At 40.2% G+C, this 72,089-nt stretch overlaps 5 protein-coding genes across 5 annotated transcripts; 3 read left to right on the top strand and 2 right to left on the bottom strand.

Moving 5' to 3' along the window:
• The first annotated feature begins 9,289 nt into the window (after nucleotides 1–9,289).
• LOC142167866 (E3 ubiquitin-protein ligase CIP8-like) lies at nucleotides 9,290–10,679 on the top strand. Its single transcript, XM_075228148.1, has one exon. The coding sequence runs from the start codon at nucleotides 9,333–9,335 to the stop codon at nucleotides 10,482–10,484; it is 1,152 nt and encodes a 383-aa protein (XP_075084249.1). The 5' UTR covers nucleotides 9,290–9,332; the 3' UTR covers nucleotides 10,485–10,679.
• A 1,820-nt stretch (nucleotides 10,680–12,499) lies between these two features.
• On the bottom strand, nucleotides 12,500–12,832 carry LOC107830302 (large ribosomal subunit protein eL14y-like). Its single transcript, XM_016657827.1, has one exon. It carries the CDS (start codon nucleotides 12,830–12,832, stop codon nucleotides 12,500–12,502), a length of 333 nt encoding a protein of 110 aa, XP_016513313.1.
• Nucleotides 12,833–24,556: 11,724 nt separating this feature from the next.
• LOC142168227 (uncharacterized) lies at nucleotides 24,557–25,567 on the bottom strand. Its single transcript, XM_075228883.1, has 2 exons — nucleotides 25,363–25,567; nucleotides 24,557–24,846 (listed from the first exon to the last, which is right to left on the bottom strand). Exons 1-2 carry the CDS (start codon nucleotides 25,565–25,567, stop codon nucleotides 24,557–24,559), a joined length of 495 nt encoding a protein of 164 aa, XP_075084984.1.
• A 22,228-nt stretch (nucleotides 25,568–47,795) lies between these two features.
• LOC142168226 (uncharacterized) lies at nucleotides 47,796–48,194 on the top strand. Its single transcript, XM_075228882.1, has 2 exons — nucleotides 47,796–47,933; nucleotides 47,976–48,194. The coding sequence occupies exons 1-2, from the start codon at nucleotides 47,796–47,798 to the stop codon at nucleotides 48,192–48,194; spliced, it is 357 nt and encodes a 118-aa protein (XP_075084983.1).
• Nucleotides 48,195–52,690: 4,496 nt separating this feature from the next.
• On the top strand, nucleotides 52,691–54,780 carry LOC142168225 (uncharacterized). The gene is made up of 4 exons (XM_075228881.1): nucleotides 52,691–53,180; nucleotides 53,232–53,380; nucleotides 53,554–53,676; nucleotides 53,908–54,780. The coding sequence occupies exons 1-4, from the start codon at nucleotides 52,691–52,693 to the stop codon at nucleotides 54,778–54,780; spliced, it is 1,635 nt and encodes a 544-aa protein (XP_075084982.1).
• The last annotated feature ends 17,309 nt before the right edge of the window (nucleotides 54,781–72,089 follow it).

The raw sequence follows: 72,089 nt of genomic DNA, 5'->3' as shown, positions 1-72,089 counted from the left end.
TTTCGCCTGCTTCCAGTTCCTCTTCGCGAATGCGAGACCCCTCTCACGAACGCGATGAAGGAAACCAGATATTGCACTAGAAAAATTCCAGCAAAGTTTCAAGTCCAAAATTTAACCCGTTAACCATCCGAAACTCACTCGAGGCCCCCGAGATCTCAACCAAATACACCAAACAAGTCCTAAAACATCATACGAACTTAGTCGAAACCTCAAATCATATCAAACGACGCTAAAACCACGAATCATACCACAATTCAAGCTTAAGGAACTTAAGAATTTTTAACTTCTATATTCGATGCCGAAACCTATCAAATCAAGTTCGATTGACCTCAAATTTTGCACACAAGTCATAAATGACATAACAGACCTATTCAAATTTCCAGAATCGGATTCCGACCCTGATATCAAAAGTCAACTCCCTGGTTAAATTTCCAAACTTAAATTTCTATTTTAGCCATTTCAAGCCTAATTTAACTATGGACTTCCAAAAAATAATTCCGGACACGCTCCTAAGTCCAAAATTACCATACGGAGCTATTGAAATCATTAGAACACTGATCCGGGTCCATTTGATCAAAATGTTGACTGAAGTCAACTCAGTTGAGTTTTAATGCTCTATTTCACATTTTAATCAATTTTTCATAGAAAAACTTTCTGAAAAAATTTACGGATTGTGCACGCAAGTCGATAAATGATGAATGATGCTATTTGAGATTTTAGAACACCAAAATAATTATTAAATTTAAAGATGACACATTTGATCATCACATGTACAAACTATAAAGTTCATGATGCAAAAGTCATTTGGCTCATCCTATTGGTGTGTTAAGAATTTTAAAATGACTAAGTTCTTTTCTGTTTATTAGGAGTTTAACTTCTATGTAGCAATAGAGTAGTGCAACAAATAAGTTGATCTGCAACAACAAAACAACAAGCTGGTTATACCAAGTTGGTATAGTAACAAGTGCATATACGATATGACCTAAAAAAAGTGCATATACAATAAATAAGTAAAGGATTTTTTTGCTCATAAGTCTAATCTACTTTTGTCGAAATCAGTGGCATTATTGTAATTAAAAAGTCACTTTACTTTATTTTTTAACGAAAAAGTCACTCTATTTTTTCCGTTATAACTAAAAAGTTACTATATTTTGCCAATTGTAATTGAAAAGTCATTCTATACTTTCAGGGGGACATTTTTTGTTGCCTTTTGCTAATATGAAATTTTTAGTCTCAACCTAACCATTTAAAAAATTAAAAATATCCATTAAAATCATCTATTGCCACTCCATCATCCGACTCGCTAGACCCTCTCTCTAAGAAAAAAATATAATAGAAGCCGCACTAGATTAAATAAAATGGTGCAAGAATATGTATATGAAACACCTCTACGATGTGGTGCTTCATCAAATTGTTTGGTTTGTTACTTTATAAAATTATTTAGCTACTTGCTCGTCACCTGTAAAACCTCTAACTAGAATGGAATGAGTACAACTAATTCCCGGATAGAGGCATAATTGATTGGTATGTATGTCATGTATATATTCGAAAATAGCGTGAGGCTTCACACGCCAAAATAGAAAAGATAGTAGAATCACGTTTGAACACTTCTTTTACCCCTATTCTTGTTCGGATTGAATTTGACACCTCCTTCCACGTATATAACCAGTTGCATGGCAAGAAGTGTTTTGCACTCTCCCTATAATTTTTCCACGTCAGATATTATTTAATTTTACTTGTTTTTACTCTTTTTTCTTTTCTTTTTAATTCCTTTTCTCTTCTTTATTTCACTATTTTTTCTTTTCATATCCCTTCTTCAAGTCCCATCAGCCGTCGCCGACGTAGCTCCCGCCCTTCAAACGAAAATGGAAAATTACAGTAACCTCCGCTATAACAAAAAAGCAAAGAAAGAAAAATTAGGCAAAAGTACCGTTTTCTATAAGTACACAATCTCAAATAAATAATAGCAAACCCATAATACCAAATTCAAAGTGTACAGGAAATTTCACCTTAAAAAGTAGAAATTCACGAAGAAGCATGCACTGCAATCATCTCAATTAAAGAATGAGAAAAGAATCAAATTGAATTCGCGACAAAAGTAAATGATTAAAAAAATAAAATCTGGAAGAAGAAGAGGAAATAGAACAAAAACGGCAAAAAATTCCTTTTTACGGTGACGTTTGATTTTTCCGGCAAACACCTTGTTATGGCTTATCATAGTTCCATTCCACGAAGTTTGATTTTTCCGACAAACAAGCATTACTTTAACTTAGACTAAATTGATTTGAGTAAAAAAGATTAAATTTGGTATGGAGATTAAAAAAAGGGTGCTTGTGATGAAAGGAGAGAGGAGGCCGTGAAGAAGAAGATGAGGGGGAGGGGAAATTCCGTGTTATTTCCAGTTCAACGCGCCTACCTTTGTTATATAATTAACTTTTTTGCCACATCAGCATATGGGGGTGATATTTAATTCACTCCGAACAAGAATAGGGGATAAAAAAATACCCGTTTAATTTAAGTGTTCAAACTTATTTTTTGGACAAATTTAAAGGAAACTTATGTATTTTGGCTAGAATCAAACAGCAGCCTAGTCTAATTTATTATTTATATCAGCCCACAAAGAGATACTCCATATCTTATTCTAATAGGAGTATTACTAAATTCTTTTTGAATTTGTTATTCTTTTTATAGATATATAGATATATAGCCGAGAAATAAATGCTAATAATCTGCACCATTTTGTTTTAACCGAGCGGGGCTTCTTTTATGTTTTTTCTTAAAAATTAAAAAGAGAAAGGTCTAGCAAATCGGGTCATAGAGTGGGTCGGTAAATGACTTTTAATTATATAAATGATTGGGTTAAAAGAAAAATACCACATCAACAAAAAGCAACCGAAGATGTCCCAGAAAGCATAGAGTGACTTTTCGATTATAATAATTAAAATAAAGTGACTTTTTTAGTTACAAAACAAAGTAAAAAAAAATTTCAGGACAAAATAGAGTGACTTTTCAATTATAAAATAAAGTAAAATGACTTTCTTAAATAAATTTTATTAGTTTAGCTCCCTTCAGAAAAAATCAACTCTTATTACTTCTATTGCTTCCTGATAAATAGAGAGCCAAAATAAGTAGGTCCTTTCTCCTATAAATAGATAGCCAAAACAATCCATTTTGTATAATAATCTCAAGAGAAATAAAATCTTGTTATGAATATAATTATATTGTGGATGTTGTTATGAAAATAATTATATGATGGATGTCCATTTATTACTCCGCTATAGATAATCTTCCTGAAGAAGATTATCCATTTAGTACTCTGTTGAAATTTATCTATAAGCAGCTGATGCAGGCAGGTTGCAAGCAGCTCAATAAATGATTTGTAGCAGCTTCTTATTAAACAGGCAGGTTGCAAGCAACTCATGCAGACAGCTTACAAGCAGCTAAAGAAAAGCCTTGCAGCTGCTTCCTGAAAAGCCTCGCTGCTGCTTCCTTTCTTCTATAAATAGAGGATTTTTCAGTTCATTATGTACATGCGTTTGAAGTTTGAATAATATATCAGTTTCTCTCTATACTTGTCTTTACTTTACTGTCTTTATTTTATAACACGTTATCAGCACGAGACTCTGCCATCTCGAGAAAATACTTTGAAAGTATCAGAGGTACGAACTTTCTTTTTCTAAATAATGTCAAATCTTTCTAAACTTGAGTTTGTAGCCCTGGATATATCGGGCAAAAGCTACATGTCTTGGGTGCTTGATACCGAAATTCAACTTGATGCGATGGGTCTGGCAAACACCATCAAAGATAAAAATCAGGCATCAAACCAAGACTGTGCCAAAGCAATGATATTCATACGCCATCACCTTGATGAGGGCCTGAAAATGAAATATTTTACTGTTAAAGATCCAGTCATACTGTGGAATAACTTGAAAGATAGATATGACCAGCAAAGCTAAAAAATGCATGCTATAGATGTGGAGGAAAATGGCACTGGTCACGTACATGTCGTATGCCAAAGTACCTGGTTGAGCTGTATCAAGCCTCCCTGAAGAAGACAAAGAAAAATGCTGAAGCAAATTTTATTTCTGAAGATAATTTAGACTTCATGCATTTGGATGTAGCTGATTATTTTGCACTCCCAGAAGGAGAAACAAGTCATGTGATCGGTAGTGAATTTGTAGAAATATAAATATTTTAATTTTTGTTGTTTGTAGTAGATATTATGGTTATGTAATTGTTGTACATAAATAAAAGTTATGCTTTGAAAATGATGTTTACTATCATATTTATTTTGTTTATATTATTTTGAAAAATATGGATAATCCTCAAATTATGTTTGGATCAAAGACCAATCATGAAGATATTTGTGTAATTGATAGTGGAACAACTCATGCCATATTCAAAGATCAGAAATACTTTTTTTATTTGCATAAGGAAAAAATAAATGTTTCAACAATTTCTGGTAATATAAATTTGATTGAAGGCTCCGGAAGAGCTACTGTATTTCTGTCTAAGGGAACAAAACTTATTATCGATAATACATTGTTCTCCTCCAAGTCCCGAAGAAACTTGTTGAGTTTTATAGATATCCGCCGAAATGGGTATCATATTGAGACAATAGATGAAATGAACATGGAATATCTTTGTATTACAAAGAATATTTCTGGCCATAAATGCATTGTAGAAAAGTTACCAACTTTATCTTCTGACTTATACTATTAAAAGATCAGTACAGTTGAAGCACACTCTATCGTAAACCAGAAGTTTACTGATTCAAATATTTTTATGCTTTGGCATGGCCGTTTGGGCCATCTTGGATCAATAATCATGAGACGAATTATTGAAAATTCGAGTGGGCATCCATTAAAGAACCTGAAGATTCTTACAAATGATGAATTTTCTTGTGATGCTTGTTATCAAGGCAAAATGATCACTAGACCATCACCAATGAAGGTTGGCATTGAGTCCCCAGCCTTTTTAAAACGTATACCTGGGGATATATATGGACCTTTTCACCCACCAAGTGGACTATTTAGATATTTTATGGTCCTAATAGATGCATCTTCAAGATGGTCTCATGTGTGCTTACTATCATCTCGCAACCTAGCGTTTGTAAAGTTATTAGCCCAAACAATTCGATTAAGGGCACAATTCCCAGATTATCCTATAAAGGCTATTCGCCTTGATAATGCTGGAGAATTCTCATCTCAAGCTTTTGATAATTACTGTCTATCAGTTGGAATAAAAGTTAAACATCATGTAGCTTATGTTCATACTCAAAATGGCCTTGCTGAGTCATTTATTAAACGGCTGCAATTGATAGCAAGACCACTACTTATGAAAATAAAATTACCCACTACTGTTTGGGGCCATGCTATCTTGCATGTAGAATCACTTATCCGTCTCAGACCGACACATTATAATAAATATTCTCCGTCACAATTAGTCTTTGGTCATGAACTAAATATTGCCCATCTACGAATTTTTGGATGTGCTGTATATATGCCAGTAGCACTACCACAGTGCAGTAAGATGGGCCCGCAGAGAAGGTTAGGAATTTATGTTGGGTTTGAATCACCCTATATTATTCGCTATCTTGAACCATTAACGGGAGATTTATTTATTGCTCGATTTGCAGATTGTTGGTTTGATGAAATAAATTTCCCACAATTAGGGGAAGAGAAAAAGGAAATTAAAAGAGAAATTATGTGAAAATTTTTATCATTATCTTATTTTGATCCACGTACCCCTATATGTAATCAGGAGGTCCAGAAGATCATCCATTTACAAAATATAGCAAATCAAATGCCAGACGCGTTTACTGATTTGAAAAGGATAACTAAGTCACATATCCCTGCAGAGAATGTGCCTATACGAATTGATGTCACAGCAGGACCATCTACTAGCATAAGAACTAGTGAACCTAAAGCACGCCTGAAGCGTGGTAGGCCTTTGGGTTCTAAGGATCAAAATCCTCGAAAAAGAAAATCAACAAATGATCAAAATGATACTATAAAGGGATCTCCTGAAGAGACCCAAGATCTGATTAGTTCTGAGATTCCTGAAGAAATCATTGAACCATAGACTTAAGTGAGCGAGGAACTTTTAATAAGTTCTACTGGTGATGGAATTAATTTAAATCGATCTAAAATAGTGGTGGATAATATTTTTGCTTATAATGTTGCACTTAACATTATGCAAGATAGTGAGGATTGTGAACCCCGATCTGTCGAAGAATGTCAACAAAGATCTGATTGGCCAAAATGGCAAGGGGCAATTCAATCAGAATTGAACGCACTTGCTAAAAAAGAGGTCTTTGGACCAGTAGTCCAAATACCTGCCGGTATAAAACCAGTTGGTCATAAATGGGTTTTTGTGCGAAAAAGGAATGACCAAAATGAAGTTGAAAGATACAAGGCTCGCCTTGTCGCACAAGGATTCTCACAACGACCTAGAGTCGATTATGAAGAAACATATTCACCTGTTATGGATGCCATAACATTTCGATATCTCATCAGTTTAGCCTTACGTGAAAGGCTTGAAATACATATAATGGATGTGGTTACATCTTATTTGTACGGGTCACTTGATAATAAAATTTATATGAAAATCCCTGAAGGATTTAAAATGCTTGAAGCATATTCAAAATCTCGGGAAATGTACTCAATCAGATTACAAAAATCTTTGTACGATTTAAAGCAATCTGGGCGCATGTGGTATAATCGCCTCAGTAAATATTTGCTGAAAGAGGGTTACATAAATGATGTTATTTGTCCATGTATTTTTATAAAGAAAATGGTTTCAGAATTTGTTATACTTGTTGTTTATGTTGATGACATAAATCTTGTTGGAACTTCAGAAGAGCTCCAAATGGCAATTGAATATCTTAAGAAAGAATTTGAGATGAAAGATCTTGGAAAGACAAAATTTTGTCTTGGTCTGCAAATTGAACATTTAGCAGACGGGATCTTTATCCATCAATCTGCCTATACAGAAAGGGTCTTAAAATGCTTTTACATGGACAAAGCGCACCCATTGAGTACACAAATGGTTGTTCGATCACTTGAAGTGAATAAAGATTTGTTCCGACCTCTAGAAGAGGATGAGGAACTCCTTGGTCTCGAAGTACCCTATCTCAGTGCAATTGGTGCACTAAAGGCCTGACATAACATTTTCTGTTAATTTACTAGCAAGATATAGTTCTTCTCCTACACGGAGACATTGGAACGGGATTAAGCATATATTGCGATATTTAAAGAGAACTCTTGATATGTGTTTGTTTTATGCTAACAAAGGTAGTGCAGATCTTGTTGGTTATGCAGGTGCAGGTTATTTATCTAATCCTCATAAAGCTCGATCTCAAACCGGGTACGTATTTACATGTGGAGGTACTGTTATATCATGGCATCCCATAAAGTAGTCAATTGTTGCTACTTCTAATCATACTGAGATAATAGCTATTCATGAAGCAAGTAGGGAATGCGTATGGTTGAGATTAGTGATTCATTTTATTCAAGAAAAATGTAGTTTGGAGTGTGATAAAAGATCCACAATTTTATACAAAGACAATGCTGCATACATAGCCCAATTGAAAGGAGAATTTATAAAAAGATAGAACGAAGCACATTTCACCAAAAGTATTCTACACACACGATCTTCAGAAAAATGGTAACATTGGTGTGCAACAAATCCGTTCAAGTGACAATCCGGCAGATTTATTCACTAAATTTTTGCCAACTTCAACTTTTGAGAAGATGATATACAAGATTGGAATGCGGAGACTCAAATATTTGAAACAAGGTTTTCATCAGGGGGAGTAAAATACGCGATGTACTCTTTTGTTTTCCTTACTAAGGTTTTTTCCCACAGGGTTTTCCTTATAAGGTTTTTAATGAGGCAGTTAGAAATGCGTATTACTAACTATGTGTACTCTTTTTCCTTCACTAGGATTTTTTTCATTGGATTTTTCCTAGTAAGGTTTTAACGAGGCACAATACATTTTAATGAACATCCAAGGGGGAGTGTTATGAAAATAATTATATTATAGATGTCCATTTATTACTCCGCTATAGATAATCTTCCTGAAGAAGATTATCCGTTTAGTACTCTATTGAAGTTTATCTACAAGCAGCTGATGCAGGAAGGTTGCAAGCAGCTCAATGAAATGATTTGCAGCAGCTTCTTATTAAACAGGCAGGTTACAAGCAGCTCATGCAGACATCTTACAAGCAACTAAAGAAAAGCCTTGCAGCTGCTTCCCGAAAAGCCTCGCAGCTGCTTCCTTTCTTCTATAAATAGAGGAGTTTTCAGTTCATTATGTACATAAGTTTGAAATTTGAATAATATATCAGTTTCTCTCTATACTTGTCTTTACTTTACTGTCTTTATTTTATGACAAATCTTTCATTCTCCCAAATTCTTTGGCTACATCTCTTATCTCGCGTTGACGTTAATTACAACATATAGAAAAAATTACACATCAAAACTAATACTCCCTCCGTTTCATTTTATGTGAACCTATTTCATTTTTAATCCGTGTAAAAAAGAATGACTCTTTTTCATATTTGAAAACAATTTACCTTTATGCAATGATTTATAACCACACAAAATAAATGTGCCTCATTTTACACCACAAGTTCAAAAGTCTTCTCTCTTTTATAAACTCCGTACCCAGTCAAATGGGTTCACATAAATTGAAACGGAGGAAGTAGCTGTTTATATTCTTTTTGTTTATAAAATTGTCTCAAATGCATTGCTTTATATTTATTTATAGACTGGCTATGGGCAAATACCCTCTAATTAAAGCTACCAGAATACATGAAAGACACTAAGTGATGTACTAAAACTACTGCTACAAACAAGAACAACACTCGATCACCTAATCCTTTGCCTTTATTCTCAACCTTCACACATTTCTATCCATGGCCATATCCTCAGTAAGTTAGAGCAACACTATATCTTGCCTAATCACCTCTTCCCAATATTTCTTCGGCTTGACTCTGCATCTCCATTGGTCTCCCACTACCAATCTCTCGCACCTCCTCACCTGTGCGCATGTGTTTCTTTTTTACCTAAAAGAAGTGATTTGCAATGGGTTAAAAATCATCATTTACTATTAATTTTGTACTTCCTAAAATAGAATATTACTATATCTATCATTATCTATTCCCTTCCACTAAGTTATTAAGTTACTAACCATTGATCAACCAATAGTGATCATATCCAACGGCTATGATTATCATAAGAATCTTACCAATTAAACCACATAAATTCCCTCAATCTTTTTCTTTTTCCTCTTTCTGCTTTTTCTCCCCCACTTTTGGTCTCCAACAATGGCCGAGACACCCATCTCAGTCCCTGCAGCTCCAGCCGGGTCGGACCCTGATTACTGGTGCTACCAGTGTGACAAACGGGTTGCCGTTGAAACCCTACCCGATCTTCCCGATCTCATTTGCACCGACTGCAAGAACGGCTTCGTCGAGTCCATACCCTCACACGCTGCTGTTTCCGTCACTCCGGTTACGGGTTCCGATCAGATCGATGATCCTACTTTCGGCAACCAGTTCATCCAGGTCCTCCGGCTCATCGCTGAGGCAGCGCGTGACAACGACGCGCCCCCTCCCCCGCCATCTGAGCACGCTGATCATCATTCCGATGACGATTACCTCCGTGTTGAGCTGGACGGTTGGGGAAACGACGACGACGATGACGATGACGAGGAGGAGAACGAGCACGACATCGAGGTTAGAAATGTTGTTGACGGAGAGAATCGCGGGAATAGAAGCCAATCTGAGGACGAGGATGATGATGAAGAAGATGATGGAGGAGAAGACGATGATGTTGATGAGGATGAAGGAAACGAGAATCGCGGCGGCGGCGACGAAGAGGATGTCCGGCGAAGGCGGCGGGAAGTGCTCCGTCTCCGACTCCGTGACTTTGCCGCCAGAGCCGCCAATCGGCGCAACCGGATTCTTGATTGGGCAGAGATTCTGATGGGACTTGAAGACCACTCGATTGAGCTCCGATTACAAGTTCCGGACGTCGACGGCTACATCGGAAACCCTGGGGACTACGTGGATGCGGCGGGTTACGAAGCTCTGCTGCAAACCCTAGCTGAGAGTGATGGTAGCGGAAGGCGAGGAGCTCCACCAGCTTCCAAGACTGCAATTGAGGGTCTTGATACATTGGTGATCAAGGGAGAACAGGAAGTAATGGCATGTGCCATTTGCAAAGATGTAGTTAACTTGGGCGAAATGGCGAAGAAATTGCCATGTGGGCATGGTTATCATGGTGATTGTATAGTTCAGTGGCTGGGTTCGAGGAATTCTTGTCCAGTGTGTAGGTTTGAATTGCCTACAGATGATCCTGAATACGAAGAGGAGAGAAAGAAGCGAGGAGTATGCATTAGCAGCAGTGGTTCTTCGAGCTCGGGTGAGGCGGCTGCTACTGCTGCTGCTAATGATGATAATGCTAGTTGCCTCTGATTGATGCTTTTGTGGTAAAATCAGCCATTGGCATACTTTTTAGCTTTATTCTTGCTTATTTTCTTTTTCTTTTCTTAATTTTGAAATTTGAATGCTCTGGTGATTGTTTTTTAGTGTTTCACCCTCTCTCCCCCCTTGTATTAAATGTAATAATCTGTTTATCTTAATGCTGATATGAATTTGCTATTGCACAAATATCATTTTACTCTATTATGTGGATAATTTTGTGAAAGCTGATTGAAATGGTGTCGTCACATTTGCATTCCTTATCTCACCCCCACCCCCACCCCCCCAAAAAAAAAAAAAAAAAATATTGGTGACATTTGCATTGTTTTGCTGGAATCTTCACCAGACTATGTAACTGCTTAAAGCTTTAAATATGTTTCTGGGGACTTGCGTATCGGGAAAGATCAGAATGAAACAAGATAGCGGAATCGGCTGGAGAATGAGAAAGATCAGAATGGAACAAGATAGAGGAATTGGCTGTAGATCACATTTAAAAGTTGAAGTTAGTCCTTTCACGGTTGAAGTTTGCGAACTGATGCTGGTTTTTATATTTTGAACTATCTTAAAAATCAAACTTAGGAGCAATTTATTTGGAGAAAATGTTTTGCCATTGGAGTGGAGATATGGCTGGAGCTAGTATGGACTGGAGTTGGTAAGGATTCATTGAGGAGATGGAAAGTGCAAACTGAAAGGGTCTATTTCTACAAGTTTGTTTCCTCTAAGTTGGAGTATGAAGTTGATTAGAGAAAAGTTGCTCTTATCAAAACATTGTTGCTGGTATATTCAGTTTAATCATTGGTGAACGTAATGTTTTTGAGTTTTAACTTCTGTTGGCTGAGTAGTATGTTCCTAGTTCTAGAAGGACAGCAAGAGTGGGAGTTGCGGATCATTTATTTCTACTTGCAGTTCATCAGTGATCATTGAATCTATAGCGCAGAATGCTTCTGGAAATGGATGCTTCTATGTGAGATTTCTTTACATGGCCCTATGAAATATGTCCTCATTCCCCTCAACCTTGAAATTTTGAAACTTATCCTTGCTTAGTGGTCTCCAAGATGTCCAAACTTTCTTGTGGGTAACTCCCCTTGAGTAGGAGGAGAATATCTGGAAAGGAAGATTCCTTGGTAATGATACGTTACTTGTTCATTCACTGCCAATGGGCTTCAGCTGTTGGGAGCAGCTAATCTTTAAATTAGATGAGTCGTGCCATAAACTGTTCTAGTTTTAATGCTGCTGTGGAAATCTGGTTTAGCAGATTCAGAAGGTTCTTCGGATACACAAATATCTTTTAAGTGTGCTTTGTAGCAGAAACCTCTAGTTGGGAAGAACCGAAGAGCGTCATGCATAACTTTTTGTGTGTTGTATGGAGGAATCCCTTACCTATTACTGGATCTGTCATTTTGTTTAAAATATCTTTTCGCTGCATTGTTGTTGAAGGTTTGCTTGAAGCACGTGTAAGTTGGATGCAATGTAGGCAGGGCATTTCGCCTCCTCTAGGCGGCACATTAGTGCAGGCACAAATTGGTAAAGCGTGTGCCTATTGAGTATTGCCCATGGGTTCTACCTTGGAGATGGCATCATTAAACAATAAACGTAGTCGGCAGAATGATGCACTAATTGTTGAGGAAATGTTATGAATGAATGGTTTTCTTTACAGTGTATTACGTAATACTTTTCTTCATCTGCGTCATTCTTCACTGAAGCTTGCCCTAGGTCTTCTCTTTTTCCTTTTGCGTTGGGACTCTGCAAGTTAGATATTTATCCAGTGATTTTCGGGTGAAAATCGAGTCTAAAATAGGAACAAAGTTATTGATTATGATGGGGGAAAAAAGAAAGAATAAATTATTGATTGGATTCCACCAAACATAATCAATAGGAAGGGTAATAAAAGAGAAAAGTCCTTTAAACGGAACAGACTTCTTTTATAACATCTCTCAAAGCTAAAGAAAATACAAGATCCAAAAATCCTATATATCGATTGCACCAATCAGAGAGTTCTTAAGCTTAAGCTATGCAAGCTCCTGTCTCACAACTCCGGCCCTCTTAATCTTTGCCAACATAAGCTTAAACCTGTCAAGCCCTCTCTTCAACTTCCTTCCCCATGAACTGTTCTCCCACTTGGTCTTCACATCAGCAGCTTCCGTAGCCTCTACCAAGGTCTTCTTCTTTGAGATTCTTTTGATGTCAATTTTGATATCTGTGAGTGAAAGCCTCTTGAAGTTAATATGGCTCCTCACCATGTCCGGAGCATCAGCAAGAGCCCTATTTTGGTCGATGATCATAACAACGAGCGTTCCGGAGTCCTTTCCGTAGTTGATTAAGGCTATCCTTCCAATCTCCATTGTTTACCCTAAAAATGAGTAACAATTAAATTTATATGCGGTTTAAAGGACAAGTGATTTAATTTAAAACGAATGATCTAAGAACAACAAATAATTAAATTAAAGAGAGATAAAACAATCAAACCAAATGCGATAGAATAATTGAGTCTGACTTTAAGTTGAACACCGAAAACTGGCTCTGATCGAGCCCTTGATGCGGGTTCGGTAGTAACTAAAGAAAAGAGGAACTGAAGAACACTTTGAACAACAACTAGAAGACAAAAATAAATTGTATTGCTTTGATATGCGTGCCAACAATGGTTTAAAATAAAAAAGTTCCCCCCTTTATATAGTAAAGGAGTTTCAATCCTTTAAATAAGGTAAAAATCTTCTCTTTTCGGTAAATGTCGATTTGCAGTTGATATCGGACGGGATTTGCATCGTAATATCCAGTTGGGGGCAGATATTACGGCTCCCTGCTCATCGTGCTTAACTGTTTCTCTTTTTTCCTTAGTCCCGAAACTTTACTCTGTCCGGATCCGATGTTCAGCCGTGTCCGATCTCGGATGCACCATTCGTCCTCCCCGGGCTTCGAAACGAGGAACCCTTCGGCTTCACTCGGGGTTGTGTCAGATCATGTTTTCCTCTCGTTTTTTTAGTAGAAAATTGGGAATAACATTATTCCCGATTTTACCCGTACATCGATAGTCGCCTCACTTTTCGGAGAGCAGATTTATCGAAGCGACGAGAAGTGATTAATTGACCCCGATTCCTTCCTCTGTACGCTGCAATCGAGTGGACGAGTCAGTGAAACATCCCATCAATTGCGTTGTTCTGATATTGGACACGTGTGAGCTGCTGGTTGAACGTCCTCGAATGCGAGACATCACGCATTAATTACCTCTCCCCCTATAAAAGCTTCAGTTCTTTTTTCACTTTTTTACTATCCGATCTCAAACCTTCTTAAGTTACCCCCGGACTTTTTACTTGCTCATAATCCCTTCAAATCTTCACACACAATTCTTCACATCTTCATATCTTTTATCTTCCCATCTTCAAAACTTCATACTTTGTCCTTGAATCTCTAAGTTTGACCTTCAAACCTTCATTCTCATTTTCAAATCTTCATACCTTCATCTTCATACATTCATATTCCTAGAATTCGATGGAGAAAACTTCAAAGTCTGTGCCCCAACAAGCCTCCCCTTCAACTTCTAAGCCGACCACGGATGTCGAGGTGGTCGTACCTGAAGCGGCCCCGAAACCTCCTCTAATGAATTTTATCCCCGGAGGATGCTCTATAGAGAATTACTTTAAGGTCGAAAAAGCCTCCACGCAAGGGGACCGAGGTGAGGAGGTGTGGAGGTACATATGCTCCATCATCGAGGACACGCTCCTGACGGTTCGGGAGGACTGCAAGTGAGAGGGAAAGGAAGTGGTTGTCCCTGGCCCCGATGAGGACAGCACCACACATGTGGAGGGGTATTTAAATATTTATACATACCCCTTCGCTCTTGGCCCGGTAGATACAATAGTCCTCAACTTCTGCAATAGGTACGAGGTCTGCCTCGGGCAGATTCACCCGTCGATCGTGATCCTCCTCCGTCACTTCATCAATAACACGGAGGAGCCTCGGTTTACCATCGACCACCTACTTCACCTCTACAGTCCCCGAATCTTTCAAGGGGGATTAATCGAGCTCGTCCGTCGGGCAAAGAAAGCTCTATTCTCGAGCATTGATGAAGACAGGGATCGAGGCTGGCACGGGAGATTCGTTCGGGTGAAGACCGAGGATCTTATTCTCCCCGGGTTCCTGTCGTTCCTTGAAAAGTGGAACCTAACCCGTAAGTTCCTCTCCTTTTGAGTATTTAGAATACTTTTTGGATTTTGTTCTTCTTTCTCATCGCCTAGTTCTACTGTCCGAGTCCCCAACGTAATTCCCTACTTCAAAGAGTGGGTCGAGGGGATCTACAAACAGTTATCGTACTTTGAGCGCGAATGGCACAAACCCTCAAAGGGCGAGTGGGAGGCTCGTTCCCATGGTAAGTGTTCTCCCTCCCGATCAAGTTTCCTTTTCTATTCAACTGTCACCTTTACTAAGTCCCTCTCTTCCTTCCACAGGTTTGCCCAAGACCACTGAGCTACGGGCTGTGGACGAGGACGAGGCTCCGTCCTCACCTGCTAAACCCTTCGCTTCGGGACAACTTGAGGCCGCTGTGAAGAAGGAGGAGAAAAAGATAAAAAAGAGGGGTTGTTCCAATTCGCAGGAAGCTGATGCCAAGAAGAAGAGGGTCGCAGTTAGGGTTCGAAAGAGCAATAAGAAAAGTACCCAGACCAGGGTAACACACCCCAAATCCATTTACTGTCTCAGGGACTACCCTAAAGATGATGACTGGGAGTTGGAAGCATCGAATGGTAGTAACCGGGAGGCCAAACCCTCTTTGGCTCGGGAGACTAAAGGAAAGCAAGTGGCTACGGCCTCTCGAGAAGATACTCCCGCTCTGAGAGAAGCTGCTGTGTCATTGACATCCCGAAGTCACCGTCTCACACAGAGTCTTTATTTGACGAGGCTCAGACCATCAAAGAGGAACCAACCGAGATGTCAAGGGCTGCAGATGAGACCCTCAACTTGTTCTTTAAAGGCATGGACATTGGTGCGTTGAAGGACTACTCCGGGTTCGGTCACCTGGAGATCCCGAAAAAAGATGTGCTGCAAGAGTCAGGCGGGCCGAGCTCTATCCCAAAGCTGGTGAAGCAGTTCCCCGCCCCGAGCGTGGATCCCGACCGCAGAAGAATGGTCATGTTTACGATCCTGACGGATACCCGGGTGCTGTCCGGACCGGTTGGCATTGCTAGCTATCTTCACTACTTGGTGACCGAAGAGGATTAGGCGAAGATGAACGAGGTGGATGCAGCGAGCCTTTTCAACGAGGCACAATAGGCCCCGAACAGGGTATGATTTTCTCTCTTTGTATCCCTTGAAGGGTTCATTTAACCTTAGCGTATTCTTATGATCTCATCAACTTTGTTTCTCAAGCCTCGGTGCTTCATCATGAGAGCTTTCATTGGTCTCGGATGGAGGTGAGCCAGCTCGAGTTCGAGCTCAAGGAACGGGTTAGGCAGAAGGACATGTACAAAGCTCTTACCGAGCAAAGAGACGAGGCCCTCAAGGACCTCCCCATCCTCCAAGTTGAGCTGGAAAAAGCTCAAAAGGAGGCCTCGTCGGTGAAACGAGAGCATGGCGTTCTGGTCGAAAAGGTAAGGGTATTTGAGATTAATAACGAGAGGTTAAGCGCAACTGCTAACACCGTAACCTCGCAGGTCTAAGAAAAGATAGACCCGATCGACCAGCTTCGGGCCGAGATGAACGAGCTCAAAGCCTGGGCCGAGGCGTTGAGGAGCAAGATAGATCTTCTGGCCTCGGAAAAGGAGGCTACTAAAGAGGTGTTGGCATCGGCCAAGGACTAGCCCAGGTTGATGAATGATAAAGCTGACAAGTGGTCTCGGCTGAATGATGAGCTTCGAGCACAACTGGGCTCAGCCGTCTTGGAACGGGATGCCCTCAGCCGGGAGTATACCGTGTTGAAGTCCAAGTTGGAGGCGACTTCGAACGAGTCCTTCGAGGTCCAGGATATGCTGGCCGAATACAAGAATAACGTGGAGATAACCGAGGCCCGTTTAATAACAAAGGCCGAATATGTAAAGTGGTTATCGCGGAGGGAGACCCTCGAGGAGATTCACGCCCGGGGGTTCGGTCTATCAGCCGAGGTTGAAGAGGCTTGAGGCCGAGGCCGAGGCCGAAGAGATATACCAGCCCGAGGGTTCAGGTAGTGAATCGGGCTCTGGTGAAGACTAGGCGGAGATGCCTTAGTTTATTTTTTGTTTTCTTTTTTTTGTACATTTTTTGTTTATTTTTAGGCTGTTTTACCGTGCCTTTGTAAATACTTTTGGCATATATAGAAAAGATTTCCTTCGGCTATACTGTCTTTACTTTTCAGCATCCGCTTGCAACTCTTTGTTTGAAAAAATGTCATTAATACCTTAGCATAAAATTGGACATAATTTAGAGTGTTCGTTCCCCCAGAGCCCGAATGAAGCCTGGTTTCGATAACAATTCTGAGTTGCTTTTGCTTCGGAATATTTGATAAAAATGAAGTCCTCAAAAATACTTGAATGTTTCAACCAGACACTATGATGTTTTGCCGAGGGTGGCCTTTTTTCATAGGTTTTAATCATGTGTAAGGACCTTACTTTCTACGTACAGACTTGGATGTCTCCAAGCCGTTTTAAGTTGGATGTAGCCTTTCATGTTCGGGCCCTACCTAATAGACTCAGTGCCTTCGGGATTCGATATCCCTAGCAGTCTAATTTTATTATCAGACATTAGTCCTCGACTCGGGGAGGCCCGTGGGCTCTAGGATTTTGAACCCCTTATTTGTTCTAAATAACTTAACGAATATATCGCTGGTGCAAATGTGAAGGGATGAAATATAGAGGGCAAATTTCTTTCATTACTTTGCATGTAGAATACGTGATCGAAGGCACAAAAGCTTTCTGCCATGGCAAGAATGAGCTACGGGCACAGTTTGTTTGACCGTTTGACCCTTACAATGGATTTTAATATTCAAGCCTTGGCTTTTAACATCAAATAAAAAATTCCTTTTAAGGATCCTGACTTAGGGCGTAATGGCTCTCCCAGTATTCAAGATTGAGCTCGTGAGGGCTCGAATACTATCGATCCAGTATGGGTGGTCAGCAATCACGGCCTCAGGCCGGTCTTCAAAACTAAGTTTGCACATTTTACTGTTGCCTCGTTAAAAACCTTGCCGTAAAATCCACTTCGGAAAAAACCGGTCCAAGGGAATACCTGCATGGGTTAGTCGAAAGCATAACAAATTTAAAAGGAAATTGTGTTTGTACCTTAGCAGTAATATCGGTTTAAGTGTGCCACATTCCAGTTGTTTGGTAGCTGTACACCGTTCCCTGACTCGAGCTTATACAAACCTTTCCCGGTTATACCGGCAACTCTGTACGGACCTTCCCAGTTTGGGCCTAGTTTTCCATCGTTTGGGTTCTTGGTGTGTAGCATAACTTTTCTTAATACGAAGTCCCCGACTTGGAAATATCAAAGGTTAGCACTTCGGTTGTAGTATCTCCCCATTCGCTGTGGGTCACTAATCGGATCAGGGCGGCTTCTCGCCTTTTGTTTGATAAGTCCATGCTCGTGGCCATGGCCTTGCTATTTGACGTCTTGGTAGCGTACTGGAACCTTAGGCTTGGTTCCCCTACTTCGACCGGGATCAAAGCTTACGCGCCGCAGACTAAAGAGAACGGGGTCACACCGGTGCTTGATTTCGAAGTCGTTCGATATGCCCACAAGACCTTGGGCAAAACTTCTTTCCACTTTCCCTTCGAATTCCCACAAGGTGTTGACAAGATCTTTTTAATTTTGTAGTCTTCGAGAAACTTACTTACCTTGCCGCCAATGAACTGCTTCCCGTTGTCGCGAGCAATCTCGACGGTATCCCCAATCGGCATATGATATGATCCTAGATGAAGTCGATGACGTCTTTCTCCCGAACCTTCTCGAACGCCTGTGCTTCGACCCACTTGGAGAAATAATCAGTCATGAGTAGTATGTATTGGTCTTTACCGGGTGCCCATGGCAAGGGACCGACGATGTCCATCCCCCATTTCATAAACGGCCATGGCGATAGGACCGGGTGAAGCATTTCACCTGGTTGATAAATCACTGGGGCGTGCGTTTGGCATTCATTACATTTTCGAACGAAGTCTTTCGCATCCTTTTCCATCTCGTTCCAGTAATAACCGGCTCTGATCAATTTTCGAACCAAGGATTCCGCTCCTGAATAGTTTCCACAAGTACCCTCGTGCACTTCCCTCATGGCGTAGTCGGTCTCCCCTGGACCCAAGCACCTGGCTAGTGGCCCGAAAAAGGATCTTCTGTATAATTGTCCCTCGACCAAGCTGAACCTGGCAACTTTAGTACGTAGGGCCCTTGATTTCTTTAGATCCGATGGCAATTTCCCTTTCTCAAGGTAGTCTATGTATTTGTTCCTCCAGTCCCAAGTCAAGCTTGTCGAGTTCACCTCGGCGTGACCTTCTTCTACCACCGAGTTCATCAATTGTACTACTTCTACGGAGTCAAATTCATCGGAGTCTACTAATGATCCTAAATTGGCCAACACATCGGCCTCGTTATTTTGATCCCGAGGTACATATTGTAGAGTCCATTCCTTGAATTGGTGTAATGTCACGTGCAACTTATCCAAGTAACTTCGCATGCGTTCCTCTTTTACTCCAAACGTCCTATTGATTTGGTTGACGACAAGGAAGGATTCACATTTGGCCTCGATCACCTCAGCTCCCAGGCTCTTAGCCAGTTCTAGACCTGCAATCATAGCCTCATGTTCCGCTTTGTTGTTAGTCAATTTGACAGTTCTAATAGACTGTTTTATTACGTTACCCATAGGTGGTTTTAATACGATGCCCAGCCCGGACCCCTTTGCGTTGGAAGCATTGTCTGTGAATAGGGTCCAGATCCCCGAGCTAGTCCCCGAGGTGAGCAGTAATTCCTTCTAAACCTCGAGGATCAAGGCCGGCGTAAAGTCGGCCATGAAGTCTGCCAAAATATGAGATTTTATGGTTGTTCGGGGTTTGTACTCGATATCTTACCCGCTAATTTCTATGGCCCATTTGTCCAACCAGACTGAGAGCTCGGGTTTATGCATAACATTCCTTAGCGGGTACGAGGTCATGACACATATGGGGTGACACTGAAAGTACGATTTTAATTTCCTAGACGCACTTACTAAGACGAGCGCTAATTTTTCTATGTGTGGATACCTTGTCTCGGCATTGCCTAGGGTTCTACAAACATAATAAATAGTAAATTACGTACCTTCTTCTTCCTGGACCAGGACACCACTTACCTCTACCTCAAAAACTGTCAAGTAGAGGTACAACTGTTCATCCGCTTTCGGAGTGTGCAGCAAGGGATGGCTCGATAGGTATCGCTTGCGTTCTTCTAAAGCTCGCTGGCACTCCGAGGTCCATGAGAAGTCGTTCTTCTTTTTTAATAATGAGAAAAATCGGTGGCTCTTGTTTGACGACCTCGAAATAAATCGGCCCAACACGGCTATTTGCCCGGTCAGTCTCTGTACTGCCTTAACGTTATCAACTACGGTGATATCTTTTATAGCTTTTATTTTTTCCGGGTTGATCTCTATTCCCCGGTTGGATACCATGAACCTGAGGAACTTGCCCGAGTTGACCCCGAAAGCACACTTCTCCGAGTTTAGCTTCATGTTGTATTTCCTCAATATGTCGAAGGCTTCCTGCAAATGCTTCAAATGGTCCTCTGCTCGCAGGGACTTAACCAACATATCATCAATATAAACCTCTATTGATTTCCCTATTCGTTGTTCGAACATCCGGTTAACTAGGCATTGATACGTGGCACCGACGTTTTTTAGCCTAAACGACATCACGTTATAATAGTAGGTGCCGAATTTGGTTATGACATAAGTCTTTTCTTGATCGCCTGAGTCCATCTGAATTTGATTGTACCCAGTATAGGCGTCGAGAAAACTCAGAATCTCTTGTCCGGCCATTGCATCGATCATTCGATCGATGTTAGGCAAAGGGAATGAATCATTCAGACATGCCTTGTTTAGATCCTTGTAATCTACACACATTCTAAGTTTGTTTCCTTTTTAGGTACGACTACTACGTTAGCTAACCAATCCGGTTACTTAACTTCCCGGATATAACCTATTTTCAAAAGTTTTGATATCTTTTCTTTGATGAATACATGTTTGATCTCGGACTGCAGCCTTCTCTTTTGTTTGAGTGGGTGGAACTTTGGATCCAGGCTCAATTTGTGGGTTGTCACCTCCGATGGGATCCCTATCATATCTAAGTGGGACCAGGCAAAACAATTAGCAGTAGATTTAATAAAATTAATAAGCTTTTTACTGAGCTCAGGTGTTAATCCCGTTCCCAGGTATACCTTTCCATCCGGCAGGTTCTCGATCAGTATAACCTGCTCCAATTCCTCGATTGTCGATTTAGTGGCATCGGTGTCATCGGGTGCTATAAAAGATCTCGGGACGCCGTAATCATCATCCTCGTCCGCTGTGTGCTCCTCCTATTTTTATGTCGAAATCGTGGGCATCGGGATAACTTCATTGATAACGAACATCTCCTTCGCGGCCGGCTGTTCCCCGTAGACTATTTTGACTCCTCCCGCAGTGGGAAATTTCAATGCCTGACGTAAAGTTGAAGGCACCGCCCTCATGCTGTGAACCCATGGCCTTTCGAACAAGGCGTTGTACCCCATAACCCCCTCGATCACATAGAACATTGTTTCCTGGGTGGTCCGGTAGTGCTCACTGGTAAAGTTATTTCACCATTCGTCGTTTCGCATGCCATCTTGAATCCGTTCAAAACCCGAACCGTCGGTACGATTTGGTCCAATAATCCTAGTTGCTCTACGACCCTGCATCGGATGATGTTAGCCGAGCTACCTGGAACAATCAACACACATTTAACTCGAGATTTATTTGTTGGCATCCCTGTTTTTGAAATGATTTTTGGCCCGTTCGCTTAGGAATTCTTGAAGATGCCCGTTGTTGAATAATCGAGCCAATTCTTCCCTTAGCTATCGACAATCTCGGTCCCATGACTGTGAGTACCATGGTACTTACACACCAAGCTATGATCCCTCTATGCGGGATCTGACTGAAGTGGTCTAAGCTATTTGGTCTCTTTGATGCGACCTATGGGCAACACTATACTTGCAACATCCACGTTGAAATTGTACTCCGATAATCTCGATGCTTCCCTACCCCCTAGCAACCTGTCAAAACCGTTTTTACTCATCAGACCCTGATTGCTTAGTCCTTGATCAATTCTCCTGTCGTTCCTAGTTGGGTGGCAATCAGATACATTTCCCCTTATGTCTGAGCCGTATGGTTGATACCGACCTCGAACCGACCTTGGCTCCTGGTCGATAATCCTCTTATATCTATCATTTGCTTTGTTGGGGGTAAACAGACCCTGAGGAGGCCCCCAGCTGGTCGTCCTCGACTCTGATCTTCGACTGATACCTATTATGGACGTCGGCCCAAGTAACCACCGGGTACTCCACCAAGTTTTGCTTCAATTGTTGAGAAGAAATGAAACTTTGGGGGTTGAGCTCTTGAGTAAATGCTTGAATGGCCCAATCATCTGCGATCGGGGGCAAGTCCATTCGCTCCATCTGGAACCTCGACACGAACTCCCTAAGCTTCTCATTATCTCTCTGCTTGACTTTGAAAAGGTCTGATTTCCTTGTCTCGACCTTGATGGCGCCGACATGGACTTTTACGAAAGCATCTGCAAGCATAAAAAATGTATCAATAAAATTTGGAGGGAAGTTGTGATACCATATCATCTCTCCTTTGGACAAGGTTTCCCCAAATGTATTCAATAACATCGATTCAATCTCGTCATCTTCTAGGTCATTCCTCTTGATTGCTCATGTATAGGAGGTTACATACTCATTTGGATATGTGGTCCCATTATACTTGGGAATGTCGGGCATTCGAAATCTCTTCAGGATTGGCTTCGGCGCCGCACATGGAGGGAAAGGCTTCTGAATGATTTTTTTGGAATCCGACCCCTTCAATATTAGAAGCGCTCCCGGGATCTGATCGACCATCCATGGATACATTCTCACATAAATCTTTCTTTTAAAAAGCTAGAGATAATAAAACATAAAAATAAAAATTGATCTACAAGTTTCTATATGGTTGACATAAGTTTTGCGAAAATTATAACTCAAATGGTAATATAATGGGTGAATCTTGGGAAAAGGATGATATTTGCATCTTTTCTTTTTTTTTTCTCCGACAAATATATTAATTGTGTCTTGAATTTTATGAATCCTAGTTATATCAAATTTTCTAATTTTTTTAGGAATTCATAATCCATATAGGTTTGGGAAATCCATTGTTCTAACAGATTTGGGAAAGAAAAACTTATTGTCCTCGTATGTTTTCTCTTATAGGTTTGGAACTACTTGGGATCTAGGGGTTGGAATTGGGAATTCAGTGTATGTTGCTTTTTTCTCATTCATAGTGAAAACTTCTCTCTAATTTTGCATTGAGGAATAAACTTAGCGGAACCTCATTAAACCCTTGTATTATCTTTCTTCTCTATTTCCATTATGTGTGATTATGCGCTAGTTAACCTTCTATTAGAAAATAGAAACCTGTACCTAGCATAAACTGATCGACAACACTTCGCTAATATTTTCTCGTTGAGGTGAAAATCAAGGCCTGCAATACCGTTGGCCCTTAAATCAATGGCTGTCATTGAGCAAGTGTTCATTTGTATGTTCATTGGCCATAGTGGTAAAGTAGTTAAATTATTATTATTATTATTATTGACCAAGTGATTATTTTAGTCAAATTATTATTATATGTTGTTTAAACAAATAATTTATATTTATTACAAATAATATTATCTAATCCTTTAGAACTTATCGAGAACTAGACATAAATTAATTTGTATATGAATTAATTTAGCAATAACTGTTACCAGCTTTAAGGATATTTCAATTATTTTAACAGAAAAAGTGCTTAATATCACTTGTTTACCAAACCCTTTAACAACTTTTTTTCAGTTTCAGCACATTTATCCAAACACGTAACTATTTATTTATAAAACAAGTTCCAGCATTTAAAAAGTGTTTTTAAGCACTTATGCTTAAAAGCCACTTTTTTTAGGCTAATCCAAACGGGCTCTATGTCTTAGTCCTACTCAACTTGAAACCTTTAGACTCAAGGGCCTGTCTCTAAACCTCTAGCCTCTCATTAATGCTATTTCGCGTCTCATCAATTAGAACTATATCATCAGCGAACAACATACACCATGACACCTCCCCCTGAATATGGTGTGTTAGTGCGTCCATCGCCAGGGCAAATAGGAAGGGCTGAGCGCAGATCCTTGGTGTAACCCCATAACAACTAGAAAATGCTCTGAGTCACATCCCACAGTCCTAACCTGAGTCTTAGCTCCATCATGCACATCCTTTATCATCCTAATGTAAGCTACCGACATACTTTTCACCTCCAAGCATCTCCAAAGAACCTCCCTAGGTGACCTTGTCATACGCTTTCTCTAGGTCAATAAATACCATATGCAAATCCTTCTTCCTATCCCTGTACTGTTCCATCAACCTCCTGATAAGGTGAATAGCTTTCGTAGTAGATCGACCCGGCATGAACCCGAACTGGTTGTCTGTTATAGACACCTCCCTCCTCACCCTCCCTTCAACCACCCTCTCCCAAACATTCATGGTATGACTTAGTAACTTGATACCCCTATAGTTGTTACAATTCTGGATATCATCTTTGTTCTTGTACAACGGTATCATCGTACTCCACCTCTACTCATCTGGCATCCTCTTAGTCCTAAAAATAATATTAAATAGTTCAGTCAGCCACTCCAAGCATGCTCTACCCATATACCTCCAAAATTCCACCGAAAGTTTGTCTGGCCCGGTCGCTCTGCCCCTACTTATCTTATGCATAGCTCCCACGATCTCCTCAACCCTAATACGTCTATAGTACCTAAAGTCTTGGTGACTCTCAGAGTGCCCAATTCCCCCAGCACAATGTCTCTGTCACCCACTTCATTTAGACGTTTATGAAAGTAAGCCTGTCATCTTTGCTTAATCTAGTCCTCTTCCATCAATACCCTGCCTTCCTTGTCTTTGATGCACCTCACTTGGTCCAAGTCACGAGCCTTCCTTTCTCTCACCTTGGCCAGCCGAAATAACTTTTTGTCCCCGCCTTTGACCCCTAGTTCCTCATACAGATGACCAATTGCTGCAGCCTTAGCCTCCATGACTGCTAACTTCGCCTCCTTCCTAGCTTCCTTATATCTTTCTCTGTTCGCTCTCCTCTCATCCTCATCTGCGATCTTCACTAACTTAAGATATGCTGCTTTCTTTGCTTCTACTTTACCTTGGACCACATCATTCCATCATCAGTCGCCTCAGCGCCCGCCAGAGTAATCCTTTGAGACCCCTAACACCTCTCTCGCTGCCTCCCTCATACAGTCCGCTGTTGTTGTCCACATAATGCTAGCATCCCTACTACTTCTCTAGGCTTCCAAAGCCATTAACTTCCCCTCCAACTCCCGAACTTTATCCTTAGTCAAGGCTCCCCACTTGATCCTCGGATGCCCCCGTACAAACCTCTTCATCCTCTTCATGATACCGACGTCCATCACCAAAAGCTTATGTTGTATCGCGAGGGTCTCACTCGGGATGACTTTGAAATCCTTGCACAACCCCTATCACACCTACTGAAGAGGAGGTAGTCAATCTGAGTCTTAGCCATCGTACTTTGGAAAGTAACCAAATGCTCCTCCCTCTTCGGAAAACTAGAGTTCGTGATCACCTACTCAAAAGCTCTAGCGAAATCCAATAGCAAAGTACATCCTCCGTTCTTATCCCCAAAGCCAAAGCCGCCATGCACCTTGCCATAGTCCCACAGTAGATGACCCAATATGTCTATTGAAATCCCCTTCTATAAATAACTTCTCCGTAGGCAGAATACCATGCACCACCTCATCCAACCTCTCCCAGAAGCGCCTTTTGATCTCATCCAAGCCCACTTGCGGCAACTCGTAAGCGCTTATGACATTCAGAGTGATACCTCCAACTACTAACTTAATAGCCATTACTCTATCATTCGCCCGTCTAACCTCTATCACTAACTATCTGAGTTCCCTATCCACCAAAATACCCACTCCGTTCTTACCCTTCATGCTTCCGGAGTACCACAATTTAAACTCGTCTGCATCCCTCACCTTCGATTCTACCCACCTAGTCTCCGGACCTCCCTGAATCTACTGATTAATAGTAAATATTAAGAAATATAGCAGTACTAGTGAAATCGTAGTTCAAATTATAGGAAATAACAACCTCGTATCCTGAAAATATCAATTGGTGGGCCACGAGAATGAGCATAATAACATTTATAATACACCATCGAAGGACTAATTGCTACATGGATAAATCAAAGTAAAATTCAGTCTCTTTTATGAAGCACTATTCGTGATAACCGTTCTTCACTTCCCCCACTTTTTATAGGCTTCTATGTCGTTGACAGTTATAATCCGAACAATCCCATCCCATGGAGGTCCATGAAATGAGGAAGTCCAAAAGACGTCGAGCCAAACTGTCACCTGATCACTGATTCAGATGTCTGTCATTATGAATCATTCGAATTTAGTCTCTTTCTTTGATTCCGGTAAAAATAACCGTTCAGCCCATTGAGGAGTGTTAGCAAATGCAGGTAGAGGAACTCTTTTTTATTTACTATTTGTATACGGTCAAAATAGATTTCGGCCTTAGCACGTCCGATCGAGTTCGAACGATGATCTATCGAAGTAAGATCCAGAAGGTGGAAAAAATTAACCTCGAACCCAGGGAGGCCGATCCGTGTCGAGTTCGATATCATTATCAAGCTCGAATCGAAATCGAACCATGATGCAGAGTAGATCTATCATGCTGATAATCTAGAGACCAACCAACATTGACCTCGAATCAATTCGAGGGCTCGAGCCAGGATCGGGCTCGAACCAAGATCACGAGCTCGAGTCGAAATCAAGCTCAAACCAAAATCGAGGGTTCTAAGCAAGATCGAGCTCGCAGACAAAAGCCGTTGCAATCCCACTAGAGAGAATCTTGGCAGAAATTGTGAAAAAGCTGACTTATCATGGGTCTCCCACTGAATGTTTATTTTATTTTGCTTAGAGCCAAATTCCTCCACTTTAAAGGGCTTGGTTACCATTTCTGTAAAACAAGTTTTTCTCAGGCTTACATTGTAATAAAAGCGCTATATTCTTCTACAGTAAAGAATCGTTCTTTCAGATTTCTTAGATTGATTCTATTTGTTGAATCCTAAGATTCATTGTTCCTGACAACCTTAATTATTTCGCATTCTCTACAATCTATATTTACATTTGTGTTTATCATTATATTTTGTGTTAAGTTACGTCACATATTCTCGGAACTGCGTATAAATTCAACTCTATCCATTTTTCAGGTAAACAGTTTGGTGCCCACCGTGGGGCCGAGGATAATAATGGTTATTTGATACAAATCTGAAAAAACATGCCATTGTGCTTTGCGCTTATTTCCGAAAACATCTTGAATTTCGGATCAGCTACGAATAACCACCAATCAAATGGCTTCACCGATCGATAACGAAGCCGGCCTTCAAGATGAAACCAACAACTTGGCACCCGGGGCCAGAAGGCTAATTGACAATGGCACCGAGGCTCGAATCAAAGTACCCGAAAGTCGAGCCGAAATACTATTGGATGTCAATTCACAAATAGCTTTGGAGGTGAATCAACGTTCCGAACCCGAAAGAAGCATTCAGGACGGTACTCGATCCGTAGCCCGAGACACCCAAAATGCGGGGGAAATTGGGGCCAGCTTACGTATGATCTTCGAGATGCTACAAGCCCAACAAGTAGCGATAGCTCAGCTACAGAGCCAAACTCGCACACAAAGCAGGCCGGATTCCAATCCACTTCGAGAAGTCACCCCCAGAACAGAGCCCGCCATAGTGAAATCTAACGAGCAAGAATCGGGGACTACTCCCGGAATTACTAAATTGCTCGAGGAACTCACAAAACGAGTCGAAGCCAATGACAAGAGGGTGGAAACGTACAATGCCAGGGTCGATCAAATCCCGGGGGCTCCACCAATGATAAAGGGGCTTGATTCGAAAAAATTCATACAAAAGCCTTTTCCGTCGAGTGCGGCACCGAAGCCAATCCCCAAAAAATTCTGTATGCCCGAAATTCCCAAATATAATGGTACGACCGATCCTAACGAACATGTCACCTCTTACACATGTGCCATAAAAGGCAACGATTTGGAGGACGATGCGATCGGATCCGTGTTGTTGAAAAAGTTTGGGGAGACCTTCTCGAAGGGAGCTATGATCTGGTACCACAATTTACCACCGAATTCCATCGATTCTTTTGCCATGTTGGCAGATTCGTTCGTAAAGGCACATGCTGGTGCCATAAAGGTTGCAACAAGGAAATCAGACGTCTTCAAAGTAAAGCAAAGGGAGAATGAAATGCTGAGGGAATTCGTATCCCGATTTCAAATAGAACGCATGGAATTACCCCCGGTCACAGATGATTGGGCCGTACAAGCTTTCACCCAAGGGTTGAATGAGCTAAGTTCGACAGCATCACATCGGCTGAAACACAATTTGATCGAGTATCCAGCGATAACTTGGGCAGATGTACACAACCGATATCAATCAAAAATTAGGGTCGAGGACTATCAGTTGGGGGCACTGTACGGACCCGTTCATCATAACATGATAGTTACTAAAAACCAAAAAGAGATCGATAGAGAACAAAGGACGAACAGAGACCGATATCGACCGTACATTGTAGATCGAGTGAACAACGGTTCAGCACGCAATGCAGTTCGGAACAATCGAAAGATTTATCGAGGACAAAATTCTCGGGGGCTTATGAGTAAGAACGACTTCGATAAATATGCCGATCCTATAGAAGCACTGTGATTATCAGAATATAACTTCAGCGTTGGTGCATCCGCTATTGTGTCAGCCATCGGACGCATCAAAGACACTAAATGGCCTCGACCCATGCAGACCGATCCTGCCCAAAGAAATCCCAATCAAACGTGTGAATATCATGGTACCCATGGCCACAGAACGGAAGATTGCAAGCAACTAAGAGAGGAAATAGCTCGCTTATTTAACAAAGGGCACCTTCGGGAATTTCTGAGTGATAGGGCGAAGAACCACTTTAAAAATAGGGATTTCAGCAAGCAAAACGAGCAAGAAGAACCGCAGCATGTCATCCACATGATCATCGGCGGCATCGATACCCCTCAGGGACCAGTGCTTAAACGCACTAAAACATCGATGGTGAGGGAAAAGCGATCTCGGACTCAAGATTACGCACCTATGGGGACTTTGTCCTTTGATGATGAAGATGCAGAAGGGGTCATCCAACCTCACAACGACGCACTGGTAATATCTGTACACATGAATAAAACTAAAATTAAGCTTGTGTTAATCGATCCAGGTAGCTCGACCAACATCATCCGATTGAATGTAGTAGAGCAGCTCGGCCTAGAGGATCAGATCGTACCCGCAACTCTGGTTCTAAACGGGTTCAATATGGCATGTGAAACCACCAAAGGTGAGATAATCCTACCAATAAATGTGGCCGGAACCATCCGGGAAACAAAGTTTCACGTGATCGAAGGCAATATAAGATACAACGCCCTTTTCGGAAGGCCATGGATCCACAACATGAGAGCTGTACCTTCGACCCTACACCAGGCCCTCAAATTACCGACATCGAAAGGTGTCAAAATGGTGTACGGAGAACAACCAGCCACAAAGGAAATGTTCGTCGTCGACGAAACTAAACCAATGTCCTCACTTTCGCCGATAAAAGGATCGGGCTCGGAAGGAGAACGGGACACCAAATAGCAATCACAGACATCGGCTTCAACCCAGCCAGACAATCAAAAAATCGAAGAGGATGATGAGGGTCCCTCAATATTTTGTGATTCCCGATGACTCTGACGCCACCAAATTAACAATCGAGGAGCTAGAATTAGTCACATTAATCGAGCAATGGCCCGAGCGAAAGGTATACTTGGGAACGGGGTTGAACCCCGAACTCAGGAAAAAACTCGTTTAATTTCTTATCGATAACATCGATTGTTTTGCCTGGTCCCATTTAGATATAACAGGTATCCCTCCGGACATAACGACGCATCAGCTAAGTTTGGACCCCAGGTTCAGACCGGTGAAGCAAAAGAGAAAACCCCAGTCCGAGAGAAAGCACGCATTCATAAAGGATGAGGTAACCAAGCTTCTCAAAGTAGGGTCCATTCGGGAGGTGAAATATCCCGAATGGCTAGCCAACATAGTTGTAGTCCCTAAAAAAGGGAACAAACTTAGAATGTGTGTGGACTATAAGGATTTGAACAAAGCATGCCCCAAAGATTCCTTTCCGCTGCCCAACATCGATCGCATGATCGATGCCATGGCCGGCCACGAGATCCTCACTTTTCTCGATGCCTATTCCGGGTATAATCAAATCCAGATGAACCCGGAGGACCAGGAAAAGACTTCATTTGTCACCAAATATGGAACGTATTGTTATAATGTGATGCCCTTCGGGCTAAATAATGCAGGGACTACTTACCAATGCCTAGTAAATAAAATGTTCGAAGAACAAATGGGAAGATCAATGGAAGTTTATATTGATGACATGCTAGTTAAATTCCTGCGCGCAGAGGACCATTTGACCCATTTGCAGGAAACGTTCGAAATTTTGAGGAGATACAACATGAAGCTCAATCCCGAAAAATGTGCTTTCGGGGTCGGTTCAGGCAAGTTCCTCGGCTTCATGGTGTCACATCGGGGAATAGAGATTAACCCCGATAAAATCAAGGCCATCGAAGACATCGTCGTCGTGGACAGCGTGAAGGCCGTACAAAGGCTAACGGGTTGGATTGCAGCCTTAGGCCGGTTCATTTCAAGATCATCTGACCGAAGTCACAAATTTTTCTCTCTACTAAAAAAGAAGAACGATTTTGCTTGGAACCCGGAGTGCCAACAAGCATTAGAGGAACTAAAGCGATATCTATCAAGCTCACCACTACTCCACACTCCAAAAACAGACGAAAAACTTTGTTTGTATTTGGCAGTATCGGAAGTCGCCGTTAGCGGTATCCTATTTTGAGAAGAGCAAGGTACGCAATTCCCCGTTTATTATACGAGTCGAACCTTAGGAGAAGCGAAAACTAGATATCTACTCCTAGAAAAATTGGCATTTGCACTAATAAGCGCCTCAAGAAAGTTAAGGCCGTACTTTCAATGTCATCCCATATGTGTGTTAACCACTTACCCGCTTCGTAATATTTTGCACAAACCCGAGTTATCAGGCCGACTGGCCAAATGGGCCCTTAAACTCAGTGGGTACGATATCGAATATCAACCCTGTACGGCCATCAAGTCTCAAATTTTAGCAGAGTTCGTGGCCGATTTCACGCCAACCCTCGTACCCGAAGTCGAAAAAGAACTCCTGTTGAAATCAGGTACATCATCGGGGGTATGGACCTTTTTTACGGACGGGGCTTCGAACGTGAAAGGGTCCGGGCTGGGCATAGTTTTGAAACCACCCACGGGTAACACTATTAGGCAATCTATTAAAACTATCAGGTTGACTAACAACGAGGCCGAGTATGAAGCCATAATTGCAGGTCTCAAGCTAGCTAGAAACTTGGGAGCAGAAGTCATTGAAGCCAATTGCGACTCCTTGCTGGTGGTGAGTCAAGTAAACAAAACCTTCGAAGTTCGAGAAGGTAGAATGCAAAGGTATTTAGATAAACTGCTTGTCACTTTGCACCATTTCAAACAATGGACTTTACGGCATGTACCACGGGAACAGAATAATGAGGCCGATGCACTTGCGAATTTGGGGTCGTCGGTTGAGGTGGATGATTCGGGCTCGGGGAATGTTGTTCAACTTTTGAGATCGATAATCGAAGAAGGTCACGCCGAAATAAATTCTACAAGCTTAACCTGGGATTGGAGAAACAAGTATATTGAATACTTGAAGAGTGAAAAACTCCCATCGGACCCTAAAGATTCCAGAACCCTGCGGACTAAAGCTGCTCGATTCACATTGGCTTCGGACGGAACGCTATACTGAAGAATATTCGATGGACCGTTGGCAGTATGCTTGGGTCCGGGAGATACGGATTACATCCTACGGGAAGTGCATGAGGGTACTTGCGGGAATCACTCTGGAGCCGATACATTAGTTCGAAAAATAATCAGAGCAGGGTATTATTGGATCGATATGGGCAAAGATGCGAAGGAATTTGTTCGTAAATGTGACAAATGTCAAAGGTTTGCACCGATGATCCACCAACCCGGAGAGCGACTCCACTCAGTCCTATCCCCATGGCCGTTCATGAAGTGGGGAATGGATATCGTCGGCCCTCTGCCATCGACCCCAGGTAAAGCCAAATTCATTTTATTTATGACTGACTATTTTTCTAAATGGGTTAAAGCGCAGGAGTTCGAGAAAATAAGAGAGAAAGAAGTTATAGACTTTATTTGGGACCATATCATATGCCGATTCGGGATACCCGCCGAAATATTGTGTGACAATGGAAAACAATTCGTTGGCAGCAAAGTAACAAGATTCCTCGAACACCACAAGATAAGAAGGATACTATCAACGCCATACCACCCCAGTGGGAATGGACAGGCCGAATCAACGAACAAAACTGTCATTCAAAACTTAAAGAAGAGGTTGGACGATGCTAAAGGGAAATGGAGAGAAATCCTGCCCGAAGTCCTTTGGGCATATCGGACGACGTCAAAATCCAGTACGGGGGCGACCCCATTCTCCTTAGTATATGGGTTTGAAGCATTGATACCAGTCGAAGTTGGTGAACCCAGTGCCAGATTTCTATTCGCAATGGAAGAATCAAATAACGAAGCTATGAATACCAGCCTCGAACTATCGGACGAAAGACGAGAAGCTGCTCTCGTCAAATTGGCCGCCCAAAAGCAGTGAATCGAAAGATATTATAATCGAAGAACCAAGCTCTGCCATTTCAAGCCTGGGGACTTAGTGTTAAGAAAAATTACCATCAATACCCAAAATCCGAACGAAGGTAAACTAGGACCGAATTGGGAAGGACCATATCAGGTGCTCGAGAACATCGGGAAGGGATCGTACAGGCTCGGCATTATAAACGGCAAACAGCTATCAAGCAGCTGGAATGTATTACATCTAAAATAGTACTACTGCTAAGGTACGACCTTTCCATATTCGTTTATACTTCAAAACTGACCCCTGCAGAAGTCCGAACAAGGGCTGAGATGGATCTCTCGCTTGACATCACACATTGAACTCTTTTTTCCTTAGACCGGTTTTATCCCAAATGGGTTTTTCGGCAAGGTTTTTAATGAGGCAACCATTGATCGTGTAGCATTTACAACAATATCCGAGCCTCTCAAGAGAGTTATTTCACAACAGGGTTCTAATAGAAAAACTTGTAAGAGCCAAATGGTCGAAGCGAACCATGCTCATATAGATTGGCCCGAACCTGGGCGTGTAATAACGTGCAAATAAAGTCCTCCTCTTTACCGATATATTATATCCAAGAAAAATTCCTCTATTTGGAGATTTATTATGTAATCAGAATTAAGATAAACTCGACCACTAAGCCTACGGGCTACTTTTATTTCGAGTTCGAGCAAACACTCACTCGAACATTACGCCTACGGGCCACATTACTTCGAGTTCGAATCATTCATTCGACTAAGCCTACGGGCTACTTTTATTTCGAGTTTGAGCAAACACTCACTCGACCATTATGCCTACGGGCTACATTACTTCGAGTTCGAATGATTCACTCGACTAAGCCTACGGGCTACTTTTATTTCGAGTTCGAGCAAACATTCACTCGACCATTACGCCTATGGGCTACATTACTTCGAGTTCGAATCATTCACTCGACTAAGCCTACGGGCTACTTTTATTTCGAGTTCGAGCAAACACTCACTCGACCATTACGCCTACGGGCTACATTACTTCGAGTTCGAATCATTCACTCGACTAAGCCTACGGGCTACTTTTATTTCGAGTTTGAGCAAGCGCTCACTCAATCATTATGCCTACGGGCTACATTGCTTCGAGTTCGAATCATTCACTCGACTAAGCCTACGTGCTACCTTTATTTCGAGTTCAAGCAAATGCTCACTCGATCATTATGCCTACGGGCTACATTGCTTCGAGTTCGAATCATTCACTCGACTACTAAGCCTACGGGCTACTTTTATTTCGAGTTCGAGCAAGCACTCACTCGACCATTATGCCTACGAGCTATATTTCTTCAAGATCGAATCATCGACTCAACTAATAAGCCTAAGGGCTACATCGCTCCGAGTTTGAGTAAGCGCTCGCTCGGTTACAGAGGCTATGAAGTCCAAATTTGATCAAGTTATTTAAATCATTGTGAAAACATTCATAAGGCGTGAATAAAATCCTCACAAGACAGGAAACAAAAACAGAAGCAAGTCAGCAAAAAAAGAGATATATCTATATACAAATTTATCTGCATGGGTGATTACAACGTAAAAACTAAGAACTAAACTTCTCGGTCAGGAGCGGTCTCTTCTTTATCAGGCTCCCCCCCATTTTCGAATCCGCTCTTTCTCACATCGTCATCATCATCGCCATCAGAAACCAGAGCTTTAGCATCGGCTTCAAGTTCTTTGGTCCTTTTTATCTCTTCAGCGAGATCGAAACCACGAGCATGGATCTCCTCGAGAGTTTTCCTTCGGGATCGACACTTAGCAAGTTCGGCGACCCAATGTGCTCGAGTATCGGTGGACTCGGCTGCCTCTCTTGCCTGGACTTGGGCAGCTTCAGCATCGGCCCGATAGACTGCCACGAGTGCATCCGAATTAGCCTTTGCCTTTTCGGCATCAGATTCGGCCTTGGCAAGTACGGAAGCCAACCAAGCCTCAAGCTCCTCAATTCTTCTTGCTTGAACCGGGCTTTTTTCCTTCATTTTTTGAAGTTGGGTTTCGGACGATGATAAGTGGGCTCGAGCAGTCTCTTTTTCTGCCGCAAAGCAGTCCATACCTTCTTTTCACCGCAAAGACTCCATTATTATCACGTCGACCTCCTCACGAAGCTTCCCGATCATCTCGATTTTTTGCTGCAGCTGTGAGACCGAAATGTTAGCTATCATTCCGGTATCAAGCCCATAGGCTTTCAAAAGCATCATTACCTGCTCAGACAAATCGGTCTAATCTCGATAAGCCTTGGCCAGCTCAGCTCGGAGGTCTTTTATTTTCTCTTCTCTCTGTCCTAAGGAAAGTCTAAGGGAGTTCCTCTCGTCAGTAGCCCGTTATAGGTCGGCCCCGTATCGATGCAGCTCATTTTGGGATCGAGAACATTGTTCTCGATGAATTACCGCTGCCTACAAAGAAACAAGAAGCGAAGTTAATGAAAAATGAACATAAAGATAGTACCGACAAAATAATTTTAAAAGCTCACCTGATTCAAAGCCTGCCGCAATCCGTGAAAAAGATCTGATTCATCACCAACACCGACAACATCTTCAATGCCGGTAAACTGGTCACGAAAGGGATCTTCTTCATCGTGAGGCCTGTCTAGATCGAGGGCTCCCAGAGCTTGAGCTTCCCGAATCATCCTTGCAGAAAAAGCGGGAAAGGTAGGCGAATCCTCGATTGCTGCTGCCCCAAATGAATCGCCTAGAGCATTCTCCTCGGTTCGAAGGGGTTCGAGGGCCTCCTCGGTCGTATCCCCTGCCCGTTGACTCCGATGAGATGCGTCTTTGATATCTGATAGTTCGGGGACTCTACCCGAATCTTTCTCCGGTATATCCTCAGTTCGAGGCGGAGCCTCATGGAGCATCATCGATCCAGCCGCCGATGAGGCATCGGTGGTTCTCTTCGTTCGGACCGCCAGTGCGGACTCATCATTTTCTTCTTCTTCATCTTCATCCCTTAGGCGCAGAACGGATTCCACGGTCAAAGGATAGACATTTTTGTTCGGCTTACGAGCCATCCTCTTCTTCGATTTTGGATCTTCGGGAATGGAGGCTCTTTTCCTTTTATTTTCCTTCACCGGCTTTGGGACATAGGCCAAAATTTCCTCCTCATTGGACAAGGGCCTCAAAACCGCGTCTTTACCCAAACCTGCATATGGAAAACCTTAATAAAATATTTTGAAAACCACCTCGTTCGGATCATCAAAGAGTACGAGAAATGAGCTTACCGTGATTTTTGGCCTCCCACCGACCCTTTGACAAATCACGCCATGAGCGCTCGGCGTATGTAGAGGTCGAAACAAGGGCTCATACCCAGTTCTCAAGATCGGGAACAGTTCTGGGCATCCAGGGAACCGCTACATCACAAAAAAAGGAGTGTCGATGAGAGAATAAATGAAAGAACAAAGTAGAACAACAAGATCACACTTACGTTTCATATTCCACTCCTCGGGAAAGGGCATCTTTTCAATCGGAATCAGGTCCGAAGTCCTTACTCGAACGAACCTGCCCATCTAACCCCGGTCCCTGTCCTCGTCAATACTCAAGAACAGAGCCTTGGTAGCCCGTCGCTGAAGTTTTATTAACCCTCCTCAAAAAAGTTGAGGACGGTACAATCGGATAAGATGGTCGAGGGTGAACGACATCCCCTCAATTTTGCTCACAAAATATCGGATCAGGATAACGATCCGCCACAAAGAAGGATGGACCTGGCCTAGGGTTACCTGGTATTGACGACAGAAGTCAATAATAACGGAATCGAGGGGACCTAAAGTGAAAGGGTAAGTATACACATTCAAAAACCCTTTCACGTAAGAAGTGATATCTTCGTCAGGGGTGGGAATTATTACTTCTTTTTTACCCCAATTTCAATCCTTCTTTAGTTGTTTGAGATGCTTCTCGGTTATCGAACACATGTACCTTGATACCGCCTCACACCGGCCAGGGACCGATGAATCTTTATCGACCTTAAAATCTGAAGTAAGAACACATGCCCCGGGAACACACTCCTCAGGCCGTGGTTCTGCCGGTGTCTCATCGGCGGCACACTGTGAAGATGAAGCCTTCTCTTTATGAGGAATGGTTTGTGATGTTTTCGTCATTTTCGAATTCAAAGGTGAGGAATAGAAGAAAGTGACAAAGATTTGGTAGAATTGAAGAGGGGCTTGTGCAGAAAGAAATCATAGATTTACTTGTAAGTTGGAGAGTACGAAGAAGAACTTGGGAAATTTGGAAGATAGAAGATGTAAAAGTGGTAAAAGATAAAAGAAAGGGTTATTTATAGGTTCAAGCGATGGCGGTTCAGTATCAGCGGTGGCCGACCACCGACTGACATGCATTAAATGCCTTGAAAGACTAAACCGACGGGACAGCTACCAGATGCGTCGTGGTCGAACCTGATGGAAATGTCAGATTATAATCCGATCGAGCCGTTAAAAAATCATATCGTTTCTCGCCACATTCTTTCTGAGAAACGAGGGGACTATCTGTATACGGTCGAAATAGATTTCGGCCTTAACATGTCCGATCGAGTTCGAACGATGATCTATTGAAGTAAGATCCCGAAGGTGGAACAAATTAACCTCAAACCCGGGGAGGCCGATCCGTGTCGAGTTCGATATCATTATCAAGCTCGAATCGAAATCGAACCATGATGCAGAGTAGATCTATCATGCTGATAATCTAGAAAACAACCAACATTGACCTCAAATCAATTCGAGGGCTCGAGCCAGGATCGGGCTCGAACCAAGATCACGAGCTCGAGTCGAAATCAAGCTCAAACCAAAATCGAGGGTTCTAAGCAAGATCGAGCTCGCAGACAAAAGCCGTTGCAATCCCACTAGAGAGAATTTTGGCAGAAATTACGGAAAAACTGATTTATCATGGGTCTCCCACTTAATATTTATTTTATTATGCTTAGAGCTAAATCCCTCCACTATAAAAGGGCTTGGTTACCATTTCTATAAGACAAGTTTTTCTCAGGCTTACACTGTAATAAAATCACTATATTTTTCTACAGTAAAGAATCGTTCTTTCAGATTTCTTAGATTGATTCTATTTGTTGAATCCTAAGATTCATTGTTCCTGACAACCTTAATTATTTCGCATTCTCTACAATCTATATTTACATTTGTATTTATCATTACATTTTGTGTTAAGTTACGTCACATATCCTCGGAACTGCGTATAAATTCAACTCTATCCATTTTTCGGATAAACACTATTCCATTAAAATTGAGAGTAATTTAACAATAGGAATATAGTCCTAAAATATGGAAAGCAATCAACTTGGGTACATTTCCCGAAAAGCAAATTACATAGCCCACCCATTATCATAAAGCATCTTTTGGATAAGTTTGAGTGCATGTTCTTTCTCAATTTATTTCACAAACTTTGGTAACGAAGCGATAAACTAAAACAAACTTTCAACTATTTCTTCAGAATTATGCTCACGAGGTCATTTCACCAGAATGAGTGACAAATTCCGCGTGAAGGATTGCATCAGCCACTTGGCGTCCTTCCTCTGTGGACAAAATTACTTGCATCGACAATCCTTTCACCCCCATCCAAAGCAACCTATTCCTTCAAATCAAAACTACGTTTCAAACTCTTCCCCATCCCCACGACAACTCTTCTTCTATCCTTTCCCTTCAAAATAATCATATGACCCTCAGCCTCCAAGTCACTCATCTAATCTAGAACATCAACACATTCCAATTAATCTCCTAAAAGTAAATTTATATCCCAAAGCAATATCCCTCATTACTAGTATTTCCAACACTCATAATGGCAATGCTATTCTACTATCTAGGGTACCAAACTTCTAAGTACTTCTCGATTCTCCAACACCCAATTAACACTCAAACTCAGTGCAAAATCATGCAAAACCAAATTCACAAGTGCTAATCCTGGGTTGTAGCTAAGTTCAATGGCAAGTGCGCTAATGCTGAAATCTATAGAATATCCCTTGCAGGTTGTGTCTACTATATTTGGCATGAGAGAAACCAAAAAGTATCCCAAAACAAGAAGATGAGCACTTCTGGCATCATCAAGTTGATAGTGTAGAAAATAATTCATAGAGAAGTATGAAATCACACTTGTCTAGGAAGTTGTTTAGCCTAAACTTTTGTGCTTCAGCAATAGAGGAAACTGGCAGTAATTGTTGTACGAGAGTAGCCTGTGGGAATAGTAGGATAGATAAAATCTAGGACTATATCTAGCGTCAGTGTTCATCTGTCTTTTTCTCTTGGGCTATACATAAAATTTAAATTTAGTAATAAAATTTTAAAAAATAAATCCACGGGTGCAAAATCCCATTGAACCAATCACTTGCCACAATGCTTTCCCTATCTTTTCAGCACCCAAATCAATGGCCTTAACAACCTTTCTTTTCGAAACTTTAATTTTCTCATCATATTCCACACACACTACTAGAAATTCGGTAAAAACCGACCGAGGACGACCGATCAACTTTGGTCGGTCAAAAAATCGACCAAAAAACCGACCAAAGTTGGTCGGTTTTTCAAAAAAAAAAATATATATATTTTTTACGAAACCGACCAACTTTGGCGCAAAAATGCGGGAAACTATTTTTATGTCCCGCGAAATTTATGTTTCAAGAAACCAACCAACTTTGGTCGGTTTTTTTAATTAAAATAAATAAAAATTAATATTAAAAAAACCGACCAAAATTGGTCGGTTAATTCGGCCGGTCATTTAAAAAACCGACCAACTTTGGTCGGTAATTTTACTTTTTAATAAAACCGACCATCTTTTGTCAGTTATTTTCGTGCAAAAATATAATTAAAGAGTATAAATCAAATAAAAGACGATCTTAAAACAAAATGTATCAATGGTCTAGTGGTAGAACAGTATCCTGCCATAGTACAGACCCCGGTTCGATTCCCAGATGGTGAATCGTTTTATTACATAATTAAAATACCGACCAACTTTGGTCGGTTTTTTTTGCAATATTTTTTTTTAATTTAATTGACCGACCAAAGTTGGTCGGTAATTTCCGACCAACTTTGGTTGGTATGCCTTTCCGACCACAAAAATACCGTTCACACATAAATTGTCGCATTTTGGTCGATTTTTGGCCATTACCGACCAATGTTGGTCGGTTTTTTTGGTCGGTGTTTACCGAATTTCTAGTAGTGACACCCTATACTCAACAAGTTGATCAAAACCCCTGAAAGATACTCTTTTCCTGAATTTCATTACACATAATCCGAACCCCCCAAAAATTCCACCATTGTCATGCGAGCAAGCCAAATTTACATTAACCTCTCATCATTACTCATGCATGATTTACCATAACATAATTAGATCTTAACTTTCATATTGACTACATTTGGCTCAATGGCCTAAAATTCTCCTCACGATGGGTACATAACTTTATAAATATCTGTAAATACTGTGAACATAGATACATGACAAAACTCAAAACTTTAAGTACATAACCCACAGTGTACATGGAGCTTCTATGACAATAGATACATATATACATAAAATGAACTAGACCCAAATACCCACTAGAATTGTAGCGGGCTTACCATAAGCTCAATAGTGAAGAAGGTCCTTATCAAAGATCCATATCATCTTGTAGAAGTATACCTACATCCATTAAAAGATGCAGCGCCCCCGGCAAAAGGGACGTGAGTACATGTGGAATAGCACTCGTATGTAAGGCAGTCAAAGCAACATATAAAAATATGGTAACTCAAATAAGAGGCAAATAAAGTACATCAAGAAACTACGAAACATCCCATAGGATCACATTTCAAGTCTTATTATACTTGCATTATTCTAAACGTCTTTTAGGACCAACTGAGCCATATGAACTATACGTGGAATACATAATATAGGGTAATTGTAACAACATATACAAACAAGGCCAATGAAAATGACACCTTCCTCTCTTATCTTTCACATATACATTTCATAGACCGTCCTTAATATTCCCATAATCATATTATACACATATGCGTCTCATAGACCATTCACATTATCACCTATATAATATACCTATTCAAGTGCTTGGAAATACAACATGAATATGATGAATCATGGTAACAATAAAAGGGCTTAGATAGCCATCAATGTCGAGCCAATTTACTAAGATCTTCCATTAATCATTTATAGATATTAAGTCGGGGATCATCTATAACCATCTTCACACAAAGCGGCCCTGCCGCCTCATCCCAACATATGCGGGTGGAGGTGTATCACGATACCACAATCCCTACACAAAGCGGCCCTGCCGCCTCACCCTAATATATGCGGGTGGAGGTGTATCACAATATGACAATCCCTACACATAGAGGTCCTGCCGCCTCACCCCAATATATGCGAGTGGAGGTGTATCACAATACCACAATCCCTACACAAAGCGGCCCTGCCGCCTCACCCTAATATATGCGGGTAGAGGTGTATCACAATACCATATTCCTTACACAAAGCGGTCCTACCGCCTTACCCCAATATATGCGGGTGGAGGTGTATCACAATACCACATTCCCTATACAAAGCGGTCCTGCCGCCTCACCCCAATATATGCGGGTGGAGGTGTAATCCCAATCACAATACCATATTTAAACTCAAGGCGACATAGTTTGTCATTACATTTAAGGTCGTAATTTCTCAAATCATTGGAATACTTTATGTTCATGCTCATCATGGAGAAACACAACTCATTACATTAGCACATGCATGGTAAATCGATTTCAATGGCACATGGGCCTAATTTCTTTTCTTAAGGTTCATCATCACTTAGCATAGGACATCTCTCTTTCATCTCATTATTCACTCACTTGACATCTTGAGGCCATTAGCTAAGTTCATGGCTCTTGGGGACTTAACGTCGAAGTCATTTACATTAATTATTTTAGTATAATACATACTATGATTGAAAGAATAGGGACATACAACACCTCATAATTCTCATTTTGGCAAACGACCACATTTCATGTTCATACCATCACTTGTACTTGCCATGGGTGATCATAGGACATCAAAAATATTTAAAATATTTAGGAACACCATAGCCTCTCCTCATGAGGGTATAGGAGCTTATAACACATTGGAAACATAAGTATAAATACGTTCATCTCATAACCTTTCACATCATATATCACTTCACAATTACTTTCAACTACTTACAACATCATTATTTTATTGGCTCCCTTGGCCATACATATTATTCTTCATTTATGGCACTGTGGCCGTATATCATATTTCGCACTTTCATTTCTTTACTTTCAAGGATTATCATCATAAACATCATCATATAGAATACTCTTGAAATGCCTTTCCCAAAAAGGGCAATATACAATCTCGGCTTATGAATATGTGAGAACTCAAAACCTATTGGAAATACCTTCCAAGCATAGCATTAGTTAGAACAACCAGATTTTTACATGACTTGAGTATATAAGCTTTTGGATAATTCTATTTTCGGAGTCAATTTGGGAATAGTTGAATCAAGGCTCATTTCATAGTATTTCACACATTATTTCATTTCATTGGCGCTATTGGCCACAAGTATACTTTCATTCTTGGCACGGTGTCCACACTTTATATCCTCAACTCACTACTTTCGTTTTCAAGAAATTTTATAGATTATCGACAACAAAGAATCTCTAATCATGACTTTTAGTATACCTATGAGCAATTAAGAGTCTTAAGCACATTGAGACTTCTTACACAATTTGGCATAATAGCCTTCACTTAAAACATTACTTGGAGTCATAACATTTTTATACCTAGCTCATACTTTGAAAACATTCCCGAAGGATAACATCATATGATAAGAGCATCCGAAACACATTTTGAACGTATTCTTTTCAACACAAAGCTTATTCGGAATAGTTAATTTATAAAGAATAACTCGGGACTTATAAGAACATCATGAGATTCAATTCTAGGAAAGAAGTTTAGTCAATATACCTCGCTTTGAGCTTTCCTTAAATTTCTACAATGTTCCGAAAATTCTAAAAATCCCAATCTATTTTGAGACATAACAAAATTGAACCATAATTAGGAAGATATTCATGGTCTCAGCTCATTTGAGCATTTTATCAAACACTAGGCGTGCAAATTTAACTACAAGGTTCTTCTACAAGATTTCCTTCACTCCTCAACCCAATCTTTACCCATTTTAGCTCAACAATCTTCCCACAAACCTTATTGGTACATTCATGTATAAATAATATTCTCATACCCAAGAATCATATCCTTAATCAACCATCTTCTAGCCAAATTCAAAATTGAAAACTAGGGTATGGAACCTTACCTCTTAGATGAAGAACTTGTGAGATTTCCTTGTTGAATTTCAAAGCTTGGACAAGATCTTGATGAACAAAGCACTTGAGCTTCTTCCTCTCTCTAGAACACTCTCACTTCTCTCTATAATCATCAGATAATAGCCTCAAAATAAGCCCCAAATACTATTTATCAAAATGGGGTCGGGTTATAAAAATAGGAAAATAAACCTTCCGAACTCAGGTCTACGGTCGTACAATGAACCGCACAATGGGTATGCGGGTCGCACAATGGACCGCAAAACTGATGCCCAGAACTGGGCTGCACTAGTCAGGTCTGCGACCATTTTGCGGTCCATAGACCACTTTTGCAATTCACATAATGATTCTGCGATCGCACATCTGATCGCAGAATCATATTCTTCCAGCCTTTGGTAATATGGTCATAATTTCTTGTAGGAGTGTTCAAATGACGAACGGTTTGAAGCGTTAGAAGCTAGACTCGAAGATATTTCATTTGATAGACTTTTCATCACATAACACTTTATATATATGTATTTATGCTCGTCCAAAGTTTAGTCTTGTGCGTACTCATTTGGAACTTTAGTCTATCATGTAATTTGCATCTTAACTTAGACTTAGGGCTCTCCTTAGACTCCACACCACTTATAATATGCCTCGTACACTTATTATCATATCCAATTGATATCCATCATATTATTAGTCCTCGTTTGCACAAAAAATAATATAATTAGCACACATCAACTTTCTTAATAGCGCTTAAGTACTTTAAAATTTTCCGGGGTGTTACATTCTCCCCCACTTAAGAGCATTCTCCTCGAATGTTTTAAAAGTCACTTTTAATAATAGAGTTACCATCCTTTTACTTCCAATCATTATGCATAGGCACTTATGACTACATGGGTCTTATACTTCTTTTCCAATATCTCAACTTACTTATGGCTCTTAAAATTTGGTTATCTTTACAAATTCTTAAACATTTTGGCAGAGTTTTCCCTATAAATGGGCCTATCCACCTGTCAGAAAATCCCAAAAATCAATCCTAAACAACATATAGATAACACCACATTGCACCATATACATGAAATCAACAACTACGATTCTCGAGGCCAACTGTATGACCTTGCTTACCTTGGTCATATCCGTGACTTTTCCTCCCTCCATTACGAGGACAATTGGGCACCTCACACATTATGCCTGTCATGTGCGTCATTCCTTTAATCATTAGGCCTTTCTCATTTCGTAGCACGATGTGCAACATTCCTTGGTATTAACAAGGGAACTCCGATACTAACTTGGAACCTTAACGCACGATCAAGGATAGAATAAGAGAAACATTTCCTAAATGTCGTTATAGCATCCCTATTATAAGTATGGCCGGCAACATACTGATAAGAGGGACTCTACTAATACATCTCCATGACACCTTAGGACTCCTAAACCATGCTCTGATACCAAGTATGTCAAGCCCCGAACTCGAGGAGCACGACCGGCGCTCAACCGAGTAAACCTAGTCGAGCAAGACTAATTAACATTAACCTCTCATCATTACTCATGCATGATTTACCATAACATAATTATATTTTGACTTTCATATTGAATACTTTTGGCTCAATGGCCTAAAATTCTCTTCACGATGGGTACATAGCTTTATAAATATCTGTAAATACTGTGAACGTAAATACATGACAAAACTCAAAACTTTAAGTACATAACCCACAGTATACATGGAGCTTCTATGACAATAGATACCTATATACATAAAATGAACTAGACCCAAACACCCACTAGAACTGTAGCGGGCTCACCATAAGCTGAGTAGTGAAGAAGGTCCATATCAAAGATCCATATCATCTTTTAGAAGTATACCTGCATCCATTAAAAGATGCAGCGCCCCCGGCAAAAGGGACGTGAGTACATGTGGAATAGTACTCATAAGTAAGGCAGTCAAAGCAACATATAAAAATACGGTAACTCAAATAAGAGGCAAATAAAGTACATCAAGAAACTACGAAACATCCCACAGGATCGCATTTCAAGTCTTATTATACTTGCATCATTCTAAACTTCTTTTAGGACCAACTGAGCCATATGAACTATACGTGGAATACATAATATAGTGTAATTGTAATAACATGTACAAACAAGGCCAATGAAAATGGCACTTTCCTCTTTTATTTTTCACATATATATTTCATAGTCCGTCCTTAGTGTTCCCATATCATAGTATACACCTATGCGTCTCATAGACCGTTCACAGTATCACCTATATAATATACCTATTTAAGCACTTGAAAATACAACATGAATATGATGAATCATGGTAACAATAAAAAGGCTTAGATAGCCATCAACGTCGAGCCAATTTACTAAGATCTTCCATTAATCATTTATAGATATTAAGTCGGGGATCCTCTATAACCACCTTCACACAAAGCGGCCCTGCCTCCTCTCCCCAACATATGCGGCTGGAGGTGTATCGTGATACCACAATCTCTATACAAAGCGGTCATGTGGCCTCACCCCAATATATGCAGGTGGAAGTGTATCACAATACCACAATACCTACACAAAGCGCCTCTGCCGCCTCACCCGAATATATGCGGATAGAGGTGTATCACAATACCACAATCCCTACACAAAGCGACCTTGCTGCCTCACCCCAATATATGCGGGTGGAGGTGTATCATAATACCACAATCTCTACACAAAGCAATCTTACCGCCTCACCCCAATATATGCGGGTGGAGGTGTATCACAATACCATATTCCTTACACAAAGCGGTCCTACCGCCTCACCCCAATATATGGGGGTGGAGGTGTATCACAATACCACATTCCCTATACAAAGCGGTCCTGCCGCCTCACCCCAATATATGAGGGTGGAGGTATAATCCCAATCACAATACCATATATAAACTCAAGGCGACATAGTTTGTCATTACATTTAAGGTCGTAATTTCTCATATCGTTGGAATACTTCATGTCCATGCTCATTATAGAGAAACACAACTCATTACATTAGCACATGCATGGTAAATCAATAAGTCGATTTCAATGGCACATGGGTCCAATTTCCTTTCTTAAGGTTCATCATCACTTAGCATAGGACATCTCCCTTTCATCTCGTTATTCACTCACTTGACATCTTGAGGCCATTAGCTAAGTTCATGACTCTTGGGGACTTAACGTCGAAGTCATTTACATTAATTATTTTAGTAGCATACATACTATGATTGAAAGAATAGGGACATACAACACCTCATAATTCTTATTTTGGCAAATGATCACATTTCATGTTCATACTATCACTTACTTGTACTTGCCATGGGTGATCATAGGACATCAAGAACATTTAAAATATTTATGAACACCATAGCCTCTCCTCATGAGGGAATAGGAGCTTATAACACATTGGAAACATAAGTACAAATACATTCATAGCATAACCTTTCACACCATATATCACTTCACAATTACTTTCAACTACTTACAACATCATTATTTTATTGACTCCCTTGGCCATACATATTATTCTTCATTTATGGAACTGTGGCCATATATCATATTTTTCACTTTCATTTCTTTACTTTCAAGGATTATCATCATAAACATCATCATATAGAATACTCTTGAAATACCTTTTCCGAAAAAGGGCAATACACAATCTCGACTTGTGAATATGTGAGAACTCAAAACCTATTGGAAATACCTACCAAGCATAGCACTAGTTTGATCTTGATGAACAAAGCACTTCAGATTCTTCATCTCTCTAGAACACTCTCACTTCTCTCTAAAATCATCATATAATAGCCCCAAAATAAGCCCCAAATGATATTTATCAAAATGGGCCGGGTTATAAAAATAGGAAAATGGACCCTCTGAACTCAGGTCTGCTGTCGCACAATGGACCACAAAACTGATACCCGGAATTGGGCTGCACTGGTCAGGTTTGCGACCATTTTGCGGTCCGCATACCAATTTTGCGGTTCGCATAATGATTCTGCGGTCGCATATCTGACCGCAAAATTACATTCTTTCGGCCTTTGGTAATGTGGTCATAACTTCTTGTAGGAGTATCCAAATGACAAACGGTTTGAAGCGTTAGAAACTAGACTCTAAGATATTTCATTTGATAGGTTGTGAATCACATTACAGTTTATATATATGTAGATATGCTCATCCAAAATTTAGTCTTGTGCGTACTCTTTTCGAACTTTAGTCTATTATGTAATTTTCAAGTTGACTTAGACTTAGGGCTCTCCTTAGACCCCACACCACTTATAATATGCCTCGTACACTTATTATCATATGTAATTAAAATCCACCATATTAATAGTCCTCGTTTGCACAAAAAATAATATAACTAGCACACATCAACTTTCTTAATAATGCTTAAGTACTTCAAAATTTTCTGGGGTGTTACAACCACCCAAGTCATTTTCTTCCTCCACTACTCTATTTGTATTCAAAAATCTAGAAATGGGCAATCAATAGCGACAACAAGAACATCTAGCGCCCAAGAATTTGATAACTTTTTGAAACGCAAAAGAAGTACAATGAGTACTTGTTGAGAGTAGTAGTATAAATTTTGTTAGTGGTATAACATAACTTAACCATAGTTATAATATCTTAATTATGTCTATAGTTAGTTATCCATAGTTCATAGTTAGTTATAGTAGTTAGACTTATATAAATAGACATGTTACTGTACAACTACCATAACAAGAAATGAAGATTCACTTTCTTCCTCAACTTTTCTCTTCCACTCTTAGCCGCGATTGCTTCTCTCTTCTGGGTTCGATCTCGTTCCACAAATTTAACATGATATCATAGCAAATTACTAAGCGATTCTAGGGATTTCTTTGTAAGATTGAAGAAAATTGAGAGAATCAGCTTCAATTGTTTCTTCAATTTCTTTCACTTTGGGAACGACGATCTATGATCGGAACCCTAATTTTGCTTCAATTGTGTAATTGCGAGTAGATTTTTGCAATTTTCCATGACGATTGCTGACGATTCCAGTAATAGCACCACCGCAGCAGTGGAACCAGCTGGAACTGTGAATAGTGGGAACTTCTTTCTAGATCATAATCACCCACTTTACTTACATCCATCTGATGGACCAGGCTCGTTGTCAGTTAGTGTTTTGTTAACCGGAATGGAGAATTATACGTTGTAGAATCGAGATATGAAAGTAGCTCTTTTAGGAAAGAATAAACTTTGTTTGATAGACGGTACTACTTTAAAAGGTGATTTTGGACCAGGATTAGCTCATCAGTGGGATCGTTGTAACACCATTGTTACTTCGTGGTTGATGAGCAATGTTAATTCACACCTCCTAACTAGTGTTCTATTTTCTGAAAATGCTCAAACTGTTTGGGCGCAACTTAAGGAATGATTTGACAAAGTAAATGCTTCGAGGCTTTATTACTTACACAAGGAGATCTTTACTTCTACAAAGGGTATCTTTTCTATTTCTGTTTACTTTACCAAATTAACTGATCTTTGGGCTGAATATGATGATATATAACCACCATCTCCTGTTAAGGATTATGTTGAATAGCTAGAATTTTAGAGGATATTGCAGTTCTTGATGGGGTTGAACGATCGTTTTGAGCAAGTTAGAAGTCAAAGTTTGATGATGCCCAGTGTCCCTTCCATTAACCAAGCTTATGTTATGATAGTTCAAGATGAAAGAACGAGAATGATCTCAGGAAACCACTTTAATATGCATACAGGGCAGGTTGGGCATACTGCTATGTTCACCACACAGTCAGGGAACAAGCCAAGGAAGAAGGCATGTTGCTACAAGTTGATAAAGTGTGAATTCTGTAACAAACCAGGTCATTCGAAAGATAATAGCTATAAAATAGTGGGCTATCCATCTGACTTTAAACCTAAAAGAAGAGGTAATGCAGCATCGATAAAAAGTAATGACCCACCCACAGGAAGCAAATAGAGGAGTTCCAACACACATGTTCACAAATGAACAATATTCTCAAATCCTACAACTATTGAACAAAAGCTCACAAAAACACATGCAATGCTCTTTCTCTAAAATAGAATAACAACAGCTATACACTAACCAAAGTCCCCTACACGCACCCACCGATGGACCCGCCAGACGGCGCCGCTCTGGCACATCTGGAAGGTCAATCGACTCCAAATTCAACGCCGAACCAACCTACTGAACTTATTGATCCAAAACTGTCCTATGCTACCAAAGTTGTCTCCACCTCGAATGCTCCGACTCCCCAAAATTGCCATGGCAAGGACTCAGTCATAGCTACTCACACCACTCATAATGGAATTCCAGCGGTTCTCTTCAAAGCAACGGATTATTATGGTGTTATGGCCGAAGAATGCAAGCTCATAATTATTGGGCTATTCCTCAAACCAAGGCCACAAATTGACAAAATTAGGTCAAAATTCAAAGAGTTAATATCGATTAAAGGCTCTGCCAAGATTGGGGTTTATGACAACTATAATGTTTTCCTTTATTTCACCAATGAAGAAGACTTTAACTAAGTTTGGTTTAAAAGGGTGATTGAAATGGAAGGGCAGCAGATGTGGCTGCAAAAATGGTCCCCTGATTTCAAGCCTGAAGAGGAACTGCATATTGCTCTGGTATGGGTCCTTCTTCCTGGTTTACCTTTTCATATGCACACATGGAACTATGTTAAATATGTGGTGAGTGCAATTGGTACTCCCCTTGAAATGGATTTGGCTATTAGAGGAAGAACGAGGCCTAGCATGGCTAAAGTCAGAGTTGAAATAGACCTGCTTAAAGACCAGCCAAATTCTGTCTATGTTGGACAGACATACGACAATGCTCCTCAGAAAGGTTTTGTGCAAAAATTAGAATTCGAAGGCATGCCTAAATACTATAAATTTTATCGAAAGATGGGACACAATATGATCAACTGTAGAGCTCTAGAAAGGAAGAAAGCTGTTGAAAACAGAGAATTAGAAGCTCAAAAAACTGTGGCAAATCAGAGTGATGAAACAAAAGAAAATGAAATTGATAACAAACAGAATGCTTCTGAATATGGCAGTGCTATAAATAATGATCAGAATAGTGACAATAGGATACAAAATCAAGTGGAACAAAAGAGTGTTGATAAACTGGAGAATCACCATCAAAAACCTTCAAGCAATATCAAAGATAGATCCAGCAGAAAAGTTAAGAAGCGCAAACAGAAGAAATTTCCCAAGAAGAAATCTAAAGTTATCTTCAAACCTATGCTCAATATGTCTGATGTCACAAACAGGGGTAAGAAGAACAACAAAGAAATCACAGTGGATCTTAAAAATTTGAATCAGGAAAGTGATCATGAAGAGGCTAATAATGAACAGAGGCAGTCGAGTAACATTAGAAAGGGGGATCACTTTGGGGATGCCAATAATCAAGATACTTCTGGTAAAAACCCAAGCAGTCAGGATCACACTGGAACTTCCAATAATAGTGAAACTAAAGAAACTTATCAGGAATCGATGCAAGAAAATGATGATCAAAATAAAAATGGAGATCAAGAGAAAAGACAATAAGGAAAGAAAGCTCCTACCATGAGATATTATGTCAATGAATCAACCAGTGTTCCTTCAGAGATTTAGAAATCTTCCTTGGATCAATGTGGTAGTTGATCTCAATATAGAACCCGATCCAAAACAAGACAAATATGTTACAAGCCAACAAATTGAAGTGACCTCCCCTAATAGGGTGACAATTATGATTCCAGAAGACCAGATCCAAACATATTCGAAGGAAGGATCCTTTCAGGTTATAGTAGGTAAAAAAAAAGGAAGAAAAAAAGAAGAAAGAACAAAAACAAAGATACTACACCTCCTAAAGGAGGACACTCATGCTGACTTGAATTCTGTTTCCATGATAAGTGTAATATTTTGGAACATTAGGGGAGTCAATACCAAAAAAGCCTTGCCAAGGCTAAAAATGTTGATTGCCATCTATAACGTGGAACTTGTTGCCATTCTGGAACCTTTTGCCAGTATCAATCAAATTGAAAGGTGCAGGAGATTCCTTGGCTATCAACATTGCGTCTCTAATACAAATTGTCAGATTTGGATCATGTGGTCAGGCAACAACATGGCCACTATATTGAACAATCACGAGCAACAACTTACTATCAAATTGGATTATGGGGCTGCTAACAGTGATCTCTATATTACAGTAGTGTATTCTAAATGCACTCCTGAAGAAAGGAGAGATATGTGGAGTAGCTTAGAGTTAACTAATCTACAGGTGAAGGTTCCATGGTGCATTGGGGGTGATTTTAATGTCATTCTAGACCCAGATGAGAAAAAAGGCAGCAGACCTTATAGAATGAGTAAAAGTCTTGAATTCAGTACTTTCATGGATAACTGTGGAATGATGGACTTGGATTTTGTTGGGCCAAAATACACATGGTGTAATAATTGGGAGCCTAGAAGAAGAATATGGAAGAGGCTGGATAGAGTGTTTATCAATGATCAATTGTCCCAGGTTTTTCAAAACAACATAGTCAATCACTTGGCTAGAATTGGATTTGATCATAAACCTATTATAATTCAATGCCATGATTCTAACCAACGAGGGCCTAAATATTTCAAGTTTTTAAATTTTTGGACTAATCAACCATCCTTTTTGCAGGTAGTTGAAGAAGTCTGGAAGAATCAAGTTAATGGAAATCCTTTGTGGAGACTTCAACAAAAACTTAAAATGCTTAGCAGAAGGCTGACTCAATAGTCTAAAGAAGACATTGGCAATATTTTTGATCAAGTTTAATATTAAGAAAACAAAATAAAAGACTTGGAACAGAGTGATCTTATTAACAATAATGGCATCTCTAGGACTGAACTGAATATAGGCCAAGCGGAATACATTAGGTGGATGGGGATGACATTCTCAGGTTGAAAGCTAGGGTGAACTGGTTCAAAGAAGGTAATGCTAATACTAATTACTTTCATAGCACCATCAGAGATAGAAGGAGAAGACTTCAAATTCTCAAAATTAAAGACCACGGAGGCCACTGGATTGAGGGAGATTCTAACATTAGCAAAGCAGTTGTCCACCATTTCCAACAGTTCTTTAATATCAATCACCACTTCAATTATCATAATATCATCAATTGTATCTCTTAGTGTGTAAATGATGATGACAATGAAAACTTCACTGCCATTCCTGACACTGAAGAGATTAGAGATGTTGTATTCAACATGAGTCCTACTAGTGCAGCTGGGTCGGATGGATATAATAGAAAATTCTTCCAAACCTGTTGGGATATCATTAAGGAGGATATTATTGTTTTTGTTCAAGATGTCTTCAATGATAGGAGACTTACTAAGTTTTTTTCTCATACTTGCCTAGTTCTTATTCCTAAAGTGGACTCTCCTAGTAGTTTCTCAGATTTGAAACCTATTAGTTTGAGTAACTTTACGGCCAAGATTATCTCCAAAATCCTTTCCAGAAGATTGAATCCTATCCTAGGGAAGCTCATATAAGAGAATCAAAGTGGCTTTATTAAAGGTAGATTGATCACTGAAAATATTCTGCTAGCCCAGGAGATTACTCAAGGTGTGAACAAGAAGAACATAGGAGGCAATGTTATTATAAAACTCGACATGGCAAAAGCCTATGACAGAATGTCCTGGACTTTTCTGATGGCAGTAATGAGGAAATTTGGCTTCTCCAAAAATTGGATTGACCTTATCTAGGAGCTTTTACAAGGAATCTGGTACTCTATCATCATCAATAGGGCTAGAACTGGTTTTTTCACATCTACTCAGGGCCTCAAATAAGAACATCATTTATCCCTTTCATTGTTTATTATCGGAGTTGAGGTTCTTTCCAGATCTTTTAATGAGCTGAATGACTTTATTAGCTTCACTCCTTTTAGCATGGATCACAGAGGTCCAATAATCAACCATTTAGCTTATGCCGATGATATTGTTATTTTCTGTGGAGGCAACAACATGACTATCAAGCTTATCAAAAAGGTTATTGACAAGTATGAAAAGGATTCTGGGCAGAAAGTTAACAGTGACAAGAATTTCTTTATTACATCCCCTCACCACTGTGCCATAAGAATTAATAGAATCAGAAATGCTAATGGTTATATGGATAAGTCTTTCCCTTTCTCTTATCTTGTGTGCCCTATATACTATGGGAGAAAGACTAGCAATCTCTTTGATGGTATGCTCTCCAAAATTATCAAAAACCTCAATGGATGGCAAGCCAATATGTTGTCTTCTGGGGGGAGAATAATTTTGATCAAACATGTTCTGCAATCCCTTTCCACATACATTATGTCTGCTATGAATCCTCTTAAAGGAATTACTAAGCTCATGGAGAAACACTTTGCAAACTTCTTCTGGGGAACCAATGATGGTAAAAATAAAGATCATTGATCTTCATTGAACAACCTATGTCTCCCTAAAGATGAAGGAGGAGCCGGTGTCAGAAAAATGGAGGATATCATTGATACACTTAGCATTAAAAGGTGGTGGAGATTCAAAACTCAACCTTCCCTCTGGGCCAAATTTCTCAAGAGTAAATATTGCAAAAGAGCTCATCCGGTGAACAAAAGGGTAAATCCAATTTATTCTTATATTTGAAAAAATATCCTCAAAATCAGGAACAAAGCGGAGAGTAACATTAGATGGGAAGGAAAGGTAATTGTAGCTTCTGATGAGACAACTGGACTAGTAAAGGTGCTTTAGCCAATCTTTTATAAGGATGTGGGAGGTCTACTAAAGTACAGGTAAAGAAGTTCTTGGATAATGGAGAATGGAGTAATGGCAAACTCAATGAATTTCTCCCTGATCATATTACTGATAGTATTGCTCATATGAAAATTGGGGATCCAAATGAAGATGACTTCCCCGTTTGGATTATTTCTAATGATGGAAACTTTTATTCTAACTTAGCATGGCACTCTATTAGATTCAAAAAGCAAAAGAATGAGTTTATAAACAAAATTTGGCATAATTCTATCCCCTTCAAAATGTCTTTTATAACCTGGAGAATTTTTAAAAATAGGTTGCCATTTGATGATGTTATTTGCAGATTTGGTACTAATATCATTTCCATATGTTCTTGTTGTTCTTCTGCGCAGGTAGAAATAGTGCAACATGTCTTCAACAGTAGTAATACTGCCAACTTCATATGGAATTCCATTGGAAATGCACTTGGAATGAAACACCAACAGGAACCTGTTATTGCTACCTTCAAGAGATGGTGGGAGACAAGCGCCAACAATAAAGTACATAATCAAATCCTACAGATAGCTCCCACAATCATATGTTGGGAACTTTGGAAACAGAGGAATGCGTGTAGATATGAAAAACATAAGAAGTTTCAGTTAAACACTATGAGACATCAAAACATTTGGGCCTTAAAAGCAGCTATCTCTAACTTTGTTCCCGGTGACTACACTCAGATGGAATGGCCTTTATTATGTGATAAAATTGAGAGACTCAAACCATCCCAAAAATGGATGCAAGTTACATGGGAACCCCCTCTACCAGGAACTGTCAAAGTTAATACGGATGGTAGTTTTAGCAAGAAAAGTGGAAAAGCAGGCATTGGAGGGGTGGTCAGAGACTGCCACGGGAATCTTATTATGACATTTTCTATTCCTATCAGTTGTGATAGTAATACCATGGTGGAGGCTAAAGCAGCTGAGTTTGGAGTGAAATGGTGTAACCAACATGGATACACTAATTTTTCTCTCGAACTGGATTCAATGGTCGTAGCAGATATGCTCGCAGAAGGAGACACCAACAATGTGAAGATAAAGATGGTGATTGACAAAGCTTCCTACATTGTTAAACAAGCTAGAGTTAATGTCAAGCACTGCTTTAGAGAAGGTAATCAGGTAGCGGATTGTCTTGCTAAATTGGCTACCACCACAAATCAGAGGAGATTGTTTCATTCATTCCAACAAATGCCCAACAGTGCAAAAGGACCTTTCCTCCTAGATAAATGACAGCTTCCTAGTATAAGGATAAAGTATGAAAAATCTAATTTCTTTGTTAGCTAATTTGTTCATACGTTCTCAAGAAGGAGGGTGTATATAGATGAACCTCATCTTCCTGTTTTTGGGGTGATGGCATCACCATTGTTGTATTTTCTGAGGACGTTTTACTGTGAGAATGACCTATTTGCTCCCCCTTAAATGGATGGTATTAATTGTGTATTTTGTTGAAGGTGAGGAAAGTATAGGCACGAACAAGGAGCTGGAGGATATCAATAGACTACTGGGATTAGCCAACAAGAAACTGAACTATTTCTGCAGTCTTGTTGCTTTGAATTTCGAGCAATACACTAACGATGTTGTTACACTAGATGCAATGCTATTGGATGCAACAACAAAATGGCATAAGCTAAGTAAAAATAGCATCACAACTTAAATACAATTAGGTAATGATAGTGAGTTATGCACTGATGATACGATGACCTATAACATACATCTACTGTACAGTGAAGAGTGCTATGATTACTCAATGTGGAGGACATCACCACTCTATCAAGAAGCACTACTCAATGTGGAGGACATCACCACTCTATCAAGAAGAAGGTGTGTATGGTTTTTGGTTGTGGACTATAAAGAAGAATGCTCAAAAGAGGATGAACAAATGTAGTAACAAACACATGGATGTTACTGGAAATGCCCAGTTTTGGTGTATGTGCGAACAGTTTATTACAAGTGAAGAAGTTGCACCTTGGGGAGTAGATACCCATGTGGAGGAGTTTAAGGCCATAATGATGGGTTATACTAGTAGGAGAATGAATATACAAGGAGGAATCAATGGCCATGTTATTCGATTCCTAAGGGAGGAGAATAAGATGGTACATTTTTTATCTAACAATGTGTTCTTTTTTGCAGGAATAAATACTGTACACATACACTATCTTTTATATGGTATTCATAGTGTGGTTTCATCACTTTGTAAAGCAGTTGTCAGCTAGAATGGAAGCAGCAACTATGGGAAAAGACACACAACTACTAAAAATAATGCACATTGGTTTTATATGTGCGGCCATTTTATGCACTATTTTTTGGCTGCGGATAAGGATCTTATGGATGCACTGTGACTTCAATCTTCAATGTATTTCATTAATACAATAAATCAAGATAAGATACAGATAAAGATGATAACAAATTTTACTGGGAGGTCACTCATAAGTTTGACACTAAGGTTGTCCATTCCTGGACAGTGGAGTCTCGTGCGTGTGGGAATATTAGATATCACAAGGATAAAGATATCCACAAGGAAGAGCTACAACAGAATTGTTAGAAACTGGGATGGAGCAGTGGTACATACAGAATCACAACATCAAGGGCTTTCACTTCATGGAATCATGGGAACAAAAGCAACAAAAATGGAGTTTGTGCAAAAATTGGTTAGTGTTATGCGCTCAACCACTCCCTCACAGACGCTACACACAAAGAGGAAGGAACAAAGCATGCGAAGATCATCAGCTAGACAAGGAAGACTCCTGGTTTCTTCAAATACACATGATAGGATAAAAAACATGGAGTATGACACACAAAAAGTGAACTGGACAATGCAATTAATCAGAAAATCTTGTACACTTATCAGCCCCACTATCTATGCAATTCTAATGCCATGGTTCATGAAGATCACGATCTCATTTTGGAGAATTTTCTGTTACAAGTTTAAGACTTTCAAAGGGCTAGTTTTTATAACTTTCATGTTTGATTATACTAGGTGAAAGTTAAATACTAGATCAAATTATAATGCCAAATTTGAGAATCTTTGCTCAAATATGGTAATAGGTATTATGTACTCTACAATTCCATCACGTGAGGACGCATGACAATGTTTTTGTAATTTTGTTTTTAATTATTGATATAGTAACAATTTGATTTAAAAAAAACCTGAAAGTTCCTCTTCGGGAGTAGAAAAGCTCGTACAACCTGTTAGATGCTTCAATAGACTCCTCAACTTTTTAATTCAACATTGAGATCAAAACCTTCACCACGAGTCTCATTCAGTATATCAAAACGACTGCAGGCAGGTCAAGTTCAACTACCAACAGGGTATTCTTCCAAAATTACTCACATAGGGGATTGTCAATTGTCAGGAGGTGACACTATTAAGAATGTCCTATGTGTTCCTGCCTTTAAGTTACAATCTTTTGTCTGTCTCCAAGGTGACAAAAGATATGAATTGTTTTGCTTCTTTCTTTCCTACATTTTGTGTATTTCAGGACTTCTTGTCTGGAAGGTGAAGGAGATTGGTAGGGAGGAAGATGGGTTGTACACTATGACTTCTGTAGAATCACAAAACATACTGCACTCTTGAAAAGTCTTTACATTTGTAAAACAAGGAGATCCAGGTATATGGCACAAGAGAATGGGATATGTACCTCTGCCAGTCCTTAGAAAATTGCATTATTTCAGAAATGGTATAGACTAATAATAATGCTCATAAATGTGAGATTTTCCCCTTGGCTAGGCAAACTAGAATGCCACTTCCACTTAGTACCACTAGAAGTGTTGAACCTTTTCAACTAATTCACATAGATGTTTGGGGACGTTACAAGGTTGCTACATTTAATGGAATAAAAATTTTTCTTACTTTGGTGGATGATTACACTAGATGGACTTGGACATTTCTTTTGAGATTGAAATCTAATGTAGTTTTCATACTTAAAAACTTCATTGCTATGGTCAAAACTCAATTTGGCAAGTCTGTCAAGATGCTTAGATCAGATAATGAAAGTGAATTTTTCAACGTTCATTGTAGAGAACTTTTTCAGTTGCATGAGATCCTATATCAAAGTTCATGTCCCTACATACCTCAATAGAATGGGGTAGTAGAAAGAAGACATAGACATATTTTAGAAATTGCAAAGACTATCAGATTTCAAGGCCATCTACCTGCTAGATTTTGGGGCGATTATATTGAGACTGTTGTATATCTTATCAATAGAGTGCCTTCCACTGTCCTGGGTAATAAGTCACCATTTGAGATGTTGTATCACAAACAACCTTCATTGTCTCATCTAAGGATTATAGGATATTTGTGCTTTACTTATTTACTGCCTAAAACTGATAAGTTTAGGCCTCGAGCTGTGAAGTGTGTATTGTTGGGGTATGCATCACGTCATAAAGGATACAAACTACTTGATCTTGAGCACAATGTGCTTCTCATTAGGAGAGATGTAACATTCTTTACAGAAGCATTTCCTTTTTCAGAATCCAGAAGTGGGGACTGATCAGTCCTTCCTAGATGATTTGGATATGAGATCATTTCCTAACCATAATGGTGTAGTTCATGAGTCTTCTCTTCCTCTGACTACTCCTGCACATTCAGCTCCTTCTGCTGAATTAGCTCATCCTACTGATTCATCTTCAGACTTATCCAATGCCTCTTCTTCAGAGAATGGACCACTGCTCAGCTTAGAGCTGGAGAATCCAGAGTCCCTTCCAGGAACCCTTGCATCAGCTGCAGTTCCTGAGACAAATGAACCACCTGCTGATGATGTTAGAAGATCAAGTACGATTTCTAAGCTTCCCATCCAGTATAACGATTATGTCAGACTTGACAAAGCTACACAAACCAATAATTATAGATATCCCATAGCTGCTGTCATAGGCTATGATCACTTGTCTCCCAAATACTAAAGCTACTTATCTCAACTTTCATCTGAACAAGAACCCAATAGATATGAGGCCGCAAAAGATAAAAGATGGATTAAGGCTATGCAAGCAGAAATAAAGGTATTGGAGGATAACAAAACTTAGGAGATAGTGTCTATGCTCCCAGAGAAAAGGGCCATAGGATGAAAATGGGTGTATAATATTAAGTACAAGGCAACTGGAGAGGTTGAAAGGTTCAAGACACGACTTGTGGCTAAAGGATAAAATCAGAAGGAAGGATTGGATTACCAAGAAACATTCTCACAGTTGTGAAGATGGTAACTGTCAGAAGTGTAATTGCTTTAGCTACTGCTAAGCATGGGGCAATCCACCAAATGGATATTTATAATGCTTTCCTACAAGGTGACTTGACTGAAGAAGTGTTTATGTGCATTCCACCTAGTTTTTCATGCTCTAACAACAAGTCATTAATGTGTAAATTTCATAAGTCCCTCTATAGCCTCAAGCAAGCATCTCGATAGTGAAATATTAAACTCACTACAATACTCCTTGCTTCAGGATTCCAACAGAGCCACCTAGATTACTATTTGTTCACTAAGAGAACTTCAGGACAGTTTGTAGTGGTCCTAGTCTACATAGATGACCTCATTATTATCGGAGATGATCTACATCTGATACAATAAACCAAATCACAATTGCAAGATAACTTCAAGATCAAAGATTTGGGAGAGCTAAAATACTTTTTGGGAATCGAATTTTCCAGAAGTGGAGAGGGTATTTTAATGCATTAGAGAAAGTATACCTTAGAGTTAATAGTTGATTTGGGATTATTAGGTTGCAAACCTGTTAATTCACCCCTGGAGTTGAATGCCAAGCTAACCACATTGAAGTTTGATACACACATAGGTTCTACAAGTGATGACACTCTACTGGAGGATCCTTGGCCATATCAAAAGTTACTTGGTAGATTATTGCATTTGACAATCACCAGACTGACATTTCCTTTGCAGTTCAAACCTCAAGTCAATTTATGCACAGTCCCAAATCCTCTCACATGGAAGCTGCCCTCAGAGTAGTGAGGTATGTCAAACATTGTCCTAGCTAAGGGTATTAATAAAGGCTCAATGCTCTGGTTCTTTGTCATCTTTCTGTGATGCTGATTGGGCAGCATGTCCCAACAGCAGGAGATCTGTCACTGGATACTTGGTGAAATTTGTTGAGTCCCTCATTTCATGAAAATCCAAGAAACAATCAACAGTTTTCAAGAGTTTTGCTGAGGCAGAGTACATGAGTATGGCCTCGACTGTAGCTGAGATTGTTTGAATAGTTGGTCTGTTCAAAGAGTTAAGGGTTGATCAACAAGCTCCAGTTCCCATTTACAGTGATAGCAAGTCAACAATTCATATTGTTGTCAATCATGTCTTTCACGATTGCACTAAACACATAGATATCGATTGCCATTTTATGCGTGAAAAAATTCAGTCGGGATTGATTCACACTGTCTATGTTAACACTGCTGATCAGCAAGCTGATCTTCTCACTAAAGGCTTGGGCAGGCTGCAACATGGCTACTTATTATCCAAGCTAGGGATGAAGATATCTTCACCTCCTCTAGTTTGAGGGGGGGAGGTGTTGAAAGTAGTAGTATAAATGTTGTTAGTGGTGTAACATAACTTAAATATATTTATAATACTAACTAGAGTCTATAATTATTTAGCCATAGTTAATAGTTAGTTATAGTAGTTAGACGTGCATAAATAGATACGTTACTGTACAACTATCATAACAAGAAATGAAGATTCACTTTCTTTCTCTGCTTTTCTCTTCCACTCCTAGCTGCAATTGCTTCTCTCTTCTGGGTTCGATTTCGTTCCACAAATTTAACAGTACTTGATGAGAAGACCTTGAGAGACCTTCTTGGATAGTAAGAACATCAATTAGTGCCCTTTAGAGATTAGTGTTGGGGCAGATGATCATGAGGGGTAGGCAAACGAACCATGGTATAAGATTTTGTGGGTAAAGAGAATTACTGAGAATCATGAATATGAGGGTTATAAGAGAGATTGAAATCGTGAAGTAGAACAAAAAATAAAATGAGTTTGTTGCAGTTTTCTAACTTATATGTAGAATGATCTCAACCAAGAGGTCGTAAGTTGGGTCTATCGGAAACAGCCTCTCTACCCCCAGGTAGGGGTAAGGTCTACGTACATACTAACCTCCCCAGATCCCACTAGTGGGATTATACTGGATTGTTGTTGTTGTTGTCGTCGTCTCAACCCAGCCTTCAAAACTTTTAAAAAATTTATCCTTGCAATAGTGGTCTTTAACAAGTCCAAATTTTCTTACGGGAAACTCGTAGGAGAATATATCTGTAAAGGAAAATTCCTTAGTAATTACTATATATTACTTGTTCATTCATTGCAAATGAGTTTTAGCTGTTGGGTGTAGCTAAGATAATGCCCTAATTAAACTGTTCTACAACTGCTTATGAAAATCTGTTTTAATTCGAAAGTTTTTTGGTTGTATTATATTTTTGGTGTGCTTTTGTGGCTGGGAGATAAAAGTAGAAACCTCTGGCAGGGAAGAGCAAAGAGAAATAGAGGAAAATTTCCTCTTGCATAATATTTTCCCGGAATCTCTTTACCTATTACTAGAACTGTCATTTCATTTAAGATATCTTTTCGTGGTGTTGTTCTTAACAATGTTATTAAAAGTCATCAAAGTTATAAAGCGATGCGAAACAAGGGGTTATGAAGTGTGTGCTTCAAACAATATCATACAAAGTGATCCAAACGAATAACAGCCGTTCTTTTGAATTTTAGTTTTGAGGAGTTAGATTAATGTTGGTATTATTGTCCCATTGGATGATGAAATTAGTTATTTTAATTTGATTATTGCAGTTAATTTACATATGTTTGCCCTTTTTTATTTTCGAAAATTGGCCGTTTCACTCCAAAGAAGCTTGAGCTTCGTTCTCGCTTGAGATTCAAGCTCCACATATTTTATCGTCATTTTTTTTATATGTTGCAAAAGCGATAAATCATGAGTCTCGTTGGCCATGAATTCTACTTTGGAGTGGACAACGTTAAACAATAACCATAGCTGGGAAAGTGATACATGTATACGGTGGAAATGCGGGGAAGGAGAGTTGCCTCGAGGGTAACCTCATAATAGATCGGGCTAGCGTTCGAAGATAGAACATCAAGCCTGGAGATCGAAGTGTTCATTGAGATCGAGGCTAGCAACAATCGAAATCAAGCATGACTGACTTTAAGTAAGGCATAATAACGGAATGGCGAGATATCAGTAACCGGTCGGAAATCACGACGGAAATCCCAGAACAAATCAAATCAAAGCGGTTATTAGTACCAATCATGGGATCTACTTCCGTTATTAGAGTTGTACCTTATTTAAGATTCCTCTATTATATAAAGAGGGATCCTATTCACTTGTAAGGGGGAAGAATTATTCATGGATAAGAATATATACACACGCTGCCTTCTTTGTTTTACTTACTATTCATCGTTGTTTGTTCCATCCTCTACTGTTCTTATTAACTAATCTCAAGACTATCTCGAATCAAGGTCGAGGCATTGTTTGCAGACTGGTTTGATTTATTTTATTGTCCAATTTATCTATTTAATTCATTGTTGATAGTGGTACTAGTTTAAATCACATATCCTTAAAACTACAATATAAGTTTAATTGTTACTCAATTTTTAGGGTAAACAGTTTGGCGCCCACCTTGGGGCTAAGGATAATAGTGATTATTCAGTACTGATTCTGGTAAAATACACTATTTTATGCTTATTCTTGTCAAGTATCTTTGCTTTCAGATTAAAACATGTCAAACTCACAAAACGCATCCACACACGGTGACAATGGCCTCGGATTCCACGGTGAAAACGAAAATGTGATTGCTCCAGGAGTCGAGGTGCCACAGGCTAATCTCGGGGAAGCACCGGTTGCCAACCCAGTCGATGTCAATTCGCACGTTGCTCTAAACGCGGAGCTAGATGCAAATCTCGATGGGAGTGTACGCAGGGAAGGCCGATCTAGTGGCCAAGGAACACAGGGCAGAGGAGACGAAGAAGTCAGTCTCCAAGTGATATTCGAGATGCTTCAGTCTCAGTAAGCCGCTATTGCTCAGCTACAAAATCAACATAGAGCTCCGAATAGGGTCGAGCCAAAAATTACTCGTCGTACCGAGCCAGTACCGGAAAGGTCGAATGGTAACGAATCGAGGATTGATCCTGCGGTAATGAAAATGCTCAAGGAGCTCACCAAAAGAATTGAATCAGGGGAGAAGAAAATCAAAGCCAACGATAAAAAAGTGGATACATACAACTCTCGAGTTGATCAGATACTAGGGGCACCGCCAATATTGAAAGGGATGGATTCGAAGAAATTTGTACAAAAGTCGTTTCCTCCAAGTGCGGCTCCGAAGCCTATTCCAAAGAAGTTTCGTATGCTAGACATACCCAAATATAATGGGATCACCGATCCCAACGAGCATGTTACTTCATATACATGCGCCATCAAGGGTAACGATTTAGAAGATGGCAATCGAATCTGTGCTGTTGAAAAAATTCGGTGAGACCCTTTTAAAGGGAGCAATGATTTGGTATCACAACCTACCACCAAATTCCATCGACTCATTTGCCATATTAGCAGATTCTTGCGTGAAGGAACACGCCCAGGCCATAAAGGTCGCAACGAGGAAATCAGACCTTTTCAAGGTAAGAAAAAGGGATAATGAAATGCTGAGGGAGTTCGTGTCCCGATTTCAAATGGAATGCATGGAGTTTCCACCGCTCACAGATGATTGGGCCGTTCAAGCTTTCACCCAAGGGTTGAACGAGCGGATTTCGATAGCATCACGTTAGTTAAAACAAAATTTGATCGAGTATCCAGCTGTAACTTGGGCAGATATGCACAATCGATATCAATCGAAGATCAGGGTCGAGGACGACCAATTAGGAGCCTCTTTCGGTTCAGTACATCCAAACAGGTCGGCAGTTAAAAATCATAGGGATATCGACAGAGAGCCAAGGTCGAACAGAGATCGATATCAACCATATACCGTAGATTGAAGGAATAATGGTTCAGAACGCAATTCCGTCCGAAACGATCGAAGAAGTGATCGAGGACAGAATTCTCGGGGACTTATGAGCAAAAGTTGTTTTGACAAGTATGACGATCCCACAGAGGTACCTCGGTTATCGAAATATAACTTTAGTATCGATGCATCGGGCATTGTATTGGCAATCAGAAGGATCAGAGATACTAGGTGGCCCAGACCCATACAAACCGATCCTTCCCAAAGAAATCCAAATTTGATATGCAAGTATCATGGCATGTATGGTCACAAGACCAAGGATTGCAGGCAATTAAGGGAGGAGGTAGCCCGTCTATTCAATGAGGGCCACCTTCGAGAGTTCCTCAGTGATCGAGCCAAGAATCATTTCAGAGAAAGGGACGTCAATAGGAAAAATGAAAAGGAGGAACCCCAACATGTAATTCATATGATCGTCGGTGGGGTCGACATTCCACAGGGACCCATATTCAAATGCACTAAGGTATCAATCACTAGGGAACAATGAACCCGAGATTATGTGCTCGAAGGCACTTTATCATTCAACAATGAAGAAGTAGAAGGCATTTCTCAGCCCCACAACGATGCTCTGGTAATTTCTATCTTATTAAATAAAGTTCAAGTTAAGCGTGTTTTAGTGGATCCAGGTAGCTCGGAGAATATCAGCCGATCGAGGGTCGTGGAGCAGCTTAGCCTAGAAAATCAAATTGTGCCCGTAGCTTGGGTCTAAAACGGCTTCAATATGGCCAGTGAAACAACTAAATGGGAGATTATTCTACCGGTGAACGTGGTTGGAACCATTCAAGATACCAAGTTCCACGTAATCGAGGGAGACATGAGGTAATATGCCCCTGCTCGGAAGGCCTTGGATCCACAATATGAGGGTAGTCCCTTCGACTCTACACCAAATGATCAAATTCCCGACGTCGGACGGTGTAAAAAAAGTATACGGGGAGCAGCATGCTGCAAAGGAAATGTTTACGGTCGATGAGGTAACACCAATATCGGCGCTATCAACTCGGAAAGGTCGAGCATCAAAGGTAAACAAGAAGTCAAATAGAAATCACAGCCACCAGCCTCGACCGAATCGGGGAAGCAGGAGATATAATAAGAAGAGGATTTTCTGACCCCTCAAACTTTTATTGTTCCCGAAGATTCTGACGCCACCAAATCAACGGTCGAAGAGATGGAACAGGTTATATTGTTCGAGTACCTGCCCGAGCAAAAGGTATACCTGGGAATGGGATTAACCCCTGAACTCAGGAAAAAGGTTATTCAATTTCTTATTGATAAGATAGATTGTTTTGCTTGGTCCCATTTAGACATGACAGGGATCTCACCAGAGATAACGACGCATTGGCTAAACCTGGACCCTAGGTTCAAACCGGTGAAGCAGAAGAGAAGACCCTAGTCCGAGGTAAAGCACACATTCATAAAGGACGAGGTAAAAACTTCTCAAAATAGGGTCCATTCGTGAGGTGAAATATCCCGAATGATTAGCCAATGTAGTTGTAGTCCCTAAAAAGGGAACAAACATAGAATGTGTGTAGATTATAAGGATTTAAACAAGGCGTGCCCCATAGATTCTTTTCCATTGCAAAACATCGATCGCATGATCGATGTCACGACCGACCACGAGATCCTTACTTTTCTCGATACCTATTGTGGGTACAATCAAATCCAAATGAACCCGGAGGACCGAGAAAAGACTTCATTTATCACCAATTATGGAACATATTGTTATAATGTAATGCCCTTCGGGCTAAAAAATACAGGAGCTACTTAACAACGCCTAATAAATAAAATGTTTGAAGAACAAATAGGTAAATTAATGAAAGTTTATATTGATGACATGCTAGTTAAGTCCCTGCGCGTAGAGGACCATTTGGCTCATTTGTAGGAAACGTTCAAGATTTTAAGGAAATGTAACATGAAGCTTAACCTAGAGAAATGTGCTTTCGGGGTTGGTTCGGGCAAGTTCCTTGGCTTCATGGTATCGAATCGGGGGATCGAGATCAACCGGATAAAATCAAGGCCATCGAAGACATCACCGTTATGGACAGTGTAAAAGTCATGCATAGGATAACTGAACGGAAAACTGCCTTAGGCCGATTCATTTTGAGGTCGTCGGATCGAAGCCACAAATTTTTCTCTCTACTCAAAAAGAAGAACAATTTCGCCTGGACCCTGGAATGCCAACAAGCATTAGAGGAATTGAAGTGATACCTATCAACCCCACCACTGCTTCACACTCCAAAGGCAGATGAGAAACTTTACTTGTACTTGGCAGTATCGGACATCACGGTAAGTGGTTTCCTAGTTCGAGAAGAGCAAGGTACGTAATTTCCCATTTATTATGTAAGTTGAACCTTAGGAGAAGCAGAAACTAGATATCCACACTTGAAAAAATTGGCACTTGCACTGATAAGCTCCCTAGAAAGTTAAGACCATACTTTCAATGTCACCCCATATGCGTATTAACCACTTACCCACTTCGTAATATTTTGCACAAGCCCGAACTATCGGGCCGAGTGGCCAAATGGGTCGTCGAACTAAGTGGGTACGACATCAAATATCAACCCCGGAAGTCCATCAAATCTCAAATTTTAGCGGACTTCGTGGCCGATTTCATGCAAACCCTTGTACCCGAAGTTGAAAAGAAACTATTGTTAAAATCGGGTACATCATCAGGGGTATGTGTGATGATCCAAAATATCATCTTTAAATTTAATAATTAATTATGTATTCTAAGACCTCGAAAAGTACTATTTATCAATCCCCGACTTGCGTGCTCAATCCGTAAAATTTTATGGAAAGTTTTTATGTGAAAAATGGATTTAAAATGTGGATTAGAGCTTTAAAACTCAATTGAGTTGAATTTGGTCAATATTTTGAGCAAACGGACTCGGATCAGTATTTTGACAGTTCCGGTAGGTCCATATCATGATATGGGACTTGGGCGTATGTCCGGAATTAAATTTCGAGGTCCCTAGCCCGAGATATGGAATTCTGAAGAAAAATTAAAATGTTTAAGTTCGAATAGTGACCGGATATCTAATTATGTGAAAATGACCCCGGAATAGAATTTTGATGATTCCAACAGCTCCGTATGGTGATTTTGGACTTAGGAGCGTGTTCGGAATTTTAGCTCTGTTATGTCATTTATGACTTGCGTGTAAAATTTGAGGTCAATCGGAGTTGATTTAATAGGTTTCGACATCGAATATAAGAGTTGAAAATTTAAAGTTTCATTGAGCTTGAATGGGAGCATAATTCGTGGTTTTAGCGTCGTTTTATGTGATTTGAAATTTCAAATAAGTTCGTATGATGTTTTAGGACTTGTTGGTATATTTGATTGAGGTCCCTTGGGCCTCGGGTGAGTTTCGGATGGTTAACGGATCAAAAATTGGACTTAAAATAGTTGATGAAAGTTTTTTTCCTTAATACTGGAAATTCTGGCCCAAAAATCGAAGCCTAAAAATCGAGCTCCCAAGAATCGAGGTTGTGAAACGAGGCTGCCAATCGAGGCCGTGAATCGAGAGCTGCTTGGGCAGAATTATAATAAATGGCATTCGTCTCATTCGCCATTTTTAACAAATTGGAGCTTGAGCAGAGGCGATTTTTGATAGATTTTTACGGAAAAGACATTAGGGTAAGTGATTCTAACTTGGATTTGGTCTATAAACATAAATATATCATTGTTTTCACCATTTGATTAGTGTTTTGAGATTGAGATTTGGAAAAGTTTAGAAATCTCATAGAAACGAAATTTTGAGATTTCGGTATCGATTCGGAGTCGGATTTAAGTGAAACTGGTATCGTTGGACTCGTAATTGAATGGGTTGTCGAATTTCATAACTTTCGCCGGATTTTGAGATGTGGGCCCCACGGACGAATTTTTAATTAATTTTGGGATTTCTATTTAAAATATAATATTTTCTTATAGAATTGATCCCTATAATTTTATTGATAATATCAAATTATTTTGGCTAGATTCGAGCCAGACAAAGTTGGATTATCGTGGAAAAGGACTTCTAGTGGATTAAATTGGAGCAAATTGAGGTAAGTCTCTTGCCTAATCTTGTGAGGGAGAAATTTACCCCATAGGTGATTAAATTAAATATATTTTTGCTAAATTGCGGGGGCTACGTACGCACAAGGTGACAAGAGTCCGTGCGTATCTACTATTAATGCTAAAGTTCGGGTAGTTTAGGACTCAAAGTATGAATTACTTGTGTAAATTGTATTCCTTATTAATTAAAATATTTGATGTATATATTGTGAATTGTTAAGAAAGGAGAGAAATATGAAAATTTTCATATGCTTAATTTTGTTTAGATTAATTAATTGTTGGAAATAAATTATTATCCTCTCGAATAAATTTTACAATAAATACTCTTATTCCGGAGGTACATAATAAAATGTCCTCCTTTCTTGTGGATCGGGCCGAACGCCTCGGCAGGATAGATGCATCTATGGATCGTGCCGCACGTCCCTCGGCAGTGTACACAATATTCTGGATCGGGCCGAACGACCTCGGCAGAAAATCGTGCTTAATAATAATAATAATTACACGATACTTTGACGGTTTATTGCAGCTTATAAAGCTATTTGATAAATTGAAAATTCATTGAAATTGAATTGCAACTTGTAAAGCTATTTGATAAATTATAATTTTTATTGAAATTGAAGGATTTAATATATATATTAAGAATTATTGCATTTTAAAGGAATTTAATTATTTCTGCTGTTTAAATAAATTATTGTTATATTCTGTGAATCATGGTGATTTAAATATTCTAGTTTTATTTCAATTATTATTATTGACCTATATGTCTATTTCATTTCAGACAAAATTTGGAGTTCTGTATAATCTACTAGATGCTCATGCACTTGTGACACCGGGTCTTGGCACACACATTGGTAGAATTTGGTATTTTATTATTTTCTTGGATTAAAAGTTTAATCAATATATGTTTGATTTATCAGTTGGCTTGCCTAGCGGTAGTGTTGGGCGCCATCACGACCTATAGGTGAAATTGGGTCGTGACAATATTGTATCAGAGCATTAGGTTCACTTAGGTCTCACAAGTTATGAGCAGGCCTAATAGAGTCTTACTGATCGGTACAGAGACTTCTATACTTATCTTCGAGAGGCTATAGGGTGTTAGAAAACTACCTTTCTCCATATTCCATCGTGCAATTAATGTAATACTAAATATCCTTCTCTTGTTCTCTCATAGATGGTGATAACGCGCTCTAATGAGGTTCCAGATCAGGGAAGAGCTACTCCCCGAGGCAGAGGCCGAGGGAGGGCTCCAGCCCGTGGTAGAGGGTGAAGACGTCCCAGGACTGTTCCAATTATGCCGCCAGTGGGTCCAGCTGAAAATCCCATTATTGAGGAACAGGGTGAGGTGCCTGTGGCAGAGCCAGCTCCGGTGGATTTCACCTCTGCACCAGGATTTCAGGATGTCATGGGTCGTATGCTGCGGTTCATGGACAATATGACTCATGCCGGTTTATTTCCGGCAGACCCAGCCACATCTCAGGCGGGTTGGGGAGCACAGACCCTACCGCATAGGCCCATGGACAGGCAGCTGCTATATATCAGACCCAGGGTGCACTACCTGTGGGTGTAGCCCAGCCAGTGACAACAGCTACACCTGAGCCCAGGCCAGCTGTAGCCGCCGATCCTCAGAAATTATTGGACCGATGGACTAGACTACATCCTCTTGTATTTGGGGGTGAGCGACATGAGGATCCACAGGACTTCATTGATCGTTGCAGGGACAGACTGCACAACATGAGGATATTGGAGTCTCATGGGGTAGACTTTGCTACTTTTCAGCTAGAGGGCAGAGCCCGTAGATGGTGGCGGTCTTATATTCTTGGCAGACCAGCAGATTCTCCTCCCATAACTTGGGAAAGGTTCACTCGTATCTTCCTGGATAGGTATATTCCACCCTCCCATAGGGAAGAGTTGAGGTTTCAGTTTGAGCAGCTCCAGCAGGGTCAGATGTCAGTGATCGATTATGAGGCGAGGTTTTCTGAGTTATCTCGCCATGCACTTATGATACTCCCTACTGAGGCAGAGAGAGTGCGGAGGTTTGTTGCCGGTTTACATACTGGCATTCATGCCACTATGGCTCGAGAGGTTGAGATGGGTACTTCTTATGAGCTAGTCGTGGAGATAGCCCGCAAGATTGAGGGTGTACGTCAACGGAGCCGAGAGTAGGGTATGAGAGATAAGCGGTTCAGGTATTCTGGAGAGTTCATAGGTGCTCCGTCTGGGGGCAGAGGTCAGTTCGTGAGAGGGCAGTCCAGCAGGCCCCCATATCCGGCACCACCACCTCCTCGGGGTGCTCCAGTACGACCTTATTTCAGTGCTATACCAGATAGCTCTTATCGCCCACCAGCTATTTAGGGTTCTTCCCGTGGGTATTCAGGTCCCCAAGGCCAGACACTTAGTCAGCATCCTATCGCACCGAGGATTTATTATGAGTGCAGGGATCCCAGTCACATGCGGAAGTTTTTCCCCAGGCTTCGGGGTAGACCAGTACAGCAGGGTCAGCAGCCTATGCTTACCGGACCAGTTGCTCCACCAGTAGTCCGACCACCAAGAGGTGGAGGACAGGTGGGTAGGGGTTGTCCTAGAGGTGGAGGTCAGCCAGGCGGAGGCCAGCCAGTTGGCGCTCCAGTTCAGTTCTATGCTTTTCTGGCTAGACCAGATGCAGAGGCCTCAGATACCATGATTACAGGTATTATTTCTGTTTGTGGCAAAGATGCCTCAGTATTATTTGATCCAGGATCTACGTATTCATATGTGTCATCTCTATTTGCTCCATTCCTAGGTGTTTCTCGTGAGTCCTTGAGTACTCTTGTTTATGTGTCCACTCCTGTGGGCGATTCTGTTATTGTGAACCGGATCTACCGGTCCTGTATTATTACATTCTGCACTTATGAAACTAGAGCAGATCTCCTATTACTTGATATAACCGATTGTGAAATTATTCTGGGCATGGACTGGTTGTCTCCATATCATGCTATTCTAGATTGTCATGCCAAGACTGTTACCTTGGCTATTCCAGCATTGCCTAAGCTGGAGTGAAAGGGTTCGCCTGTTAGTTCGTTTAATCGAGTTATTTCTTTTATAAAGGCTCAACACATGGTTGAGAAGGGTTGTTTGTCTTATCTAGCCTATGTTCGGGATACTACTGCAGAGACTTTGGTTATTGATTCAGTGCCTGTAGTTCGGGAGTTCTCCGATGTATTTCCTTCAGATCTTCCAGGTATGCCACCTGATCGTGATATTGATTTCTATATTGACTTGGCTCCAGACACTCAGCCTATATCTATCCCACCGTATCGTATGGCTCCAAAAGAATTGAAAGAGTTGAAAGAACAGCTTGAAGATTTACTAGCCAAAGGGTTTGTTAGACCGAGTATATCACCTTGGGGTGCACCGATATTATTTGTGAAGAAGAAAGATGGCACGATGCGAATGTGTATTGATTATCGCCAATTAAACAAAGTCACTATTAAAAACAAGTACCCATTGCCGCGTATTGATGACTTATTTGATTAGTTGCAGGGTGCTAGGGTGTTCTCTAAGATCGATTTGAGGTCGGGGTACCATCAGTTGAAGATTCGGGATTCAGATGTTCCGAAGACTGCTTTTCGGACTAGATATGGTCATTATGAGTTTCTGGTAATGTCCTTCGGTTTAACTAATGCTCCGACAACGTTTATGGATCTGATGAACAGGGTATTCATGCCATATATTGATTCGTTTGTCATTGTCTTCATTGATGACATATTAATCTATTCACGCAGTAAGGAGGAACATGAGCAGCATATGAGAGTAGTGCTTCATACATTGCGGGAACAAAAGCTATATGCTAAGTTCTCTAAATGTGAGTTTTGGCTAGAGTCTGTAGCATTTTTGGGACATATTGTATCGGGAGAAGGTATTAAAGTTGATCCCAAAAAGATTGAGGCAGTTCAGAATTGGCATCGTCCCACTTCGGTGACTAAGATCAGGAGTTTTCTGGGTTTAGCAGGTTATTATCGTCGATTCGTGGAAGGTTTTTCATCTATTGCAGCACATTTGACAAAATTAACCCAGAAGGGTGTTCAGTTCCGATGGTCCGATGATTGTGAGTCAAGCTTTTAGAAGCTCAAGACAGCATTGACTACAGCACCCATGTTAGTGTTACCATCTGGTTCGGGAATATATATAGTGTATTGCGACGCGTCACGCGTTGGCTTGGGTTGTGTATTGATGCAGGAAAGGCGAGTTATTGCATATGCTTCACGTCAGCTGAGGCCCCACGAGAAGAATTATCCAGTACATGATTTGGAGTTAGTTGCAATTGTTCACGCTCTAAAGATTTAGAGGCATTATCTTTATGGGGTGTCTTGTGAAGTTTATACTGATCATCGCAGTTTGCAGCATTTGTTCAAGCAGAGGGATCTAAATTTGAGGCAGCGCAAATGGCTGGAGTTACTAAAAGATTATGATATTACTATCTTGTATCATCCGGGTAAAGCAAATGTGGTTGCAGATGCC

This window comes from Nicotiana tabacum, chromosome 13 (assembly GCF_000715075.1).
Source record: "Nicotiana tabacum cultivar K326 chromosome 13, ASM71507v2, whole genome shotgun sequence".
Taxonomy (NCBI): domain Eukaryota; kingdom Viridiplantae; phylum Streptophyta; class Magnoliopsida; order Solanales; family Solanaceae; genus Nicotiana; species Nicotiana tabacum.
The sequence above is the reverse complement of the archived record's forward strand: the minus strand, read 5'-3'. Positions and strand labels throughout refer to the sequence as shown.

What these genes read in the sequence shown, in the direction of transcription:
- LOC142167866 (XM_075228148.1), top strand. Translation starts at nt 9,333, where the DNA reads ATGGCCGAGACACCCATCTCAGTCCCTGCAGCTCCAGCCGGGTCGGAC.
- LOC142168226 (XM_075228882.1), top strand. Translation starts at nt 47,796, where the DNA reads ATGACGATTGCTGACGATTCCAGTAATAGCACCACCGCAGCAGTGGAA. An exon ending in ATGGACCAGGCTCGTTGTCA is followed by an intron (nt 47,934 to 47,975) that starts GTTAGTGTTTTG and finishes TATACGTTGTAG; the next exon opens with AATCGAGATATGAAAGTAGC.
- LOC142168227 (XM_075228883.1), bottom strand. Translation starts at nt 25,567, where the DNA reads ATGGCTATTAAGTTAGTAGTTGGAGGTATCACTCTGAATGTCATAAGC. An exon ending in TACTGTGGGACTATGGCAAG is followed by an intron (nt 24,847 to 25,362) that starts GTGCATGGCGGC and finishes ATGTGGTCCAAG; the next exon opens with GTAAAGTAGAAGCAAAGAAA.
- LOC107830302 (XM_016657827.1), bottom strand. Translation starts at nt 12,832, where the DNA reads ATGGAGATTGGAAGGATAGCCTTAATCAACTACGGAAAGGACTCCGGA.
- LOC142168225 (XM_075228881.1), top strand. Translation starts at nt 52,691, where the DNA reads ATGGATCACAGAGGTCCAATAATCAACCATTTAGCTTATGCCGATGAT. An exon ending in CTCATCCGGTGAACAAAAGG is followed by an intron (nt 53,381 to 53,553) that starts GTAAATCCAATT and finishes ACTAAAGTACAG; the next exon opens with GTAAAGAAGTTCTTGGATAA. An exon ending in CAAATGAAGATGACTTCCCC is followed by an intron (nt 53,677 to 53,907) that starts GTTTGGATTATT and finishes TCTTCTGCGCAG; the next exon opens with GTAGAAATAGTGCAACATGT.